The 60,467-nt window shown below is 42.5% G+C and overlaps 1 protein-coding gene across 3 annotated transcripts; it reads left to right on the forward strand.

Annotated features, from left to right (window-relative positions):
• The first annotated feature begins 14,417 nt into the window (after positions 1-14,417).
• On the forward strand, positions 14,418-60,125 carry ST8SIA5 (ST8 alpha-N-acetyl-neuraminide alpha-2,8-sialyltransferase 5). 3 transcript variants are annotated; one of them, XM_065657049.1, is made up of 8 exons: positions 14,418-14,548; positions 31,840-31,947; positions 46,696-46,788; positions 49,213-49,299; positions 52,362-52,506; positions 55,544-55,656; positions 58,920-59,012; positions 59,657-60,125. In XM_065657049.1, the coding sequence occupies exons 1-8, from the start codon at positions 14,418-14,420 to the stop codon at positions 60,123-60,125; spliced, it is 1,239 nt and encodes a 412-aa protein (XP_065513121.1). The 3 variants fall into 3 exon arrangements, with proteins under 3 accessions (XP_065513121.1, XP_065513122.1, XP_065513123.1); XM_065657050.1 differs by lacking the exon at positions 31,840-31,947; XM_065657051.1 differs by lacking the exons at positions 31,840-31,947; positions 46,696-46,788.
• Positions 60,126-60,467: the final 342 nt, after the last annotated feature.

A 60,467-nucleotide genomic window follows, 5' to 3' on the forward strand; every position in this document is an offset into this window, starting at 1 on the left:
ACTAAAAAAATTCCTATTGGAAAGCCATCAATACCTTTTCAAGACATCAGTCCCACAAAGGTGTTTGTTCTTTTAAAAGTAATTTTTGTGTGTATCCCCCCCTGTGGCAAAAAAGTGGGTGGGAGTTAGGCTGGTTTTGATTCTCTGGAGCTGATTGAAGTTTTCCTGCTGGTGTGCATTAGATAGTTTCAAACCAGGGGGTGTTTATGTGCAATACACCTGTTTCCAATAGCTCCCCCAGCTCCATAAAGCCAACTGCAGCAGAAAGTCCTGTTCACTCTGGGGAAAACACATTTTATAATAGCTTGCCATCCTCCAGCCAGATGGGATCGAGCTGAGGCAGCTGCAGTCCAGGTCCCATGAGAAATACCACAAAATGTGCAATTAAAATAATTAGTTAATGCCTTTCTTTTTCAATCCAGCATGGTAACAAATAGGGAAAAAAGCTTGAAATAGCTATTCTGCGTATCAGTCCAATATGAGGTTGGATGCTTTCCATGATTGCTTTAAGCTTTCCTCAGGGATTTAAAGAGTTTGTGGGTGCTTGGCCAATTGCTGGATTAAGGATCTCTATTACTTATGGTAACAGGGGTAGGTTAAAGTCATTTGTAGAGTAGATTTTGCTGTGAGAACAGCAATAAAAAAAAAAAAAAGTGGGTCTGAATTGATATCAAAGTGATTTAGGTTCTGCTTCCTCCCTTGGAAATCAAGATTTCCTCCCATTGATTTAAGCATGTACTGGCTTAGGTTCTGATTAAGCAGTAGTGCGAAATTTGCCCAATGATTCAACTTTATGGGGGATGTACAAATGAAAAATACATGGCCAAATACGTCCCTGGCACAACTCCTTGAAATCTGGCATTTACCCAGTCGTTAGCTGCTTGTTGTTCGAGGGCGTCTCTGCTAACCTTCAAATGCTGCAGTGAGTGCAGCATTTAAATTCCTTTTCCTGAAGCGTTTGTAGCAAATAAAGCAGTGTGTGTACGGGGAACTGTAGCCCCAGTAAACTCCGTTTGTTATTGCCATAAGAGTTGGTATTTAGTCTGTAGCCAAGTGAGGTGACCAAAATGTGAAACATAACTTAAAAACCAGGGCAAATTCCCTTAACAATCCTTAACTTCCCTGGTTGCACTCTCAGATTTCATACAGCAGCCAAATTATTCAAACACAAGTATTTTTTCATTTTATATTATTCCCTGCCATCCCTGTAGGGAAACCTGGAGGTCAAGCATCTTAGTGAAGGGCATGAAAATGAGGGAATGTTGAATAATAAATGCCTCAGGTCATGCAAGCTGTTCCTATCTCTCACCTTCCTAACAGATGATTACAGAATAGCCTAGATAAGGAAGTTTTGAGCAGCTCACTCCGTGATTCTGGGGTGTTAGTACACAATCCGTGAAGCTGTCAATGCTCTTAGCCTTTGCATGGCTCGTCAAAGGAGTTTTTGAATCTCAGTAAGCACTTTGCCTCAAAGGAGTTTTTGAATCTCAGTAAGCACTTTGCCATGTGGCAGGGACTTCCAAAAGCCATGTTCTATATAACTGGGTTTATTTCTTTTAATAGTTTCAAATTATTTTATTTTTGTTGCTTTTAAAATTCTTCCAGTTCTAGGAAAAATGCTATTTCAAAGCATCTGATTTTCTCGTGTTGTTTGGAAATGCAACTCGCCTCCTCTCCTCACCCCAGACCATTTTTGAATGTTTCTGGGAAAAAGAAATACCACGACTCCCAGGTTTGCCTCATCTTCTTTTTCACGGTGAGAGGAGGGTTAATAGTGGAAGTGGGAAAGAAGGGTTAGCGAAGGGGAGTGCTAGTCATGTGGACAGAACGCCAGCAGCAAAGCTGGCACATGTTGTTTCATTCGCATGAAAGTATGTTTTATTCATTTGCTGATGATTTTCTACAGAAGCTATAAGACAGAAGAGTGCCAGAGTAATAGTGGAAATGTAGACAGAATTCTGTAGCTTTTTTTCCCCTTCAATGGCAGGTCACTGCAGGAAATGTGAGTTTGTGACAATTTCACTGGAATTAATGTAGGCACTTTCAGTGGATTAAATATTAAAGGGGAAACATTCATAGCTCACTTCCTTCTGTTGTTTAGTTGCTGTAAACTTCCACTTGTTTTCATGCTGTTGTCTCACCAGTGTTTAGGCATCCACCGTGCAGATACGTGCAAATGAACTGGTCATCCCAAGATTGCGTTGGACACAGGAGGAAAGTTTTTCATGGTGAGAACAATCAGTCATTGGAATAATCTCCCCAGGGAAGAGGTGTATCCCCCAACATTGGACACTTTTAAGGTTCAGCTGGACACATTGCTGGGCCATCTTGTCTAGACCAGACTGGTGCCAAGAAAGGTTGGACCAGATGATTCTTGTGTTCCCTTCCAACTTGGTGTTCTATGATTCTGTGATTATGGACAGGAAAGACGAAGGCATTTCTAGGATGTGATTCATTTGACATAGCTGAGAAATTTGCTTTAGGATGAAAAGAACTGCTAGTCTCCGTGGAGTGCATTGACTAAATCTCAGCTAACCGCATGGAGGGTTTCAGTAGGCAAATACATTTATGGGGAGAGTCAGGTACATCTATACTTAGCACCATTAATACCTAGATTTCCTGGTTCCCATGAGCTGTGTGTGATACTTGTCCATCTTAATGCGATGACCCTGGGGCATGTCAAACAGTTCAGAACAGCAGAGCTTAGGGAACTGAATCCTGTGCCCAGTCAGGCGGATCCTGCTCTTGCAGTCCTCAGACTGACACAGTCATATGTTAAAAGGCAGAAGAGTTTTTTTATGCCATAAGCGGAAAGTTTCATCCAGTTGTCCTTGTTACTCTTGCAATACACCTACAAGGCCAAGAAACGCAATGATCGCGAGTTCCAAAATGAGGAAAAAGATGCTGAAGAGGGTAAGGATATACATCTGCATGGCATATGGAATGTAAAGCGAGGTGATGAAGTGGTAGATGACTCCACCACACCGTGCAGAAATCCCATTTCAAGTGCTGGAAGCAGCTGTGCTTTGGCAGAAGTGCCGTTTTGCCTTCCCAAGCCAGCTTGGAGATCTCAGCGCTGCTGCGTAGCTCTGCCTGAAGTCGTGAAGGAAGCCTGGTGAAACATCTCCTAATTAGAAAATTATGTTATAGTTTGGGCTTTTGTCTCCCCTTGGGTGAGGATAAGGATGAACTTGGCTTTTGGCCTGTTGAGAGGAAGTTTAAGATTTAACGTTAAAAAAGGACTGGGTAGTTCTGCAAAAATAGCAAACTAAGGAATAGTTAATGATTTTTTATTTGAATCTCTTGCTTTTAGTATTAATATCCTATTAAAACCAATGGGGTATGAAACACTTGGAGCTGATCACAGATTCCCAGACTGGTTGGGGTTGAAGGGACCTCTGGAGATCATCCAGTCCAACCCACCTGCTCAAGCAGGGTCACCAGAGCAGATCACACAGGGTCGTGTCCAGGTGGGTTGGAATGTCTCCAGAGAAGGAGACTCCACAACCTCTCTTGGCAGCCTGGTCCAGGCTCTGGCACCTCACAGGAAAGAAGTTTCTCCTCATATTCAGATGGAACCTCCTGTGCTTCAGCCTGTGCCTGTTGCTCCTCATCCTATCGTTGGGCACCACTGAACAGAGTCTGGTCCATCCTCTTGACACCCATCCTGGAGATACTTATCACATTGATAAGATCCCTTTCAGCTTTTCTTCTCCAGGCTGAACAGCCCCAGCTCTCTCAGTCTTTCCTCATCAGAAAGATATTCAAGATTCTCAATGATGTTTGGAGTCAGCTTGGATGTTGTTGAACTGTAACTTTTTTCAAGCTCTGCAACTTTTCACTAGCTGCTGGGAAAATAATACTTGGAACAGGAACATATCAGTTCTGGAGCACATACGTGCCACAATGGGAGGGTGGGGGTAGCAAGGAAGGGCAACAGACATGAAATGCAGAGTTAATGTTTTTCCTGCATATTTTAGGGAAGGGTGATGTGCTGGTTAGAGGCAGCAGCTGGTGAATTCAAGTATGTATTTAACATTCCAAATCAAGCTGTGCTGTGTGTAGGGCCAGTCAGAGCTTGCAGGGATTTATCATGTGTGTGGCCCAGAGCAAAATGTGAGAATCATAGAACAGAATCATAGAACAGTTTGGGTTGGAAGGGACCTTCCCAGCTCCCCCAGTGCCCCCCCTGCCATGAGCAGGGACATCTGCACCAGCTCAGGTTGCTCAGAGCCCCGTCCAGCCTGGCCTGGGATGTCTCCAGGGCTGGTTCATCCACCACCTCTCTGGGCAGCCTGGGACAGTATTTTACCACCATCATTGTAAGAAATTTCTTCCTTATGTCTACTCTGAATGTCCCCTCTTCTAGTTTAAAACCATCACCCCTTATCCCGTGAAGCTGGTGACCATCTAAAGTGAGATCGTGTGCCACAGCACAACGTTTATCATGACAGCACTGATTTTTGCAGTGCCAGCCAGCCCCTCTGCTTCATCAGCTGGAAGGAGCAATGCTGACGGAAAAGGCCTGTCCTTTCTTTGCCCGAAGCAGATGGATTCTATACATATACATCTAAACTACAGCTTCCTTGGATTTCCAAGCCAAACCTGTAGTGTTATCCCAGGCGAGGGGATAACACCTTGAACATGAGCTGTCAGAGGGAAGTTAACGACCATACCATAGTTCCCTGCTGTGCTAAAATGCTTTAAGTACCCTGCTACTTTGTATATGCCATGGTTCATTTTTCCCATTGGGAAAAGTGAATGGAGTAAGTCTACCCAGGACAGTGTAAGGGATGGCTCTAGGCTTGAAGGAGGAAAAGCAAGAGAAAGTGGAAAAGCTGTAAATTAAAAAGGGGTAAGGCACAGTCTTCATATACCCTTTCCACCTTTCATTTCATCTCATTGTCTGCTAAACTTTAGAGCAAAAGTGTAATAATCACTTTATACGAACAGTATGCAATGGTATGTATATCTTCCATAATCTCTTTGCCACAGTAAAAAAAAAAAAGGAGAATTTATTGTGATTATTGCCCCTTTTATTAAGCAAATATTTTGTCCATGATTCCAAAGGAGGTGAACTCACAGCATTGTTGTTGTTTGCCAGATACTTTTATACACTGCAAGGACTGACAAACTGTGCTAGTTACGACTTTTTTTATCACAACAGGGAGGAGCTTTGCTTATCAATTAGTCAACCTTTGGACCTGTGAAACTTTCAGTGTGAATCCGACATTGTGGTTCATTTTCTTAAGTGCCGCATGTCTTGCGAAAGAGGAATACTGATTTGGCTGTTCCTGTGTCATCCAAGTCTGTGAAACGATAATGGCACAAAATGAGGATCCGAAATGCAGATATAATATTTGATTTTAAACTAATTGTGAAAAAAGCAATTATTTGATATAGAATACTCTCAATGGCTTACTGTGTTTGTGCCCCAGGTTTATCTCCCTCCTTCACCCAAGTCCGAAGCCTTACTCTGTCACTGCTAGTAGCTATTTTGTTGCTGCTGTTCGCTCATGTGGATCTTATTTATTGCCATTTGACAGAAGCTAAAAATGCAGTTCAGAAAATGCTTTACCAAGAGTAATTTGTTCCCAGCAAGACCTTTTTAGCTACACAGTAACATGAAAGCATCAAAACGCCAGGAGAACTTTTTAAAAATAAGCTGCCCTGATGCTAAAATAAGCTTTAATTGATTGAGAATTGCACTGAGCCTGACAATCTGAACCATTTATTATTATTTTTCTTTTAAAGCTTCAGCTTCATGTGATTTAAAGTGACTGAATTACAGTTCCCACATACCTTCCTACCCACAATGCATGAAAAAAACCCCACGCACAAACTTCTTAGTTCCAAAGGAGCTGCTGGATGCACCTGGAAGAAAATAAAAAAGCTGATTGAAAGTGAAGGTTAAATAAAGGTGATGATGATGGGAATGTTCTGCAAAAAAATCCCTGTTCTGGGTAAATGCCATGCTGTGCTTCCTTCTCCTTAGAGGCGAGCTCTCCTGGGGATATCTCTCCATGTCAAAACCATTTCTTTCATGCCTACTTGTAGAGCACTGAATCCCGTAGGCCAGATGCTGTTGCAGCTCCCTGCGTTGGAGATTAGTAATAGACTGCGGATAAACTACCGTTCTGTCTTCTCCATTTTAGGTTTTTAAAGAAAAAAACCCCACAACTGATGGCTGTGCTTGGCTGTTTAAATAAATAAAATGTTGCAGGCTCTCCAGCAAAAGGTCAACACCACCACCGAAAACTGCTGATAAATGTGCAAAAGCTTCTGGCTCATGGAAAGGAAGATGTAGTGCTGATCCAATGTTAGAGAGAATTAAACACTGGAAGTAGTTGGAATATAGCAAATATCAGTGTGGTCAGTTGTGGGGTTTCTTCGTGGTAGTGTGTTGTGGAGGGTGGAAATCTGGTTCAGACATTCATTAGTGAGAATTAGTGATACTTTATAAAATATGTCAGCAGTGCTCATGGCATGTTGGTGTGTGAGCAGGGAAAGCATGAATCACTTCCTTCAGCTGGGGGAGGTTTTTTAGACTCAGACCAGTGTAACAGGGCTCATGGTTATGGGTATCTGCAATTCCCAAAGGTCTAAACAACTCCCAGCCCAGCCCAAAGCTGAGTTTAACATCTTACTCTAAGTCCTTAATCTGAATTGTAGCCCCGGACGATGCACTGCAGCCAAGCGCCAAACGAGGATTTTCATTAACTCCCCAAATTTCAAGTGGAGGAAGATGCTTAAATATCCTTTTGGCTGAGACACTCAGTCTCCCTGCCCATGTCACCACTGCCTGTGACAGTGCAGTGACATTTACGTTCACAGAGCCAGCAAAGCTCGAACTACTGGTAAAAATTAGGGGTGATCCAGGCCCTGTCTACAGATAAGTTTCTAGGTCTGGATGTCCCCTCAGGACTTCCAAACTTGTTTGTCAGCAAAATGGAGCATTGTCATCTGGGGTTTGCATCCTAGTCCATGTTTGCAAGCTGAGCAAGTTGCACACTCTCAAACATCCCCTCTAAATCACAATTCCTGCTTGCTTTCTCTAACAAATCCCCTTCTGACCTTTCTTTTTTGCCTCCTGAAATTATAAATTTTCATGGCAAGAACTGGCTCTGCTGATGCCTGGCTGCAGTGTCTGACACGCTCCAGTTCCAGGAGTGGTCTCTGTTTGCTACCTTAATACAGATAAGCTTGACCCAAAAATTCATGGCAGATCACAGATCCAAAGGAAGGAATTTGAAAGGGTCTGTGATTTTATTAATAGTCATCTCTGTAACTGCACGCAGGTCAGATCAGTCACTGCGCAGAACTTAAAAGCTGAATCCATGCTGCCACAGGAGGGGCAGAAATATGTGCCTAGTCACAGGACTGTAGGGATAGAGATTTCTTTCTTTAGGGCTGGTTGTCCGGATTTCCAGGGAGAACTTCTGCAGTACCAGAAGGCCAAAATAAAATGTATTTCAGGAAGAATGGGGATTTTTGAAGACCACAGAATCACAGACTGGTTGGAGTTGGAAGGGACCTCTGGAGATCATCCAGTCCAACCCACCTGCTCAAGCAGGGTCACCAGAGCAGATCACACAGGGTCGTGTCCAGGCGGGTTTGAATGTCTGCAGAGAAGGAGACTCCACAACCTCTCTGGGCAGCCTGGTCCAGGCTCTGGCACCTCACAGGAAAGAAGTTTCTCCTCATATTCAGATGGAACCTCCTGTGCTTCAGCCTGTGCCCGTTGCTCCTCATCCTATCGTTGGGCACCACTGAACAGAGTCTGGTCCATCCTCTTGACACCCACCCTGGAGATATTTATCACATTGATGAGATCCCCTCTCAGCTTCTCTTCTCCAGACTGAACAGCTCCAGCTCTCTCAGTGTCTCCTCATCACAAATGTGCTCCAAACTCCTCAGCATCTTTGTGTCCCTCCGCTGGACTCTCTCCAGTAATTCCTTGTCCTTCTTAAACTGGGGAGCCCAGAACTGGACACAGAACTCCAGATGTGGCCTCACCAGGGCAGAGCAGAGTAGGAGGAACAACCTCCCTCCACCTGCTGGTCACGCTTTTCCTAATGCACCCCAGAACCCATGCCTCCAAGGGAGAGTTTTTGTCCTGGACTGATCTAAGCATGAACTAGCATAGACTATTTAAAAAATCATGATGTGTCTGAAAACATCTTGGCTTTGCCTAGAAGAGTAACTCAGGTAGACAGGTAGACAACCCAAGATACTGCTTGTTGCCTACAGTGTGTAGTTAGTAATGTAATCAGTGTTGTAGGAGGACATAATGAAGAATGGTTGGAAAGCTGAATGTCTGGACTGCTTGAAAGTTTGTGTGAATCAAAGCTGACAGTTAAATCAAGAGGAATACACTGCAAAATCAATGCAAAACTGTGGTAAAAAGGCAAAGGTAACTTCTCAATAGCCTAAATAATTTTCTGTAATTGGTCTCTTCTACATCTTGATTATAAACACATGGTATAAAATTTTTGAAGTACTTAATTAGCTTTCTATTCAGAGGAATATTTTCTTTTTTCATATTTACCCCAGTTTTGACTGGTGCTACTAACTGACACAGCAAACTCTATTCCAGGATCAGATTCATTGTTTCTGTGAATTTAATCTAACTTTATATGCCATATTATGGGTTTCTTAAATATCTCAGATTAAAATTTTTATTTTTTGCTGTAAAAATATGTCGTTAAAACAGTGAAATAATTATTAATTGGGTTTTTCAGCATCAGTTCCTTATTCTGACCATAGGAAATATTTGTTCATTGTAGTGTTAATGCTAGAATATTTTCAGGGAAAACAAATGTCAAAACTTTCAACTGCCTTTAAACTTATAAAGGGAGTGACACTGACTCCAGCACTTCCCAGGCTTTCACTAGAAGGTTTTAAGTTCAGTTTTGATGAACTAGGTGGGAATTAAGACTTGCTTGGGATAGAGACAAGATCATGTTCCTACCCTGAGGTCAAGTGTTAGCCATGGAAATCCCTCAACCCTTCCATGGTTCTGCCAAAATCTCAGACCTGTTGATTTGGTGCTAAATCCAGGGCTCTCTCGTGATAGTTGAAAATCAAACTAAAGTTTTTAACAGATGATTTCTGTAAAGGCAATATGGTCTTGTTTCTTTTTTCCTGCAGAGAAATGGACTTTCCATTATTCTCAATTATTTGCAGGGTGGTTGTGAGCATGGACAGGATCATAACAAGAGCACTAAACTTCCTATGTTTTCTAGGAATTTGGAAGTGCCACTGGGAGAGCAAGGCTGACCCTAACGTTGAGCTCAGCTTAATTTTTGCACTTTGCTATATGTTTTAGCAAGCCCTTCTGTAAGGAACTGTTAATAGTAAATGTACAGCATTATAGCCATGGCAGCCTCTGCATCAGAGCTTCCTACCAGCAAGAGGGAGATCTTGTTTGGAGGAAACTAGTCATGATTCAACAGATGATGTAACGTATACCTTGTGTACAGACCATATGTTCTCTTCAGGACATGTCACCCAAGCCAGGCAGCTCCACAGGTAGGAGACCTGGTGCCAGCATGGCCTCATGTCTTCGCCCAGCTCAGGAGAAAATAAATTAGCTACATCCTTTCAGCTTCCTTCAATATCCCAGTTTAAGACATATGGAATTCTGGCAGTGATGGGGAACTAGACATTGTGTTAAGCACTAGATTATGCTAATAAATTCCTGTTTTATATCTGCAAAAGAATTAATATTGATAAGCATATGTTTATGAGTTTCATATTCAGCAGAACCTTCCAGGCATATACCTACGTGCCAGTGCTTCGCAAAATCAGGGATCTAGCAGGTGACACCAGCATTGTAGAAACTGTAAATAGACTTTATTTAATTTTTATTTAGGGGGAAAAAAAAAGAATACTAGAATGAGATGTAAAAAATGTTCTATCAAAACCTTCTACAGTATTTTGCTGTGCTGTGTGTGAAGTTCTTTAATCTGCATAACAGTCATGAAGAGGAGGGGAGAGTGTCTGAGCAGGCAGGGAGAGAAAAAAATCCCAAAGGGGAACGTGAAGCATGTTTTCCTTTACTCTGAACCTGTGCAACACTGTAAGTTTAACATGTTCAGTGACGTATACATTAAACAACTAACAGACAGATGCTGCTTTCTGAGACACTAAATACCCTTGCTTTCAGCGACACTAAATATCCTTGCTTTCAGCTGAAATTAGAATGCAAAGTCAGGCAAACACACATTCAAATGACAGGTTCAGTGGAAGCTACTTAAGGAAATTCTCAATCAGACCTGCCCATTAGGAGTAAATTCTTCTGTTTCATTTTCATTAAAAAAATAAAATGCACCTAAGAAATCAGGGCTGCATATTGTCCTTTGAGATGTACTTGTTCCCCACACAAAAGAAGCAGAGTCTGACTCCTACCGGGTTTTGTTCTGCTAATTCAGCTTTCCTTATGTGGAGCTTCAGAAACATGGTCTTGGTGGACAGCCAAAATTTGTCTTTGAGATTCAATGTTAACTTCTATTTTTCTTTTTCTTTTTTAATTCAGCTCTGCTTCGTTTGGACTTACAAGCAAGTGATGAGCTCCCATTGGAGGGTATCACTGTTTGGAGCATGTTCACGTCTGTGTTAGAGGGCTCAGGGTCTCACTGCTCAGGCTGGGGGAGTTTTTTCTAATTATCTCTTATGATATTTAGCAAGCAGCTCACATACAACAAAATACAGGCCAGCAAGGTGTAAAACCAGCTGCTTCTGGTAGCTTCATATTATGGTAGGCCATGAACACTTCCACTTTCCACTTCTGCTTTAGGCTCTGAACTCTATATTCCAAGAAATGATATAGAATCGTAGAATCATTTTGGTTGGAAAAGACCCTCAAATCATAGAGTCCAACCATTAACCCAACATTATCACCAAACCATGTCCCTAAGAACCTCATTTCCACTGCCCTGGGCAGCCTGTTCCAATGCCCGACAGCCCTTTCCAGGAAGAAATTGTTCCCAAGATCCAGCCTCAACCTCCCCTGGATCAACTTGAGGCCATTTTCTCTTGTCCTAATGATGATGATGGGAGAGACCTTATTGACTGGGTTCCTGTTCTCTGACTGTAGCATAGTGACCTGGACTCCCTGTAGGTTACCAGTGCCAATGCAGCTCCATTGCAGGGTCCTTGCCTCCCTGACTGGCAGTCAATGCTGTACACATCACCCAAACCCCAGTCATGCCCAGAAAATCCATGTTTGCAGCACAACTTACCATAACATCCTTTTCCCCAAGCCCTTTTCACAATCTGGAGGGACTCTTTTGTTGCCCATTGCTTGCTTAAGTCTAGGGTGTAAAATCATTAAAAAAAAATTAAATTATTCTCTGCAGAAGTCTGGTGCTTTCAAGGAGGCTTGTAGTTGACCAGTCAAACTCTCAAAAGACCTCTGGGAAGGAGAACAGCACCCTCAGACACATGGTGTAAATTTTGGGGTTGTCCTGTGCAGGGACAGGAGTTGAACTCAATGATCCTTGTGGGTCCCTTCCAACTCAGAACATTCTATGATTCTGTGAGTGCTGGCATTGCTCATTCAGCCTTTCTGCATACGCTATATGACTATTTTCACTCACAACAAATACTGCAGACAGCCTTGAGCATCCTTTGAAAATTCACCAATAAATATCTTATTCCTTTATACTTGCACTGAGCTGCTCTGCTTCCAGTTCTGCAGCATTATTGTAGTACTGGGCTGAAGGCAGCAAACAGATTTCTTACATATGTGACACCAGGAATGATGCCTGTGCAAGATCCTGGCACAGAACACCCTCTCCGCTTATATATCTTTGTACTTTGCTTTTTGCTTTAGGCGTGCAGCTCTCCCGCACGTAGGCTTCTCGGGTGTTGTATCTTCTGGCCAGCTCTGATAAAGCAGAGAAGGATGAGAGGATGCAGAAAATCAAAGATTGACTGAGAGTATATGGTGCTTCCAGGCTGTTTACTGCATCTCAGGCTGACCATCGGTCCAGAAGAAGGAATAGCTGCTAGGCTCAGGAGTTTGATGCACTACAGCACAGATATCTCAACAACAAAAAAATCACTTTGAATGGCAGGGAATAGAGGAAAAAAGGCAGAAAGTGTTTTCACCAAAAAGTGGGTGATGTTAAAATCTGCAAAACTGGCATCATACCCATAGAAGGTCATAAGTAGCAGAATTCTGTTCTCTAATACTTTGTAAAATAACTCCTGGAGAAACTGAGACAAATTTCTCACAGAGGATTTTCAAAGCTATCAGTAAAAATCCAACAAATCAAAGAATTAAATACATTTTCCTTTACATCTGCCCTTACTGGCCTTACCTCTCCGCTTCTCCATACAAATCTGCCTGTGTAGTATCTTGGGTCCCAACCTGGGATTTCTGATGGCTAAACTGCTTCTCCTGTGACTGAGAAGGGTGTGTGGTTAGATCCATCCAAATGGTACAGTTCATATATGGAAACATTCTCATATTATATAGGCTTACATGTACCAATCATTGAAAGATCATATTTGGCCCCAGAGCTGATTACTTTGACAAAAGGGAATCAAACTGCCTTTGCTATTTAATTTGCAGTCCCCTGTTGTGTATATTATTCCCACTACAGTACAAACAAGTGCATCCAACTCAGTTATTTTTCTAACTCAAATACTGGTTTTGGCCCTGCAGTTCAGGAAGACCATGAACCACAAAATTGTAGGAAAGTGTTTCCAAGGAAGTATCTGTGTGTCCTTGTCCTCTTTTTCTGCTTTTCCCTGTGTTTCCATCACTGGCCAGTGTCAGGGACAAGGCACTGGGCTGGATAATCTTTGATCTCATGTGGGATGACCACTCTTTTTATATGATAATTGAAGCCTCTAGCAGGATTCACAAATGTGTGGGAGCCTTGGGAGGGACTGAAGGACGTGTCAGGGACTGGATCCCTACACCTGCTCTGTAAAGTCAAGGTCCTGCAGGAGTTCAGGGTGACCAGGTTCCTACCTTTAACACTTCTGAGACTTTTGTTGCTTAAAATTGGTGTAGGTGATGCTGAGGACTAGCCCTGGCTTCAGGAGCTGGGTTGAAAGGGTTCCACAAAGTTACCTTTGGTTCTTCTTCCCATGCAGCGCCAATTACAGCTGAGACCAAGTCCAGAAACTGTCCTGACACACTAGAACATTTCGCATACGCTGCTAGAAAATTTATTAACACAAAAGTCTTCCCTTTCTCTTAGACGAAGGGGTTTTTTGCCCCCACATTTTGTCATCAAAATCTTTTTCCCATCTGTTATTGGGACAAAACAACCTCCTAGCCAGGACGTTTCATTCATGGATAAAGTTTTCACTGGAACTTGTTTTAAGAAGCTGAGGGTTAGGGGCAGATTTTGCTCTCAGCAAAATCAGCAACAAAACTCCCATTGATTTCCCCGTGAGCTGAATCGAGCCTCTCCTGACAGCGGGGAGATTTTTAGAGGAGTTACAATGGCCGTGGACAAGGTCTTGTTGCTTTGCCCTTTCAAAAGTGAACTGTTTCTGGTGAAGGAACAATTGGAATATTTGTCTCTTTAAATGAGTGGTTCTTAGAGGCAGTCTCCCTCTCTGCGGCTGTGAGGCTACTCAGAGCCTCCAATAAATCAGCATGCAGGAGCTGTGAGCTCTGTCCTTGAAGAGATGCACAGTGACCTTGCTTACGCTCACTACAGAGGAATAACCAGGGGAGCCCAAATCGTGAGAGCTCTGCGACTAGAGGCACTGCATTCTGCACGCAAACACTACCGTACCGAAGACACTGCTACACAAAATGCAGCTTTCCTGCTAGCCTGACCAGATTGCTGCTGTCGTTTTTCTTTTCTTTTTTTTTTTTTTCAGAGAACTGAATGAAATCCTCATGATCGTTACATGCTTGTTCAATAATAGCACACCCCAGTCACGTCTCCTCGCAAGCACATTTTGTTGGAATCGCTGAGCAGAAGCAAAGAAGAGCTGACGACTATGTGTTTCCAACGCGGGCTGCCGGAGCCCTGTGCTTGCCATTGGCTGCAGTTTTCTGGTTTATTTGCAGCTTCCCCCATCTGGAATATGAAAATGGGATTGAAGTAGATAATTGCTAGCAGCGGGTTTTCAAGAGAGGCTTAGAGGGAACAGAATGCCTCTTGCACAGCACAGGCTGGCTGTGCTGAAAGAGCTCGCAGAGATGATTTTAGATGTTACCCACATCTGAATCTCCTGGAAACTTTACTGCGGAAGCAAGCCATTGTGTACAGCCCTGGAGCTAACATCTAAAAGGGGCAAGGTAGGGGCAGCAGGGCCAAAAAATGGGATACTCTGTCCTTGGATTGCTCAGAGAAAAACCAGCAAGTGTTTCCCTCTGCTTCCCAGTGAAAAGGGCATGAGAGTGACAATGAACTGAATTTTACTCCCAGCGAAGCTTCAGGATGGGGTACACTGACCCTTCGTCAAGCAGGGATTTGCTGGGAAACAGAACTTTGTTCTTCATCTTTATCTGCGCCTTTGCCGTGGTCACCTTGCTGCAGCAGATCCTCTATGGGAGAAACTATCTCAAAAGGTAAGGGGGGATTTGAGGGAATAGGAAAAGTTGATCAAACTGAATGGAGACACAGATCCAGCCATACCATTATAACGGTTCAAACCGCTTCTTGGTGCTGTGCCGGCAATATTAAATATCTTGTCAGTCCGGGAAGGTGCATCCAGCATCTGTAATGTCAGCTAGGTTATTCATAAAGGAGACTGTTAGGTAGAATATAATGATTTGTGTGTTTCTCAGATTGTGTTTTAGTGCTCAGCTGTTGTAAACATCTAGGTTTTACTTAATTTAAGCTAGACTGACTTGTACCATCAGAGTATTTGCTCCTGATCAGACCCTGCCATATAGACTTTTCACCCTATGTAAGTTCAAGCTGAAATGGCTTGAGAGGTTAAATGAAGGTAGCGTGCTCATTGCCTAAACTTTAATGTCTTGCGGATGAAATTCCTAAAATGAAAGTGGCAATATTAGTGTTCCAAATAACAGAGAGAGCACTTTATTTTTTCACTGCTGAATTCTCAAGGTTTTACTGCTGAGACTGCTTTTCTGTAGAGCATATCAGTCTTCGATCTGAAAATGGTATGGCTCTTTTTACAGCAAACACGAGTGGCGATCTTCCAGTGTTTAACCTTGACCCATGCAGAGTTTATTTTACTTAAAACTAGTTTGAGGTGTTATGGCTTGTATAATTCTATAAACAGAACATTTCTCTTATGTGCTTTGAGGTAAGTGGGTTTCAGTAGTGCAAGCAGCTGCTGTGGATTTTTTTTTTTTTTAATTTAGCTGCATTTTGGCAGAAGAGATCAATGGTTCAGGTTCTTGCCTGGTTTGCAAATCATGCGGTTGTTTGCCTAGTGCCAAGAGCAAGAAGAATGCTGACAGATCAGCAAATGTTTCTTGCTGGAGGTGGGGGAACCACAAGCATGATGTTGATATGTATAGACAGGAGTGTTGTGGTTTATACATAGAGCAATTTATGTACCTTTCTTAGCAGTAAGGCCTTGGCTCAGGGACTCCGTCTGCTTTTGTGCACCCTGCTTTCCAAAAGATGTGACTCAGTTGGAAGGAGCCGAAGGAAAGCAGCAAGAATGAGCAGAGTTGTAGAAAATGTGCTTTTTCATCTCAGAGAAAATTGAGGGGAGATATGAGAACTGTCTTAAAAAACCCAAAGTATTTCTGCTAAGAGGAAGGTAATAAGCACATCCCTGTGAAGGCTCCCGAGATGGCAAGAAGTCATGGGCTTAAGCTGCGTAAGGCTTTACCCATGAAGGAAAAGTTTTAAACAATAAGGCTGCCTGAGGAGGTATAAAATCTCCAGCTTTGGGGGCTTCAGGAACCTGTTAGGTAGAGAAGGTTGTACTGAGCTGCCTTGGTGTTGAGAGGATGACTTTATGACCAGTTCAAGTCTCATCTTGCCTTATTTTCTGCTTTTCTCATTTGCCCTAGAGGCCTTGCAGCCCTACTGGTACTTGCTTCTCTTAGTTGACAGGACTGCAACAAAATCACAGCAATCAAAAAGAAATCCAAAGTCTAAATAGAAATGAAAAATAGCAAAGTGGAGATAAAGTGGTGAAAAGTTGCAACTAAAACTCTTCCACTGAGCGACCTCTGTGACCAATCTCTGTCCTGTCTCGTGCCCTGGGGGTCTCTCCTGTCACCAGCAAGACTGCAGGGAATGCAAAAAAGGGTGATGTTCGATTCCCAGGCTTGTAAGGAGAAAGTCTGTGAGTGAGCACTCTGCCAAAAAAGGGTAAAGCAGGGAGATTTGCATACATTTTTTGACTTTGACTGGAGAGCACTGTTTATTTAATTTTTTTTATTCCAGCTTCACACAGAATCACAGAATCACTGAATGTTAGGGATTGGAAGGGACCTCGAAAGATTATTATTATTTATTTTTTTTTAATCACATGAAAGCGTCTCCAAAAGGGTTTCCTCCCACTCAATGCAGGGAAAAAGCACTTTGGCTCCTTTCTGCTGGGAAGTGGTGGTTCCCACCTTTCATGGAAATAAAAATGCAGGATGTGGCAGTCTCAGGCTGTCAGTTATTAATGACAGAAAGGTGTTTTACATAGCAGCCTACATCGTTACCATAATATTATCATGAAGATACTTTTTCACTTTTTCTCTCTCACTCTAATGCCCTGCAGTCCATAATGGAGACCATTCCCAGGCAGTTTGCTCACCATTTGTCTTTGTGCAGCAGTAGCTATAATTACTCTTTAATTACTCTTTTCCTTCACAAACCCCCTGTGTTCAGCCCCCTGTTAGAAGCTGACACAGGCTGTGACGTTCCTTGGGCACATTATATCTTGCACCTCCAGGGCCCATGGTGGAGCTGGTGGTTTTGGAGAACATTTGTGCAGAGGGGAAAGTGAGGTATTTATAGCTTTGATGCCGCTTGCCAAACTGGAGCTTGGGGACGCTGCCTAAACGTGAAGCCATTTACTCGCTAGGATTCAAACATGCTGCTTGTTTTGTGATCGACTCTGCTCTCATCCTGACATCTGTGACATAAACCGGCCTCTGGGCCTCTTCCCAAGGTAGTGGGAAGAAATTCCCTACTGTATTTACCTAAAGATTTCTCTGAAGTACTATTCCAGTAAATATATAATGCTTTTAAGCCTAAATATAGTACGTGTTTCTTCACAAGAAGATGATGGAAATGGGTCAAGTTCAGCAATCAAGGGGAATCTGGTTGAAAACAAGCAGCTTGGGCACAATGCAGGGGACATGATAGACTAGGGACTTGTCTCAATAAGCAGTGTGGACAAAGGCGCCCTTTTCTTGGAGAAAGATGGAAAAAGTTAGAGGTATGGCTGTGAGCTGTTCTGTGCAACTTGCCCTTACAAGCAGGGAATGGGATGGTTTTATTGCCATAAAAAGCCACCTGAAGGTCTCCATGGAGGCTCGTGGTCCCGTGTTTGCCCATGGCCATGCTCCCAAAGCTCGGCTGTGGCATGCTCCAGAAAAGAAACTCTTCTCAGCGAAATTTGATAAGTGGCTCAGCCCCTGGTCAAGTCCACTCTTTCCTCTTAATGATGTATCAGTGAGCTCCTGGCATTGCTGGAAGAAGAGGAGAACCTAGAGATTGAATTTCTAAGTATTCACACATTTTTCAGCCACCCCATAATGTTCTCTGCTGCTTCCGCTGCTGTTTTGTACCATGTCATCAGAAAGCAGAATTCTGCCCACCATTTTTTTCCCTCTTTGGTTTTCCTCTGAGTGGGATGGATGTGGATGCTCTCAGCAAGGCCAATACCTTGTCCCCATAGTAACAGCTAAAGTCCTAATGAAAGAGTTAGGCCAAGAAGTCCAGTGGTCCCTGGGGTGCATTAGGAAGAGTGTGACCAGCAGGTGGAGGGACGTTGTCCCTCCCGCTCTGCTCTGCCCTGGTGAGGCCACATCTGGAGTTCTGTGTCCAGTTCTGGGCTCCCCAGTTTAAGAAGGACAAGGAATTACTGGAGAGAGTCCAGCAGAACGACACAAAGATGCTGAGGGGTCTGGAGAATCTTTCTGATGAGGAGAGACTGAGAGAGCTGGGGCTGTTCAGCTGGAGAAGAGAAGCTGAGAGGGGATCTCATCAATGTGATAAATATGTCCAGGGTGGTTGTCAAGAGGACAGACCAGACTCTTTTCAGTGGTGCTCAACGACAGGATGAGGGGCAACAGGCACAGACTGAAGCACAGGAGGTTCCATCTGAATATGAGGAGAAACTTCTTTCCTGTGAGGTGCCAGAGCCTGGACCAGGCTGCCCAGAGAGGTTGTGGAGTCTCCTTGTCTGGAGACATTCAAACCCGCCTGGACACGACCCTGTGTGATCTGCTCTGGTGACCCTGCTTGAGCAGGTGGGTTGGACTGAATGATCTCCAGAGGTCCCTTCCAACTCCAACCAGTCTGTGATTCTGTGAGTTAAACTGCGAGATGGAGAATGACATCAGGAATCTCTGGTCTCTGTAGCTCCTAATCCTGAGTAAAAAGGATGGTGAAATGAGATATAATTAAGGGACTTTAATACAGATCTCTGGGGTAATTATTTTTATTTTAGGATTAATGCGATGATTAAAAATCCGCTGCATTTATCTGCTAAAGTAGGTTAAATGCTGTGGTCTTCTGCTTAAATCCAGAGCTGCCGCTTGATTTTGTATTGACTCATCTTTCCAGTGCTCGGCTTTCATCTGAATTTTTTTTCGAATTGGCTGTTCATCTGAGGGCTGACCTTTCTTTGTGAGGTTTTTTTTGGCCAGCAGGGAATAATCCTGGATTACATCAGGAAACTGCCACTACACCACTACAGTCAAAAAAAAAATTGAAATGGACCCTGTCTTCGTCTCCCAATCTGTAGCATGGGAGAGATCAATAGGACAGTCCTTGCTTGCTGTGGTAAGGGAAAAATATCTGAGGAGTACTTCGCTATATTACTATATTCTATTAGCAGAGAATTCACTAAATAGTATTTTTTTGGACAGCCTGGCTTCTGAACAGGGTGAGAGTCAGCTGAAGAAGTGAATCTGCCTCTTTAAAATGTTTTCTTTTTTTTCAGAATACATTTTCAAAGCTATTAAAGACTTGAAACAAAGATAACGTAGGGGTCTGTCAAAATAGGCACGTACAATAACTCAAAGAATCACACAGCAAGAAACAGCAAAACTTCCCATGCAGGCAGCCTGCATTATTAGAAAGCTTAATATCTTTTAAATGAGAAAAAAACCCCACTCCTATGTGTTTGTACCCTATAATTAATATTAGACTCCCATAGCCTGAGGCTATATCACTATTTTGGGGATTCTGAAGCAGTCTTTATTCAACAGTTGCAAATCAATCCCCGAACATCTTTACCCCTTTCCTTACCCTCATAAGAAAGCTTGCAATAAATATATTTTTTTTTGCACAGCATGGGCAAATAAGGAATAAACCCACAGAAATTAAATCTGGACTACACCTTGAGGGATCATTAAGTCTATACCATGCTACAAGACAAGACCAGATCTTACTTATACCAGTGACGGCACTGGTTGTGATGTGAATATGGAAGCTGCATGTGGCCTGAGTTGTATTTTGTTCCAAGCTGGGCTTATGAGGAGCTGCAGCCAGCTCATGTCAGTTGAGAGCTCCTGCCCCATACCTGGCATCTTCTCCTCTGCCTTGTTCATAACGCCCTGTGAGGATGTTAACCGTAACCTAAGACCACCTACTCCAGTGTTTAAAGTCTCTTTCCATTGAAATATTTTTCCCAAGAGATGTAAGCTGAAGGTCGCTTAATTATTCATCTCTAACACACAGCTCTGTGCCCCTTCTGTTTCTAACCCAGGTCGAATATTCATAGAATCATAGAATGTCCTGGGTTGGAAGGGACCCACGAGGATCATCGAGTCCAACTCCTGTCCCTGCAGTGACAACCCCACAGTTCACACCGTGTGTCTGAGGACGTTGTCCAGTCTCTTCTTGAACACTGTTGGTCCTGGGGCCGTGACACCTCCCCAGGGATCCTGTTCCAGTGTCCAGCACCCTCTGGGTGAAGAACCTTTTCCTCATGTCCAACCTGACTGTCCCCTAGCACATCTTCCTGCCAATCCCTGGGGTACTGTCATTGGTCATTAAATAGAAGAGTTCGGTGCCTGCTCCTCCTCCTCACCTTGTGAGGAAGCTGTAGCTGCGATGATGTCTCCTCTTAGTTTCCTCTTCTCCAGGCTGAACAAACCCAGTGACTTCAGCTGCTCCTCATATGGCTTCCTCTCCAAACCCTTCACCAACTTCGTAGCCCTTTTCTGGACACTCTCCAGTAGCTTAATATCCAGTAGTTTAATATTATCCCAGCAAAGTGACATGCAACCCGTAAAATCACCTCACTGAATTCCTGGTGGGGTTGCAGAGCAGGGTTCAGGTTTGGTCCATTTTCTTCAGAGGAGAAGAGCACTGGAAACTTCAGGAGCCAGCAAAGTCTTGACCAATGTGGAGTTGTCATACACAGAGACAGGAGTTGTGGGTCCTTGTGGGTCCCTTGCAACTCAGGACATTCTATGATTCTAATATGTGTATGTATAGGATATTGCCATCACCTTAAATTGACAGGACCTAGTCTAGCGTAGCAGGAGAAGCTGAAGCTCCAGCCATGCTCTTCGTGCTACATGGTATTTCCAAGCGCATTTCAAGAGGATGAGGACTAAGGTGGTGACATCCTCAATGTACCTAGTAATCTTACAAAGACAAGGAGCTGAACCAGAGATCAGAGGAGCACTGGAGCTTGTGCAGGGGGACAGATGGCAACGGGACAGAGGGGCAGGACAAACATGGAGCTGATGGATAAACTCAGCTGCCTGCAAACTCATCCCCCACTGGTCATCCCATTCCCTTTCTCATTGCTGCTTTACATAATGCTCCTGTCTCCTCACAGCAAATATAAGGGGAGAGCTCACAAGTATGTGGCATGTGAATTAAAGCTCAGCAAAACTTTGCAGACAACCACAGCTCTATCACAGGCTGCAACAGAGGCTTTTATTGTGAAGTGTCCCAAAGCCAAAATCTTGCTACTTGGAGTTTTTTTTCTGACACATAACTTTCTTTTGTTTTTAAATCAAGTGGCTGAAGATTTAATACCAGAGCATAAGGGTGTGTCAAATCCTCTCTTGTGCTACCTGGCAGTGCTCTCTAAGGCTCTGATGCAGGAAACAGGCAGGGTTTGAATCCCTCCTCCCTCTAGACTTCCTTTATTTCTAGCATCATTGTGTTGCATCTCTGGTGCTCTCTTTTCCCAAGTAGCAAGTGATAGGACAAGAAGAAATGGCCTCAAGTTGCGCCAGGGGAGGTTGAGGTTGGATCTGGGGAACAATTTCTTCCCCAAAGGGCTGTCGGGCATTGGAACAGGCTGCCCAGGGCAGTGCTGGAGTCACCATCCCTGGAGGGGTTGAACAGACGGAGATGAGGTTCTCAGGGACATGGGGTAGTGCTATATTTAGATTATGGTTGGACTCAATGATCCTGAGGGTCTCTCCCAACCAAAATGATTCCATGATTCTATGCTATTGAGATGGCAGACACTTGCAGATCTAGCCTGTGAATTGCCAGGCCTTTTCCTTTCCCCAGGTGACAGCAAATTAAGATAATGAAAGTCAGTTATATCACTATTTTACATGTGCAAATTGCATTATCCTCAGTGTGACATTCCTGGTGTGTTACACGATGATCCTTCCTGAACTCAGACCACAGGGTATGTGTTACTATGAAGTGACCTACAGATACTTGCTCCTTTCCTGTTGCTGTGGCCACCTGGCTGTTCCTTAATAATTTCTCCCAAGCCCACCCTGCACAGGAGTGGTTGGTTTGGAGGGTTTGAATCATGTTGGGCTGTAGGAACTCTACAGAAACTTTTTGCCCTGGAGTGGTGAATTGTAGGTGTCCAATTAACCAGCCAACAAGGTGGCCTCACTCATTAGTACAGAGACAATTAAATCCTAATTCACATAATACCCAGTAGCAGCTTGCTTCAGTTGTTATGTAGGGATCTAGGCCTACTTCTGTCCATGCAAAGAGCTATTTTTGAATATTTGGCTGAGTATCTAGGCTAACTCTGCTTTCTGCACTTTACCCAGACCTGTTGCCTCTGTGCCCAAGTAATAGTTGAGTTATGCCAATGCCCAGCATTCACCAGCTGTGGATCAAAGCCCTATCATTCAAAAGCGGTTTAAAATTCATGACATTTCTTTCAAAAACATCTCTGTTATAGCCTGCCATCAACTCATTTTATGTCATTTCAAAAAAAAAAATTAGCTGCTGGCTCTCTATGCGGATGGGCAGGTACGAAGTTCAATCTTATCTGCATTTGTAGAAAGTCAAACCCAGAACCCGATCTTCTTGTTCTGAGTTGTGCCACACCAGTGTCCTACCAAAGCCCCAGCTGTCAGTGAGCAAACCCGTGACCACTGACCTCCATGGCTCATGTTTCAGACCTCCTGGTAATTCCGTCTTTTATTTTTGACCTTGTTGGACTTTTTTGATCATCCTCATACTTGCTGAATTTGGTTCAGACATAATCACTGTGCAACGCTTTGGATTTTCTTACTTTCACTGTGCCTCATTCTTACCCTTGATTGCTTTTCCATTTCATTTCTCATTTTTTAATTCAAGTGTATTCATTGCTCAGCAGTCCATACCACCTTCAGGCAAATTATGGACTTAATTTCTTTGAGGCATCCTTGCTCTCCATTGATGCATCCCTTTTGCTTTTTCATCATCCCTGCAGATAGTCACTGTCCTTCCATATCTTCTTTGGTTTGTTAGTTCTGTGCTTTAGTTCTCATGATGAAAACCTCAAAAACAATCTCTATCACTGGCAGTTTCATGGCACTTTCCATAAGAACAAATACTGAGGGAACATCGCCTACTCCTGTGGACAGTACTGGGTACGGACACATTGACCCTAAATGGCATTTTGCTCATTGTCTTCAGCACGAGCCCTCAGTGCAACTGGGATTCTGTGAGTGATTTTAAAATGAAGAATATAGTGCAGTGTAGGGACACTTGACTTGGTGCTAAATATATTAACTTTGGAAACATGAGATGCAAAGCAATTAGCTCAGTCAGATCTCTAATGCTGTGGTGAGATTGCTCATTGTACCCATGCTGTGTCAGGTATCTTTGCACTGAGCTACCATCTCAAATGTCAGAATTTCCCGATATCTTAAAATAATTGGGATTTCCTGTGAGCCTCTGTGATTTGGGCTTGATTGGCCTTTTTATCTTGAAAACTTCACCACCTGCTTTACTGTCAACTCATTCTGTTGTGGGTTTTGTGTTGCCACTAATTACTACAAATAATAATTTAATTATGAATGATTACAAATATAATTGATCCAGATTATCTGTTACTCTGTAGATATTTCTCTTCCAGCCACAGATCAGAAAAGGAAAGATTGCATTGTTTTGAAAGGTATCCTTTGCTGTTCTTTATGTCCTAATCCACACTTTGTCCTGTTTAAGCAGACTAGTTGAATATTGGTGTCGAGTCTATTTTATCTTTCTTGGGAAATTATTTTAGATCTGGTTTTTCAGACGTTGCATTGTGAATCTCTCATACAAGGTTTATCCCAATTGTGAAATGTACTGCGCGAAACAAAACCTCTTTTTAATGTTAAATACTGGTTATATCCAGATGCTTCCCACCTGTGTTTCCAATTTTGCTCTTGATACTAGTCAAAATATACTCCTCCACCACTTTATTGCTACCATTTCCCTATAACCTGTAGACCCGAACTTGTCCCTGGTATAATACTGCATGGCCAAAAGTGTGATGTAACCGGACTTGTTCATATCCCACATCCTCCATATTTTGCTTTGCATGGGACACATATTATTTAGAATCATAGAAACATGTCAGTTGGAAGAGACCCTCAGGATCATTGAGTCCAACCATAACCTAACTCTACTACTAACCGATGTTCCTCAGAACCTTGTCTAAAAGCCTTTTAAACCCCTCCAGGGATGGTGACTCCACCACTGCCCTGGGCAGCCTGTTCCAATGCCTGACAGCCCTTTCCAAGAAGAATTTTTTCCCAATATCCAATCTAAACCTGCCCTGGTGCAACTTGAGGCCATTTCCTCTTGTCCTATCACTTGCTACTTGGGAGAAGAGACCAACACCTTCCATGCTACAACCTTCTTCCAGGCAGTTGCAGAGAGTGATAAGGTCTCCCCTCAGCTCCTGTTCTCCAGGCTGAACAGCCCCAGTTCCCTCAGCTGCTCCTCATCACACTTGTGCTCCAGTCCCTCACCAGTTTCGTTGCCTCCTCTGAGCTCTCTCTAGTACCTCAATGTCCTTCTTATGATGAGGGGCCCAAAACCGAAGACAGAATTCAAGGTGGGGCCTCACCAGTGCCGAGTACAATCACTTCTCTAGTCCTGCTGGCCACACTGTTCCTGATACAAGCCAGGATGCTGTTGGTCTCTTGACAACCTGGGCATATGCTTGTTCATGTTCAGCCGCTGTCACCAACACCTCCAGGTCCCTCTCTGCCAAGCACTTTCCAGCCACTCTTCCCGAGCCTGTAGCATTCATGGGGTTGTTGTGACGCAAGTGCAGGAGCCGGCACTTGGCCTTGTTGAACCTCAGACAATTGGCCTCAGCCCATCGATCCAGCTGGTCCAGATCCCTCTGTAGAACCTTCCCACCCTCCAGCAGATCAACAGTCCCACCCAACTTGGTGTCATCTGCAAACTTACTAAGGGTGCACTCAATCCCTTCATGCAGATCATTGATAAAGAGATTAAACAGAACTGGCCCTAATACCGATCTCTGGGAACACCACTTGTGACTGGCCGCCAACTGGATTTGGCTCCGTTCACCACAACTCTTTGGGCCCAGTCCTCCAGCCAGTTCTTTGTCCATCGCAGATACACCATCCAGGCCATGAGCTGCAGCTTCTCCAGGAGATGCTGTGGGATACGGTGTCAAAGACCTTACTGAAGTCTAAGAACAAAACATCAACAGCCTTTCCCTCGTCTACTGGGTGGGCCACCTTTCTTCCTTTTGCTGTGAATATACCATTCCTGCTCCTCCACGTATTTTTGTACATTTTCAAAACCTTTTCTAATGGTCTTCTCCCAGTGCATAAGAAGGTCTTCTCTCTTCACATAAGAAGGAGAGCATCCTGCTCAAGTACATGAGATGACCCCAGAAATGTTTTATTTCTTCATGCTGTATCAGGTAGGGTTGTGACCATAGATTTTACACATAAAGAGGCCAACATACACACAGTATTTTTCTGGCATTATACCACAGGTGAACTGGACCTGGACTGCTACAGGCAGATTTGTGTTTCTTTCTTTCTTTCATCTGTGCTGTGTCTTTCTAGATTGCTGTGCCTTGAATATTTGTTTCCAGATGGACTGGAGTGTTTGAAGTGATATTAAACTATTCAAGTAAGCATTTGTTTTCCTTCTGTCGTCTAACTTCATTGTCTGGCTCTTTTCTCAAGTAAAGAAGAGGTTTTGGACACAGAGGCTGGTCTGCCTTGACTCTGCTGTGTGAGGCTTGATCTCAGCATCTCTTTGTTACCTATTGGATGATTTACCCCTTTCGAGCCCCTCTGATGTCTTTTCAAGGGCAATGCAAATAAACTTGCTGTTTCTGGCCTACACAGAACTCCAAAACTCCTCTTATTGTTATTTTTGTTGGCTCCTATGCTTGTCTTCACTTCTGCAGTCTCACATTGGAGACTCCTGATATTCCCCGTTCCTACCCAACCTCCACTTACTCTCTGGTCCGTTTTAGTGGGTGTTTTCAGTCACTCTCATCTGCAGATCATTCATGCGTACCACTGCTTTAGTTTTATTTTCCATACACCCTGTGGACACAGTGAGTCATAGTTTCCTTATTTTGCAGAAAAAGAAAAAGGAACTGGATCTTCAGCGAGATCAACCATCTGAATTTCCTATACCTCTGTGACATCCCTGTTAGCAGGCTTGGGGCATCGCTTTCCATTTTCAAAGAGAGTAGCACGATCATTTAACACTGAAGTCTTCAGTTCCTCCTCTCAAGGGCAGAAGAGTTATGAAATGGGGAAACTGGGGCACAGTGAAAGTGAGTGATTTTCCACTGGCTTTAGGAAGCCTGGACCGTCTGTCGGGGCAAGGATTGTATATGGCTTCTGTGTTTGAGTAGCATATAACAGTGTTGTGCAACACCACGACCAGGACTGTAGAAATATGATAATAAAGTTATTAATGATATATACAGAATTAATATATATACCATTAGGTTATAATTTAAAGAGGAGCTGGAGTTGCAGAAGCTGTGTTTGCTGTCACCTCCTAATGGCCTCTTTGCTAGAGAGATTGCATCTAGAGAAGGAATGTGGGAACTGCTAGGAAAAAAGAGCAGAAAAAGTGAAGACAAATAAGAGAGAGAGCTCAGAAAGAAAATTAAGTCTTTTGCCTTGCTCCTGGAGACATTTATATCTTCCTTTCACCCCTTCAAATGAGTCTATAGACTCCTCTGCTTCCTCCTGCTTGACCATCTGTGGCTGGCCAGAAAGCTGAGTCAGATTTTGGCTTAGCTTCGCCAACATAAAATGACATTGGTTTCTGTTTGGTTTTGCTCGCTTTTGGGTTTAGTCCGCCTCTGGTAGATGCAGGATGGGGGTAGTGGTACCTGCCACCTTGAAAAATGAGTGGAAATAGCCTGCCAGCTGGGATTAAATCAAATGAGCTTGTGGGTTTTGAGCAATGGGTTGGCAGTGGAGTGGTAGGTGCTCTTCCATGCCCCCTCTTCCATGCCAGGGGAGGGTCAGTTGGACATGAGGAAAAGGTTCTTCACTCAGAGGGTGCTGGACACTGGAACAGGCTCCCCAGGGAGGTGTCACAACCCCAAGACCAACAGTGTTCAAGAAGAGACTGGACAACGTCCTTAGACACACGGTATGAACCGTGGGGTGTCCTGTGCAGGGACAGGAGTTGGACTTGAAGATCCTCGTGGGTCCCTTCCAACTCAGGACATTCTATGATTCTATGATTCTCTCCTTGCACCACCTGCATGATGTCCCCATTGCCATTCAGCCCTCGTCACCCATCAGTGCTGGACACTGTGTCACTTAACCACTCACGCCAAACTGTTTTTATGCCTTGAAAGCATGTGGGTCTCTCCTGACTAAATCCTGCTGCACACATGGCCATGGCCTGCTCTCCGATTAGAGCCAAGACAGGACCAACAGCTGTGCTTAACATCTTTCAGGTCCCCTCCATTTATTTGCTGTGGAATAACTCCCTTTTAAAAGCCTCACCTTTTTCTCTGAGCTGAATTTTCACCTTGTCTTCGTGCTTTAGAAAAGCAACGAGACACCCCTGAGGTGGGAGATCAGTGTGATGGCAGCACGGACAGAAAATTCTTGCTGCAATCGATCCGCTTGCCCGTTCTTGCCTTATAGTTCAAAATCCTCATTATGGTTTGACATCCTCTGCTATTAAAACCTCTGCTTGTGCGGGAGTTGTTTTTCATTTGGATTGTGGCAACAGGCTGTTTTGCTTTCTTCCCACTGCTTCTTGACAGCTGGTCTTGACAAGCTCTTCAGAATTACTGCTGCTTTGTTAATTTTCTGTTTTGTTTTGTTTCGTTTTGGTTTTTTTCACCCCCTCCTGCTATTCTTACATTACACCAATGTTTATTTGACCACATGCTGATTCAACATTTACAGTTACCAACTAGGATCGAAATATTCATTTGACATTTACCTGAAAATCAAGGTCTTTATTGCTAAGACATCCAACATAACTCGGTTTCTCTAGCGCAAGGCACGACATTGCTCATGCTCTTATTTGATAGGGGTAAGTCCTCCGATTAACTATGTCCATAAACCCGGATGAGAAATTTGTTTACAGTGAATGGGCAAAACAGAGCATCTCTGCACTAGAAGTGTTTCTGGCTATTAAATCTTTTATAAAGTCTTCCGTTATCATCAGCATCATGCGTTGGAGAAATGTACTAATTTTAGAAAGAAAAAACATTAGCGCAAATTAAGCAAATGGTGAAGTTCCACTATTGGTAATCATTGGTGATGATCCCAGGCTTAAAATCATCTTCTTGTTTTTCAACTTTGTGACATGAACTGTCTAAATTACATAGGAGACCTCCATGTTTAAGTCATTTCCTCAGCTTTCCCTTCCTTCTTTTAATCTTTCCTTACCCTCTTCTTTGTTCTGCTTCTTTTTCTCTGCCTTTTTTTTGTGTGTGTGTGTGTTTCCATCCTGCATGTGCTTTTCTCTTGCAATTCTGATTCACAGAAGCCTAATTTCCCTCTTCTTTGTTTACCTGTTTAAATGCAATTAGTGCAGAGAGTGAACATGTTAGAATTTAACTACCATAATATGCTGGAGAAATATACTGAAGGAGCAGTTCATGTGCCTGTTCTGTTTTCTCAGGCTGTTTGCAAATCTGCCCAGGGAGCTTTTATGAACCCTTAGGACTCACAACTAAGATGATTAAAAAATTTTATTTTTTAAAAATTGGAATCTCCCAACTCAGGGCTGATTGAAACCAATAGTAAAACTCTCAGCAGTCTTGACAGAAACACAATTAGTTTGGGTCAGTGTTTTCAAATGTCTCATCCTTGATTTCTACCCAGTCCTATTACTACAAACTGTTATTCATAGGAGTTGTTTTTACGAGGAAGAGGTTTATTGGACCATCACTCCAGAAAATTTATAAAATTTATTAATATCTCCAGGGTGAGTGTCAAGAGGACAGACCAGACTCTTTTCAGTGGTGCCCAATGACAAGATGAGGGGCAACGGGCAGAGACTAAAGCACAGGAGGTTCCATCTGAATATGAGGAGAAACTTCTTTCCTTTGAGGTGCCGGAGCCTGGACCAGGCTGCCCAGAGAGGTTGTGGAGTCTCCTTCTCTGGAGACATTCAGACCCACCTGGACACGATCCTGTGTGATCTGCTCTGATGAACCTGCTTGAGCAGGTGGGTTGGACTGGATGATCTCCAGAGGTCCCTTCCAACCCCAGCCAGTCTGGGATTCTGTGGTTCTGGGATTCTGTGAAAATGCAATGCAGCAGCTTGCTCTCAGTCTTGCAGACTCACAGTGAGACACACACTCCTATGAGCTATGTAATGTTTCTTCAGTGATAAATTTTGTGTATATATGTGTTATTAACACCTTGAGTACCTGTTTTGTGGAAGAAGAACACTCTGTGATCCCCTTTTCCAGCCTGGCTCAGGATTGGACACTTAGCTCACTCCTGACACTAAGCTCAGCTCATGACTTTGTACTTTGTCCTTACCATGTAGAAGTGTCATACCCAGACCCTTGCTTCCTGTCGTTAGGTATTTTTGTACCTCGATTACATCCCCCATCCTGCCATTTCAAAGCTGAGTATTTTAAGCTGTTCATCAGGAGACATTTCTACCATTCCTCAGTGTTAGCCTTCCTGATCTCCTCTTGGATCTTACCCAAAATGTGCACGTCCTCCTTTAAACTTCATGCCTCAGCTGCAGTATACACTGTTCCCAAAAAAGGCTTGATGAAAGAAGGGCATTAAAGAGTGGTTTTATCATTTATTTTGCTTTATGGACAGATTCAACCCCCTCTGCCTTTGATCATTTACTCAGCCTTCCTTTCGTCTGTTACATGTGGAGTGAAGACACACTAAGGGAAAGGACTTTACTGAATATTTTAATTCTTCATTTCATCTGCTTGAACATTGGCTGTGCTTCAGGACGGTCACATCTGAAGGACACACTGACACCAGCTATTTATCTAGATTAGTGCTCTCTATTTCAGTCTGCAAGTAAATATCTCAGCCCAAAATATCTAATTTAAAACCAATTAAAAAGTACAATTTCAGCTTGGTTTTCCCACACTTCTCCTCTCTCTCCCCATGTATCATTCAGTGCTGCCCTTACCAATTAAAACATATTTTTAAGGTCATGTATGTAGATGCCTTTTACAAAAGTATACACATTCAAAAGAAGTATGTTTCCATACCAGTTATACTGTGGCAAAAAATTGTGTTAGACTGTGCTACATGTGAGAGAATCACAAGTGTTTATTTCAACAAACCTAAAAGTGAAGGTTTCTTAGTAAAAGTGAGAATTTTCTCATATTTTCTTCACACCAATATTCTGCTCGGAAGTCGTACCTTGGGCAGCCTCAGCTGATTAGAAACTATCTGAGCAATGTAGAAGGTATGTGACTCCCTGAAAAGCCACACCACTGTATTACCCTGTAGCCATTATAGCATAACCTATACGCCAACCTAATATATGCTTTGGAGCTGCTTAGAATTACTCCTCTTTTCTGCTGCAGGAAGCAAAGAGGCCTTATTTTAACGTCCCATGTTGTTCCTTCTTAATTTCCTATGCTGATAACTGCTGCCAATGAGACTGGAGGATAGATGTGTTCTGAGAGATGTTTCAGTCCTTGTATAACAATGAGCCTGTTGACCCAGAAAGGAATTTCAAGGCTAGAACAGCTCTGCTGGGAGGACAGGCTGAGAGAGTTGGGGGGTTCAGCTGGAGAAGTGAAGCTCTGGGGAGACCTTATTGCACCTTTCCGGACTTAACAGGGACCTGTAAGAAAGATGAGACAGACTTTTGAGCAGGGCCTGTTGTGATAGGACAAGGAGTGATGGTTTTAAACAAGAAGAGGGGACATTCAGGCTGGACGTGAGGAAGAAATTGTTGGCCCTGAGGGTGGTGAGAGCCTGTCCCAGGTTGGCCAGAGAGGTGGTGGATGAACCACCCCTGGAGACATCCCAGGCCAGGCTGGACGGGGCTCTGAGCAACCTGAGCTGGTGCAGATGTCCTTGCTCATGGCAGGGGGGGCACTGGGGGAGCTTTGAAGGTCCCTTACAGCCTAAATTACTCCATGATTCTAAAACTAGCAGGGTCCTGGATGCCCTTTCTTTCAGGCAAAGTGCACTGGCAGATTTCTTTCTGGCTGTCCCTGCACAGCTCAGCCGGAAGGTTAATTTTCATTATTGGCAGCACCAAATGTTCACAACTCGGCTCCCAGGCTTCTGAAATGATGAAATTGGGGTAAAATGGAAAAGGTTAAAAATAACAATCTGAAAGATTCTTTTTCATTGACTTCTGAGTTAAAGGAAGGATTTGACTTAGGTTGTCAAATGTTTCTTCAGACTCAGCTTTTTTAAATACATGTGAGATTTCTACTCAACTATAGGTAGAGTTTCCAGAAGGCTGCAGACATCATGGGTCTTGGAATGAATTTGTGTAACATTGGAAAACAGGGAGTTGTGATGTTTGTTTATGCATTGACTTAAAAAATGTCGTCTTCCCAAATAGGGAAAAGAAGCAGCATAGTGTGACTTAGAGAAGTCATCAAATGATAAATCCTTTACTAGAGCAGCTGACAAATCAGAAGGACCCAGTGCCACTACATTTAACAACTACTGCAGAAGTAAAATTGAAGTTTGGAGAGTTTACCTCTTTGGCCCTACATTTTTCCACATAAGTCTCCAGGTTTTCGCACTTGTGTCTCTGGAATGGAATTTCCACCTTTCTCCATTCCACACGTATGCATGTTATTTATGAGCACAGATGATTACTGGCCTTCTGATTTCTTCAGTGAGTCTGGTGTTGTTTCCAGCCAAGGACTTGTAGAGTCTATGGGAATTGAAAATTAATTGTTTCCACTAGTAAGATGATATCTTGTGGTTCTCAGTATCTTTTTATTGGTTTTGATAAATGTGTCATAGTCACATTTCTGTGTTAAGAAAAAGGACATGAGGACTCATGCTGATAGACTTAAGCTAATGAATTATATCAAATATCAACTACCTCGTTTTCTTGCTAGAGGGCTGCAGTTTAGCTGGCAGAATGGAGAGGAATTGGCAAATTGGACCGGCACCTTTAATTTCACGGATGACGGAGCAGTGAAGAGTGGCAGTGACACAGGCATCAGGTACTGACACCCAAGGGAATGACTGCAGAGCTCGCTCTCTCTTTGTATGAACCACAAATATGAGCACAGGCTGTGTGAAAAATGAGATTTGTGGTTTGCTTTGGCTGCTCATTACTGCTCCCCATGGCACAGAAGATGCCAGAGATGCCCAAGCGTTGTGCTGTTTTCCCTCTTCAAGGCCTTGGGGGCATTTTGGAATATTCCATAAACATCCAAGCAGCACGCAGAAGGTTGACTGCTTATCCTGGCCTCTCCTGTTTCTATTCCCACACCGGAGCTGTGTGTCAATATGTGGGAATGTGGGAGAGTGGGACTTGGGTGGGAAATGCCTCAACATGACAGTGTTGATGCACGCAGAGTACACTGGAGAACTTGGCCCAAATATTTATTTAGAATAGAATATGTACTCTAAGAAAACACAGTTTTTCCATGGCCTAGTAGGAGAAAAGTATTCTATCAAGACAGTAGTATTTCCTTTATTTACACTATTTTGAAAATATGAGAAGCACTGATGTGCCATTGCACATTTTAATTTGTAGTAGGATCCTTTTGACTGACACATATCTGAAGGGTCATGAAGAGCAAAGTCAGGGAACTGGCTGTAGTTGTGCCTAAAGAGCTCCATAGTTATTGCTGGCCATCTGCATTAATCTGGGTACAGGCATAGTGTGAGTATTTGGGATATCTTACTGGAAACTCAGCTGTAGAAGTTAAAAATCCTGAGTCATGTGCAGTATCAAGTTCAATAAGGAACAGGAAAATCTTAGAAAGACTGTAAGTTAAAGAAAAAATAAAACTAATTAATAGAAGCTTAGATTTAATTCCTATGTATAAGTAAAACTATCTCTGGATAAATGACGTATTTTATTTAAAATATCGTCATTTTGGTAACCATCCACCACTACAACTGTGGAGCTGGTAGCATTTCAGTGGTGAGCGGAAGCACAGAGTTTAACCTGCCAAAAATCATCCAGTCTCAGTGAATCACAGAAATGCTGCAGTTCCTGTTGAGGCTCTTTGGTGTAACGTGATCCTGTACGAGTGCTACCCACCTCTTGGCTGGTTTAACGGATTACGGTTCTTTATAAAAAGAACCAGCTTAAGAGGAAGTTTTTCACTCAGAGCAAGGGAAAAATGCTTCAGTCTATATATGTATGTATGTGTGTATCTACCTCTTTACGTATCTCTACTTTTGTTGCCTTTTTTTGTGTATGCATCTACAGTCTGTATATGCAAAGTCTTCAGTTTAGGCACTTGACATCTAAAAGAACTGAATGTGGCACAAAGACAGATTTCTTCTTGAAGACATGGAAGCATTAATAAATATAGATTTCCCCCTCTAGGCACCCTTGACAACTGAACCATCATTGACTGCAGGACGAGGAACCAAAACCCTTGACTGCAAAATACATACTAGGTATACATTTCAAAGGTTTTAATATCAATCAAAGACGCAAATTTCAAATCTGTGTCTTGTTAATGACTGTGGAGCTGAGTGATGAGGATTTTGAGTTAGAGATAAGTCTATCTGCAACATCTATTGCACATAAGTATGTTATAGATATTATTTATCCATTTGTCTACTGTCTGAAAGCTGAGAATACAGCAAAATAAAAAGAACTGTATAAATGCGGAGGTGAGACTAGAGGTGAGACTGTGTGGTGAATAACAGCAGAATCATATAATAAATTGTTCACTGTTTACCTTTGATCACCTTTCTCACTGTGTTATCACTAGATGTCTCCTGAGAGTCTTAATCGACACCCAGCTTCAGGCAGTTGATATGAACTGAAAACAAGCCTTCCCCTAATGAATAATTCTTTCCACCAAATAGAAAACTTGCAGGCTACATTTTGCTGACCTGATTTTACTTGTATATATTTACAGGGCTCCAGAGATATGTCTAAAGTGCACAAAATGAATTATATGTCAACATAAGCACAGCAAATACCTTTCACTGCATGGCTTTGCAGTTTATTGTGTGTTATCAGCTTCTAGTAAAAGGTTTGGTGTTTAAAGATATTAATTGAAATGGATATTAATATGCTTTTCATTAGCTTATAGCAGTCATATATTTATATGTATATAGATACATTTTTATTCATACATTGGTGGTATAAACCCATGTATATTCTATAACTACTCTTCATCTTTTAGTTATGTAAGTTAATACACGGTGTAGAGGCACTGACAACGCATTCTGTAGGAGTGATTTATTAGCTGAAAATGAAGGACTTTCAAAGAAAACACACATTGAGAGAATAAGTGCATTAGAACTGCGAGACAGCCAGACTTCATAAGAGAAGTAGCCATATCAGAACCAATGAAGACTGAAGATTAAACATTGCATAAAAAGGATCGAGCAGGACAGAAATGAAGAATGTCATGTTATCTGATTTCAGCAGAAGCTGATTCAGACTTTAACTAATGAACAATGTTAAAGTGTGGCTTGCAATTGGAATGTTTTTTCACTGTCCAGGGGAGTTCATTACACAGTTTCAGAAAATGAGTCCTATTCTTGTTGTCCCAAAAAAAGGGTTCTTTACCTGTTGTGCATACAAATGAACCAAATTTAGCACACAGAGGCGAGATATTATTTATTACAGAGTTGTGCAAGTCAGAATGCTGGAATAAAGCCAGCATATCAGAAAGAATAATAAAAGGCATTATATACAAAATCTTATCACTATGCTCACACCTTAAAGAGCCAATTGGTTAGACATTTGCATATTACATGACATAATCCTTTTAACCTATAATGAGCAACATTCAGCTAAAGGACACTTTATCCAACAGTCTTGTTAAAGCAAGACTCAACTAATCGTGCAGGCTTCAAAATGTCTAAAGCTGCAAGGTCAGTAGTGTCTGTAGTTCATGATTAGGTGTTTTGGAAGCCACTCGTTGTTATATGAGCAGACTGACCTAAAACTGAAAGGATTTATATATCTTTAGGTTAGCAATTGCAGACAGAATTCATTCTTTTAAGTGCTGACAACATTCTGGTTCCAAACAGCTCCACTGTGCCGGAGTCACCAAGCTAACTGAGGCTTTTCATCCCAGCACACAAGAGACTTCTTCAGATTGTCTAGAACCAGTCCATGGAGATAAAAGCTAATAACATGAGCTTGGCTCAGTATGTGGTGCAACTGAGAGTGTGGATCATATTTGTGGCATCTGATATTGCTGTGGGTAGATACTCGACAGAGATCTCTATTTGCTGGGGCTTTTGGGGCAACAAAAGCTTCATTCCAATGCATATTGCATTGCTGCAGGTCTTCTAGGTAGCAAAGAAGTTGTGAGTACTTGCAAGGAGTAAAAGTTAAACATTCCACAACACCCCAAAGCCATAGGGATGTCTACTTTCAACTAAAGGAGGACTAGATGGGCTGCAGGCTCTTTGAAACCCCCACTCAGATGTGATGTGAACCATTTGTCAAATACTGGCTTTGTTTTTGTTCTTATGTATCAATCCTTGTTCAGATTTCTACCTTTTGATTTTTGCCTCGTGCTTACAACATCCTTGTGGGGAATCAGGTAAAGGATTCTATCTGATGCTGGTTATGGGAAACTACTTACTAGAGCCCTGAATCCTCTGTTCTCCTGTTTTGCAACTCACTGGGATTGTGAATCTTCATGCTTAAAGCATTTTTCATTGTCAAGAAGCTGCCTTAATGATGTGATGATCTATCTACCATATTGGTTGGGTTATAGTGTTCTCTGTCACCTTCAGTGTATCTGAGCTAAAGACAGGGTTAAATGTTGGACTTAGGTGGTGAGACCACAGAAGCTTTTGATAGATGAGTGGAGATGTGAGCTTTGTACTTTTGGGCCTGTCAGTTTGTACACTGAATTCTCCAGTATGACCAATCTGCAGCTTTGTCCCCAGTGCCTACAAAATAGAAAGTGTAGTCAATCGGATTCATCAAATACACATTTCACAAGAATGAGTATAAGGGCTTGAGATACCAGACTTCATTGGCCAGGACAGTAGTTGAGGATGTTCGTGAAGTCATAGTGCTGAACTCTTCATACAAAGATAATAAAATCTTGAGAGCCACCGGAAATAATAAAAAGCCATTGCTTGCAATGATAAACTAAAATGTGTTTTTTGAGATGTTTTTGATGCATAAGTGTTGTCATATATTTTTTGTTAAGCCTCCTAGGTGGTCATATGGATAACAACATCCACAGCTTATTTCAGTCAGAGTAATGGGAATGGGCTTGAATAAAATAGCCCAACAGCAGTTTATTAAAAATTGCAAGACTCCTGAAATAACATTGGTTAAATAAGACTCCCTGCAGCATAACCCACTGCTGCTTCTCAGGAGCCGATATTTTTTTATTACAGTGACTGTGAAAAAAAAGAAACACTGGAGTCTCCTGCAAACTACAGGGTGTTTCAAAAAGATGGACCCAATTTGAAATCACTGTATCTTGCAACCACACAGAGTCCATGAATAAAACTCCTACAGCCTGTACAGAGAGTAGAAGGAACATAGAGCATTTATAAAAATGTTACTAAAACTTGATAACTCATTAAACTGTTTGCATTAATAAATTTTTGTGTAGTTGTAACATGTCGGGTCCATCCTTACAAAACACCCTATACAATTGAATGTACTCTCCAGTAAATCGTTCTGAGGGTGACACATTGTCGGGCTGTTTCTGCTTTAGCTCCTGCTGCTGTACCCACAGCTCTTGCAGTAGAGCTGTGTTGGGTAGTATATTATACCAAAATTTCAGAGAGACTTAGGTCCCGAAGGGGTGAAGACATGAGAAGGGAACAACATGGCATTGGCTGGAGTGGATTTTTGGTCAATTCACGCTGCTGACGTGGGCAGCAGAGCCAAGTAATCCCAAATGATCTGTGTGCCAAGACATGAAGATGAGATCAAAATCAGAATGGTATTGAGCAGCCAGCACCAGTTTGCCAGGAACTTTCATAGTCATGATGAAAAACATATCCTGAGAGTATCACAGCTATCATCTTAAATGTACAGATATATAAACTGTCTGGGACATCATGGCACTGGATCAAGTAAGGAATCCGGAAAAGGGGCATCTCTGAGATATGATGGATGTAGGCACTTTTCTGAGGTTACTTGGGAGGGATGTAGAGCTACCAATGAACTGCTTTTAAAGGGCAGAAATTAAAAAGCCAGTCCTCTTCTGTGGAAGATCAAACGTATGGATTTAGGGATAGTTCATGGAAGCACTTCTCGTAGGTTATTTTGTTTGCTTGTTTTTGTTTGTTTGTTTGTTTTTTAAGGAAAAATCTTTAATTTGAAAGACAGGCGTGGAATCTGGGGAAACTGCACTTGTCTTGGTGGATGGACATTTCTGATGTGATCTGTTATCAAAACCGAGAAAAACTTGTGACACTGTAAGGAGACAAATCTAGCCAAACATTTCAAGATATCCTAGGTAGATGATCAGCAGGTTCACGATGGTCTCAAACCTGCTCTTCTTCTACAGTGGGTGGTTCTTCATTCTTCTAGTCCCTGCCTTTGTCTTCTGCAACTTGGGTAGTGAGGCCGGAGCACTCACTGGTGAAGACTGAGGCAAAAAAGTCATGAAATACCTCAACCTTTTCCATACCCTGGGCAACCAGGTCTTTTGTTTGCTTCCAGAGAGAGTCTGATTTTTCCCTAGTCTTCCTTTCATCACCAACCTACTTATAGAAGCTTGTCTTGTTGCCCTTGATGTCCCTGTCCAGATTTAACTCTATCAGTGCTTTAGCTTTCCTAACCTGATCCCTGGATTCTCAGTTTCTCTGTATTCCTCCCAGGCTCCTTGTCCTTGCTTCTACCCTCTGTAGGCTTCCTTTTTGAGTTTGAATTTGCCCAGGACCATCTTGTTTGTCTATGCAGTCCTCCTGGTGTTTCCACCTGACATCCTCTAAGTTGGGATGCATCACTTCCGAGCTTGGAGGAGATGATCTTCGAATATTAACCAGCTTTCTTGGGCCCCTCTTCCCTCCAGGGCTTTGTCCCATGGTGCTCTGCCAACCAGATCACTGAAGAGGCCAAAGTCTGCTCTCCTCAAGTCCAGGGTAGTGAGCTTGCTGTGCATCCTCCTCACTGCCTTACGGATCTTGAACTCCACCATTTCATGGTCCCTACAGCCAAGGCTGACCTCGAGCTTCTCATTCCCCACCAGCCCCTCCTTGTTGTTGAGAACAAGGTCCAACATTGGCTCCTCTATCACTTGAAGAAGGAAATTATTGCCAATACATTCCATGAACCTCCTGGATTGCCTCTGCCCTGCTGTGTTGTCCCTCCAACAGATACTGGCATGCCTGAAGTACCCCATGAGGTCCCAGGCTTGTGAACGTGAGGTTGCTCCTATCTGTTTATGGAAGGCCTCATCCATTTGGTCTTCCTGGTTGGGTGGCCTGTAGCAGACCCCCCCTACAATGTCACCTGTCCCAACTCTCCCTTTAGTCCTGACCCTTAAGCTGTTGGTTGGCTCTTCATCCATCCTGAGGTGCAGCTCAATTCACTCCGGCTGGTCATTGACATCGGGGGTGACATCACCCCTCTTCTCCCCTGCCTGCGCTTCCTAAAGGTTCTGTATCCTTCCGTTCCAAAACTTCAGTCACAAGAGACATCCCACCACGTATCTGTGATACCACTAAGACCACAGTCCTGCTGGTGTGCGAGTGTCTCTATCTCCTCTGGTTTATTAGAATTATAGAAGCATTCTGGTTGGAAGAGACCCTCAAAATCATAGAGTCCAACACATGCTATGTGTGTTTGCACAGAGGCATTTAAGTTGGAACCCTGACGAAGATGATGTACAGGCTGGAGTGGCTGGAATTCCTTTGTACTCCTCTTCAGGTGCACTCCTGCTGACCTGGGATCCTTCTCCAGGCCCTGGGCAGCTACTGCTGGCACTGGCATCAGACTGGTAGGAGTGGAATGGATTGAGTTTCCTCTCCACTGGCAACTTTAATTTCTAAAAAGAAAACCAGCCTTGAACTAAAGATGTCATTTTTTACTTCCAGGCATTGGATAGTGTTTTTCCTTGCCACACTGTACTGAAAAGCTTCCTGGTGCAACATCTCCCTACTCAGTCACCATAGGGTTAGATTAAGCTTAATACACCTCTCATACTTTTTGGAACCAGATGATTTCTGCAGGTCCTTTCTTAACTCTTGCTAGTGTCTCAAACCCTCAGACCAGAAATATCAAAACTGGATACAGTAATTCAGAAGAGCTGTTACCACATAATGTATATGAAGATGTATGACCATCTTATCTTGCTTATATTTTATTTTTTTTACATGACACAGGCTCCCCAGGGAGGTGTCGTGGCCCCAAGCCTAACAGTGTTCAAGAAACAATTAGACAACACCCTCAGACACTTGGTGTGAATTTTGGGGTTGTCATATGCAGGGACAAGAGTTGGACTCAATGATCCTTGTGGGTCCCTTCCAACTCAGGACATTCTATGATTTTAATGACACATTTTTTTCCTAGCTACAGCCACATACTGAAAGTTCATAATCAGTTAGCCATCTACAACATCTAGTCATGTTAGAGATTAAGATTCTAAAGGATTTGAACCAGTTAATGCCAGTGACATCGGCATCAGCAGGTGGTAGACAGGAGGAATGTGAACCATCTTTTTAAATATTTGTCGTCCCAAGAAGGAAATAGTGAAGTAGTTTCATTAACCCGTGTAAGAGAAGACTATTGCTTCTTCAGCGTCCTCCTTTGTGCCCACAGCATCTTCTCTCTCTGTTCAGTCTTTCAAGCTTCATCCTGGTGTGGACAAGTCAACACAGGCTCCCAAACAGCAGAAACAACACATGCAGCAATGTGATTTTTTTTGTGCCACAGCCCTAGTGAAGTGTGAATTAATCTAAGAGCATCAAACATTTCTGCTTCACTTGCCAAGTCTCAGAGCAGAGGGATCTCATTTAAATGAAATGGCCTCAAATTGCACCAGGGGATATTTAAATTGGATATTGGGAACAATTTCTTCCCAGAAAGGGCTGTTGGGCATTGGAACAGGCTGCCCAGGGCAGTGGTAGAGTCACCATCCCTGGAGGGGTTGAACAGACATGTAGATGAGGTTCTTAGGGACATGGTTTAGTGGTGACAGTGTTGGGTTAATGGTTGGACTTGATCTTAAAAGTCTCTTCCAACCAAAATGATTCTATGATTCTAACATCAGTATGTCCATAGGTGTTTCGCGAGGTGTAGTATGGAAGGCCATTATGATTTCCGTCAACTTCAGAGGCTGTTCTTGTTCATAGTGGCAATTGTGTAGTCTGGGCAGTGTCTATGAGAGCAGAGCCCAAGGTCCCCATCCTTGCCTGCCATGGACTTTCCTGTCAATCAGCCTCTACATCTGGATGAGTTTTCCAGAGGTCCTATAGCCATGATATGCTCCACCTCAGCAGTATTTTTGCTACAAGGGTCTGGAGATCCTATGCTGGCCCTGCCAGATGATCTTGAGTCCCCGTGTGCTTTGGGGAGTGTGCTCTGGAACCCTTGCAAGGTTCAGAGTGGTGAAGTTGAATTTAGACCTAAGCCTGGCCATGGGTCTGCCCATTCTGACGAGTGCAGGCACCGCTAATTGAACAGTTCTTTTAATAAGAGTTTAGTAGGAGCCTGCGGGGCTTGGTTCATTTATTCTCATTTCTTAGTCACTGGATGATGTATATTTTTTGAAAAATCTTTGTTTTTCCTGCAGGGTAGGTGGAATCCTTCCCACAATACCCTGCTTTCTTGCAGCATAAGTGCTGCAGCCTCACTGCAAACAGTGCAGAACCGGCAATGCAGGAGTGAGCAAACGAGAAGGCGTTTTTTGCAGGAGAAAATGGCCTTGTTTAAAACATGCCTGACAATTACACTCAATTATATTTTAAAACTTTCGTTCAGCACATCAGACAAATCAGTGCCTCAATTCAAGTGTCACTTGAAGGCAGGATTGAAGTCTCAGGCTTTTTAATTCACGTAGCATGATCAAGAAATACTGACTTTCGATCAAAGCAGGAGCAGCCCAACTGCAGATGATCAAAGACCTAAGAGTTAGCTGGGGTACTGGGAAACCAAATCTGTCTCTCACTAGCAAGCTCAGCAAGCTGCTCAGCTGGAAGTGAGGTTGCGCCGGGAGACATGAAGGTTAGAAAAGAAGAAAGTCTCAGTTAATAAAAAATGGAAAATTATAGAGTGAATAGCATCTCATTTCTGGGCATTCAGTACTGAGAGGCATAAAAAAACCCAAGAGTCCTCTCTGAGCACTTGCAGTTTGTGTGGTGTTCAGGTACAGGATGTGATCTGGGAAAAATGTTGTAGATTAGAAAGCTACAATTGACCTGAAAGGACAAAGAGCAGTGGGGCGTGTTTAGTGCCTGGTACCTGGAAAAATGAGACCCTATGTGCAACTGTGTGGTTTGTTGTGATTTGGTTGTCGTTGTGTTCCCTGTGGTGAAGAATAATGACTTCCTCTGTTGGTTTTCCTGTAAACTGGTGACCTTTGAGGGATAAAAGTTATTTAGATTTCAGAAGGGGAAGCGAAGGCAGAGCACAGAGAGAACATTCTGGTGGTGATATATATCAACTCTCTTTAATAGATATAAAACATAGAATCATTGAATCATTTTGGTTGGAAGAGACCCCCAAGATCATCGAGTCCAACCATAACCTAACGCAGTCACTAAACTGTGTCCCTAAGAACTTTATCTCCACATCTGTTAAACCCCTCCAGGGATGGTGAAACTGTCATTCTTCTAAAGCTGAAACACAGCACTTTTTCTGTAGCAAAAGGAAGAGCATATTCAACTGTGTCATTTGTCACTAATCAAAGGCATAAATCAAAATAAACTGCCCTACACCCTTTCTTCTTAGCTGGATATCAGACTGAGGAAGATGATGGGGAGGACAGTTTCTATTTGTGCTAATTTAGCTTTCTGACAGGCAAATATATCTTTGTTCACAGGGAACTACATGGCTCAGAGTGGGAGTTAATAGGCAGAATCAGCAGTTGGAGCCCAGGGAGTGGGTGAGACTGATGCTTCCTCTGGGAGAGCGTGGGGGGCTGGTCTCCAAGCACTCCCAGCAGAACCATTGCTGGAGAGAGTCCAGCAGAACGACACAAAGATGCTGAGGGGTCTGGAGCATCTTTCTGATGAGGAGAGACTGAGAGAGCTGGGGCTGTTCAGCTGGAGAAGAGAAGCTGAGAGGGATCTTATCAATGTGATAAATGTCTCCAGGATGGGTGTCAAGAGGATGGACAAGATTCTGTTCAGTGGTGCCCAACGACAGGATGAGAGGCAGCGGGCACGGACTGAAACACAGGAGGTTCCATCTGAACATGAGGAGAAACTTCTTTCCTTTGAGGTGCCAGAGCCTGGACCAGGCTGCCCAGAGAGGTTGTGGAGTCTCCTTCTCTGCAGACATTCGAACCCGCCTGGACACGACCCTGTGTGATCTGCTCTGGTGACCCTGCTTGAGCAGGTGGGTTGGACTGGATGATCTCCAAAGGTCCCTTCCAACCAGAACCATTGTGTGATACTGTGACCAGGCCCTTCCGGGTGGAGGAACTGCGTTTAAAACACATCCGTGGGGCAAGAGAGAACCCACGTTCCTTGTGCTTGAGGCCAGTGTTGTACAAAAGCTGTATTCTGGGAAAGTACACTGTGCATTTCTGTGGGAAGAGGTTGGCTGATGCTCCGAGCAGCTGTCTTTGCTAAATTGCCTCAGTGTCTGTAGCAGGAGGGGAACCACTGTGAAGCAAATAAATAGCATGAACACACAGGTTAGACATGAGGAAGAAATTTTTTACACTGAGGGTGGTGAAGCAGCAGCCCAGGTTGCCCAGAGAGGTGGTGGATGCCCCATCCCAGGCCAGGCTGGACGGGAGTCTGAGCAACCTGAGCTGGTGAAGATGTCCCTGCTCATGGCAGGGGTTGGACTAGATGAGCTTGGAAGGTCCCTTTCCAACCCGAACTATTCTGTGATCCTGTGATTGTCCCAGCAGAAAGAGAGAAAACATTTGGGTTTTGGTTTTTGTTGTTGTTATTGTTGTTTTTTAGTCTATTGACCAGATGCTGTCTTGCAAAGTCCTTAATACTGTTTCTTGTAGTATCATTAATAATTGCAACCTAAGTGCATCAGTGGCATTTACACTAATGAGCCTTTAGTGTCTGGCTACCTGCTTCAGATGTGGTTCAGGGCTTATGAATGACAGCCCACATGATGATTATTCAGCAGCTCAGGCAGAATGAGTTCGTTTCTATCGAGCTCACCCCATGGCCAGTAGCATCTTCTCCCCACTTGGTGCAGAAGTGACACCACTGTCGGTGTCCCCTGTCTTTGCTGCAGGGGGCACGTAGGTGTCCCACCAGCAGATTGTCAACCGACCTGTGTCACAGGTCCTCCAAGGTGCCCGACGGTGAATTCGCCACTCCCAGTGACTCTGCTGGAAAAACTGGAGCTTAAGGGAGTGGAGCATCTCCCGTGTGAGGAAAGGCTGAGGGAGCTGGGTCTCTTTAGCTTAGAGAAGAGGAGACTGAGGGGGGACCTCATTAACATTTATAAATAGGTAACGGGTGAGTGTCACGACGATGGAGCCAGGCTCTTCTTGGTGACAACCAGTGATAGGACAAGGGGCAATGGGCACAAACTGGAACACAGGAAGTTCCACTTAAATATGAGAAGAAACTTGTTCCCGGTGAGGGTGCCAGAGCCTGGCCCAGGCTGCCCAGGGGGGTTGTGGAGTCTCCTTCTCTGCAGACATTCCAACCCGCCTGGACACCTTCCTGAGTAACCTCATCTGGGTGTTCCTGCTCCGGCGGGGGGGTTGCACTGGATGAGCTTTCGAGGTCCCTTCCAATCCCTGACATCCTGTGACTCTGTGATTCTGTGATTGTGGGAGTCAGTGACTTGCAGGACAGCCCTGTGCTTTTCCAAGCTGTAGGCTGACAGAATAACTCTGCTACAAACGCAATGCTGCCTCATGGATTTCCTTTCTGATCCAGAAAGTGGTTTATTTTTTTTTTTTTTAATTTATTTAATCCTTTCCTCCTTGCCCCTCTGCCTCTTTGGTAAAGCATCCTTTGTCATTTCCATTTTTCATTTGTGGATTGGGTAAATGGGTAATGATTAAGGGGAATGGCTGGGTCTTCGGAATTTTCACCTCTGTTTTATAAAATGATGTGTTTGTCTCCAGTGCTAGGGGCTGAATCCAGCTCTCTCCTGCCGTGATGTTCCCACATGATAACACGTGCTGTTTGACATTCAGTTCTCTGACTTGGCAGCAGAGCCAGAACTGCACAGGAAAGATAAAAATACCTGTAAATTTAGATTTTTGACATTCTTAAGGCACAAGTAAGGTACTGAAATCCGGTGTTAGGTGACAGGCAAGGATGAGGCTGATGGCCATTGCTATCTCCCTTCTTCCAGAGAGGTAGGAGTGGTATTTAATGTGCTGAGTGTTGTGTGGGGATGTATACGTGCCTCTGGCTACTGTGTGGAACATATACTTTCATAGTCCCAGTCTCATCTGACCCAAAGAAGCAAAGTAAAGAATGGATACTGCAAAATACAGAAAGAAAAAGGACTGCTGCAGAAGGATGTAAAAATTGCACTGGTGCCCAGATGTGCCTCCTTCACCCCTGTAAAATTCTGTGACCAGTAATAAACCCTGTGTTGTCGTCTCCACAGAGAGAGATTTCAGTTAAATTTGGGAGATTTACACCCACACAGGGCTTTGGCCTGGTGCAACCAGGTGAGTTCGTGATCCAGTTGCAGCTGGAACCGCTTTCGAAATACACCAGCCGCTCAGCTCCAGCTCAACAAGCCAAGGATGTGGGAGATGTGCCTGTGTAATTGATTTCAGCTGCTCTTTAAAAAGGCTGAATGTCCAGGTGAAAGGTTGAGTTGGAAGGAGAGCCCAAGCCTTTGGGTGAGAGACCAGATGAAGGTTTATGTTACATTAACTTTATCTCCCTTCTGGTGGCTAAGGAAGTATTTTCATGGGTTTGTCACTGATTATGAAGCGCTTTAAATACCTAATTTCCTCTACAAAACCCGTGAAAATATATATGTTGTATTGAAGACTGTGCAAACACATTTCCAAATAGTCACAATATTTTTTTAAAGACCGCTGAGCTATTGATTTTTTTCTGACAGTAATCAGTTTACTTCTTTATTAGGAATTTATGATGTTATTCTAGGCATGGCTTTCTTTTCAGTCTCAAGGTTTGTGCCTCTCACTGGATTACAGAGATGTTTGGTTTGGGATTTGGCAAAGCTGAGGTGGTAAAAACCTCAGGGAGAGGTGAAGGAAACACTTCTTAAAGCAGCATTTGACAGCATAGAACCGTTCCCAGTTGGTAGCAGATTGCTCTGGGAGGCTCTTGGGCTTTTTCCAGTCACATACTATAGTCCCTTTCTCCCTTCTATGGGTTTCTCTCTTCCCCACAGATTGATCTCTGTATGTGCTTAAATGGCAAAATTTATAAGCTTTTGGCTTTTAGATGCTTCTGGCCTTTGGAGGCACTTTTGAAGACACCTGAAGATGTTTTCTGGACACTCACTCCATACCATTTCCCTGGGAGGTCTGAGCGCTTAGTACTTCTCCAGAACAGATCAAACTTTGGATGCCCCCAAATTTTGATATTAACTATAAACATGACCTACTAAGAAAACTAACAAGGCTTTCCTACTTAAGGATTATATATGCAGAACTGAACAGACATTTGGGTCAAACATGAATGCTGATGTTATTTTAAAATACACAAAACCAAAGCATTACATTTCCAGTGATGGTTTGAATAAAGTTCTTCCAGGAATCTTGTATATTTTTTTCATATTTAAAATTCAAAAGATAGCTTGAAGTTACAGCCTCATGAATTCTGCAGTTTTAAAGGATCCATCAAAATAACTTGCTCTAGCCTTAGTCGTAATACTTATTCCTCCAGGTCATCTGCTAGTATTTCTTCATTATGCTCAGGACTACTGTATGGCTATGAGCAGTTTTTAAGTGTTAGGTTTTAATACAGACTTCTAATGATAAATACAAAGCTCGGTTTAAACCGCAAAATCTTTTTTGTCATTTCAATAGATTCTCATTGAATTCCCTGGACAACCTGGGCTTTCTCTGGCCCCTAAACATGAGCAGCTGCTATTGTGGTTTTTTTCCCTTTCACTGCAGTCTGATGGTTAAGGCAAAGGAAATTAACAAAAGTATATATTTACGTCTATATTTTAATTAAGAATAGCACTGTCGCTTGTGATGTATCTGAGCATTCAAATCCATTTTTTGTCAAAAACATCTCATTTTTTTTGAGAGAGTAAAATTTGGATATACCAGATGCAACCTCCAGCATTTTGCTTTCCACCTCAGAGCAAAATTTAAGGAACTGGTTTTTAAACTAGCAGCACATTCAGGCACCCAGAGCATGGCAACAGTGTTCCTCAAGTTATCAGAGCTTTTCCTTTGACTTTCGGCCATGTGCTGACTGCTGGTAAAGGGAGCTGGTCCTTGTTGGTGCCTACAAGGCAGATGAACTCTTGTAGGAATGGAAACACTGGACACAGGTGGCAGTTCTACAATCAACAACCACATCTGTGTTTTCCTGTGAAATTATAACCTGCCTATGGGCCAGACTAAGTGTAGCCTTAAGTTAGGCAGAAACCATAAATAACACTTTAAAGCAAATTTCTGTTAATGTGTAAGACAAGTATTTTAGTCTAAAGCTTATTTATCATATTTTTTCTCGTTCTTCTTCAGGTATTTTGAGTTTTATGAAGGGCCTTTGGAATACAACTCTACCAAATGCCTGGAACTGCGGCAGGACATCATTGCAGTGAAGGTTTTATCTATGTAAGTATGAATTAATGTTTGATAAAAGATTACTTTTCAGGCAGGATGAAAATTATAACCCACAATAAGCTTGCCAAAGATGCAAGGCTCAAGAGATCCCATCAGCAGGGATCTCATCAGGGGTTCATGAGGTTCTTTTTTATGCTCATGTAGCAACATTTGAATTTCATCTGAGGTCCATTTGAAAAAACTGGAGGTTTTTCATATAGATGGAGGCATTTTGGTCAGTGTTTGGAATTAAATACAGTGTAATATTGCTTGTAATATTATTTGTAGTATTATATTCCAAGTCCTCTCCTCAGTGTAACTGAAGAGTAATAACAACCAGACTGACTCATTGCAAGTGTTTATCTATCTTAAGGCTCTGTCATTGACAGCGGCCAGTAGTGAAAGGTAAGAAATGAAGGAAAAAGCTTATTCCCTCCTGATAACAAATACTGGTGTAGGCACTTGATGGGTGGTGGATGGTCACTAGACTACAGTAACCAGAGTGGACAATAGACCCCTCTGTTAACTTGTTTAGATCTTTTCTGAGCCCATTGGTACTTTTGACCTCCTCAATTAGATGCGAGTTTCACAAGTTAATAACACTCAGTGAAAGGGAGGAAAACGTGATTCTGAGAAACAATAGATTTTCTTTTGTGGTCCTGTATGTACATCAGTAAAATAATGAGTCAAATGAGATGTATCCATGAGATGGAATCAGGCAAAAAGGTGAGGTGAACTCAAAGGACAGAGCAAAGCAGGATTTTTTGTGTTACCCTTTTGTGTTTTCAGCATTGCACTGAATTTAGGTGCTTAGATTGTGCCTAATCCCTTACCATATCTAAAACCTGTGGTTTAGTAATCTTACTGACAATCTACAAGGCTTATTAAGGTCTGTAAAGTGCACTGAGAATCTCAAACAAAAGTGCAGCTGTACAAGTGCACACCGTTAAGCAACCAAGCCTAGAACAAATACAATTTTTTGCTGTAGGCCTGCATTAATTTTGAGCATGTTTCCACTGCTTGCTTTGTACACAGAAAAATGTGGGTTATGTCCTCGTCTCCTGTATTTGGTACTGCGTGAAGGATGCACGAGTAACAATTTCACTCTGCGTGCTGACTCGCAGTGCTTAAAAATAAATAGGAGTGAGAACGCGACACTTCTGCCAATGTTCTGCTGAAGATGGGGACTTTCAAATTGCTTTTCTGCATACTTGTCAGATGGTACAGAGAATTACTAATTTCTTTTCATCTTATCTGATGATACATAGAAGGTAGTGGACTCCTGCTTAGCTGGATAAAGTTAGCCTTACTTTACAATAGATGCTGTTTGTCATTAAGCTCTTTTATTATTTTCTGATGTGCTTGCTCCTAACATGCTACATTTCCTAATTCAGCCCTTATAGTAATGGAAGATTTCCAAGCTAATGTGCTCTGGTGGGCTACATAAAGTACAATGTGACCCAGTTCCTTCCTGTAACTTCCACAGCCTGGGAAATCCTAAGTTCTACTCACTTTAAATATGTAATTATCTTAAAAATCTTTTTTATATTCAAACATTCAAAGCCCCCAAGCCTGAAAAGAACTCACTAAGACCCATCAATCTTGAAAAAAATCTCAGACTTCAACATTTCCTAAGCAGATTATGACATCAGTCCCTAGCTCTAGGTTGTTGCAAGGACTTAATGATCTCTGTTGTCCAAATACAGAAGAATATTTATGAACTCTAAGGTAGAAGTGTTTGGAATTGATATCACCAAAAATGTGTCATCTTGTATCAGCCTAGTGGAAGTAAGATTGTCATTTTTTTATGTAACTAGAAGTAGATTTATTAACAGAGAGGGCAGGAGAAATCCTTACGTAAAGAGCATTTCGTGTCCTTTTACCATGACAGATGCTTATCCATACACATACGCTATTGCAGTTTATAAACTGGATTTATGAACAATGCTGTTCTGTAGCATCTCACAGATTAAAATAACCTCCCCAAAATATAATGGTAGTTGGTCAAATTAACTGAAATATCCTCTTTTCCAATAACCCCTCTGCTGGGTCCTTCTGCTAGATGCAAATTTTTTCCCCAAAGCCGCTGTAGTTGCCAGACGCTCATTAGTTTCCCAGCAGATTGTGAATAGACTTTGGTACAGTAGATTGTTCTTGTTTGATATTGCATTTTTTATCCTGAAGAAATGGACAATGTCTATCAGGGAATAGAAATTAGTTTCAAACAGCTGAAGATCTCCATTGGTACCTGGTTATATGTGGCTTAAAAGTTATTATGTCTCAAGAGAAAAATAAGTAAAAATAATAAATTTTGCACTGGATAGACTGGTTTGCCCTGTGAAAAGCCTGCTGCATGGTACCCTGCCTGCAGCTGCTTTAGGAGACTAAGTCTTTTTAATAAAGTTAATTTTTATTTTCTTTCTTTTTATCTTTCAGGGTGAAACAAACAGAGTTGTTTGAGAGATGGAAGAACCTACAGATGTGCAAATGGGAGATGAATGTCACAGAAGCTAATTTATTCAAGTAAGTACGGTCCACATTGATGAGACTGAGTGAGATTTACTTTAGCTTGAGTTTAGCTTCCTGTAGAGAGATCAAACCTTCAAATGGATAGCAAGAGTAAGCATTATAACACTGTTACTGTTGGAATACCATCCTTTTGAAGAAATACAGACTTTATTTCTGCTTTACAAAAGTCAACATCAAGAGGGAAAGAGAGCTTTTCTGGCACGTGGGGCAGTCTTCCAGGAAGGGCAGGGAATTTGGTATGGGAAAGACTTTTCCAGGTATGATTCAGTGAGATGCATAAATAAACCCAAGACTTAATGGTTACACCTAATACATCAACCTAAGTCTCTGGTGGTACAAAATGTTAATACCATGGATGACACCGCAAATTTGGCCTGCAAAATACTGAAACTGCATTTTTCCTGTGGTGTTATTAGCTACTGTCTTATTTATCAACTCCTCTTTTTTTAATGGCTTCTCAGCTATCACTCCCTCCCTATCTATATATTTTCTCTGGTCTTTCGAGACGTCTGCAGTTTGTGTCTGTAGTAGTCTGTCTTTCTTTGTGTGACTTCCTCTTCTCTGAAGGTTGTCCATGGCCCTTTCAAGATATAACTTTTGAAACTCATCTTGCAAAGGCAATAGCAGAATGAAGCCAAAATAATATTTGAATGTTGTATGTTGGTATATTCGAGGGCCATATTTGTGTAGCTCTGTGGAAAACACAATATTTCAGAGTAAGTGGAATATAGACTGGTTAAGTCCATAAGTCACTGACATGGTTTGGAGCTGTTTTTTAGAATAAGATCCCACATCTTCTCCCAAATTCCCTTACATGGTTCCAGCAAATGGCCGTCACGAGTTAATGAGAAAATGTGAGAATGCATGTGCTGAGTTAGTCATTAACATCTTTAAAAATAACTAATTGTTAGTCCAAGGCTCATAGCAGTTTTTTCCAATGTGAGCTCCACACATAAGTTTTTCAGGGTTTTTTTGTTCTATTTTTTTTTCTGGAAATTACTTGATGAGCAATTATCAGAGCCTGTTTTGAAGACAAGAGCCATTCAAGATTAGAGCCTGCTATCTTAAAGACTACTTGGAGCAAGAGAACTAATCATAGAATCATTTTGGTTGGAAGAGACCATCAAGATCATCAAGTCCCACCATAACCTAAATCTAGCACTAAACCATGTCGCTGTCTGTACCCACCTGACTGAAATATCACTGATTAAAAAGCTCCCACTGGCACCCAGATGTAATCTAACCTTTGTTAGCTGGTTCCAGGAACAATTATCATGCTAGTAACGAAAAAAAGCAAAAAAAAAAAAAGTTCCAAGTCTGTTTCATTTTTCATCTTATAGGACACAGATTTCAGTGTGTGAGTGTGTGGGGAGGCTGTGGTCCCATAAAAGCAAAGCAAAGTCTCTGAGTTTGGACATGGACTAGCGGGAGGTTAAAATGAGGTGCTTTAACAACAGTGAGTTGTGGGATTTTAAGCTTTGCCAGTTCTGGGCCATCAGGTGAGATGGGGAGAATCCAGCAAAAGTTAAATGGCAGCTGTGTAAATAGCAGGGAGGGAGGAAGCACAAAAATCATTCTAGCTGTTGTATCTGGAGACTGAGGAAAACAATTTCCTTGTCCATCTTCCTCCATCAGATACCAGATGTTTATATTAAGGAACCTGCCTCTGGAAAAACAGTTGGACATTAGATGAAAAACAAGTCTTCGCATTCCTTAATGCAGAACTAATGAAGAGGTTTTTTTCATATCTCAATCAAATCCCACTACCTACTTGTAATTATTTAATGATTTTTTTTATTAGAAATCATTCATTGACTTATTCAGGCTCAATTGCTGCCTTGGTCTGATCATGATCCTGTGTCATTCTGCATGGGTCAAGTATATAACAGTAACTGGACATCACTGAAATATTTGCATAATTCTGTATTTGCTTTCTGGTGCTTGTGAAGAAGGGCATAAAGAAGACTGGCTTATTCTTCCAACTCATAATGAGGCCACATACCCCAGAGGCAAGGTATTTAATCTAGGTTATTTAAGAGCCATTTGGCTTTGTCTTCACATTTGTGCATTTGCCATGACATGTATTTTTCATTAAAAGTATAAGATACCTTAGCTGAGAAACAAACCAGCTCTGGAGTAAGAGCAAGCTGAATTAAAAGAGCAAAAGCGTTCAGGGAAGGATAGGAACTAATAAATGGACTACTGTTTTCCTATTTAAATTTCATATCAGAGCCGAATGGGTTTTCTCTCATGCCAATAATCCCACTTTTGAGATTTCAAAAGATTTCTTGTTTACATGGAATACCTGCCATTTTGTCCCAGCCACAAAGAAATTTTTGGCATTTGTCTTGGGATTTTGGAGTTGTAGCTGTGACCAGTCCGCCTGGCACCCATCTGTCGGGACCACATCATTTTCCTGATGCATATGTGCAAGGTCAAAGGCAAAACTAAAGACCTTTAAAAGGTGGTGTTTTTTGGTTGTCTTTTTTTGTAATCAAACTATACTGTGCTCCACAATAGTCTGGGAAGTGGGGTAGCATCTTCCACATCCCCAGGTGAATACTTTAACCCCTTCATTTCCTGCCCAGTGATGAGTAAATAATTTACAAAAAGTGGAAGACATCGAAAGCAGAGAGGGATTCATTCGTCAGGTCGGTTTCCCCAGGATATTGAGGGCAGAAGCTCAGCTTTGGGATCTGGAGCAGGGCAGAATTTGCACATGCATTTGCTGCAGCCTGGAAGACACAGGTACAGGGATCTCATTTTATTTTATTTTATATTATTTTATTTTATTTTATTTTATTTTATTTTATTTTATTTTATTTTATTTTATTTTATTTTATTGTTTTATTCTTACCATAAGTTCCTCAATCAAGGAAAATTCCACTGAACCTGAAATTTTCTAAAGAAAAATCCAGCAAACCACCATTTTACCCCTCCTAAAGCTGAAAAGTTTCTTTCTGCTGAAAAATGCCTTGTTAGGAGTAATAGTGTTTGCAAATCCTAAAGCATACTGCCAGCTCCTTGATCGTATTTCTCTCTTTTTCATTTTACAGGTCTACTTTGTCAAGGTGTTGCAATGCCCCTGCCTTTCTGTTCACCACCCAGAAAAACACGCCCTTGGGAACTAAACTGAAGTATGAAGTGGATACCAGTGGAATCTTCCATATCAACCAAGAAATCTTCAAGATGTTTCCAAAGGTGCCTCTGCCCTTTTGCAGAATCAACCTCACTCTACTTTCTGCATTAGATACTATCGTACAACCAAGCATTTAGCAGTTGGCTGTTTGACATTTCTACAAACTTCATTGCTTGTACTTTGAAAATGTTGATTTTTTGATAAGATATTTTAGCTGATTATCCTATTTTCTAGTGGCCATCTGCTCTAGTATGCAATATATATATTTCTTCCTGCAGGATATTACTGACCTAGCAACAAAGTGGCCAAAGAAATAACTTTAGAATTTTGAATAAAAGAGGTACTTACTGATCAGAACTTTTAAAAAGTTCACCACTGATACACAATAAATTCAACATTTGTGGCAGGTCTCCTTTTTTAGGGGCATGGTAATTTTATAATTCATATTCACAATGACTATTTTTACACTTGTTTCTGTTTGCAGCTTATCCATGAACAGGCTGCACAATTTTAAAATATATTAATTATAACGATTATTCAAAGCCCTTTCAGCAGATAATCCTTGACCCAAGGGTCATTCGAAGTTACAACCAGTGGGTGATTCCCTTTGCACATACTGACTAATGTGCAGAAGTGGGCTTTTGTGAGTACTGATTTATCATGAGGCACAGCCCGTGAATTTTAAAGGGCATATTTGGACAGGATAACTAAAATTTATCCCTTTCAGAAAGTTGGAAACTTACTCAAGTGAAGTACTTAGATTTGTGTCATTAATGTAATCCTTCAGGGTCTAACTACTTTTAATCCGTTTGCTTTCGGAATACTGCCAAGAGGTAGGGTAGTGATGTTATTGAAATGTGCACAGGAGGAACGGGGGCAGAGCAGGGAAAAGGCTGAGACCTGGGAAATCACTTTGGCATTTGGAGATGTGCAAAGAATGGGTACATCTAAATCCAGGAGTATTATCCTGAAAAACCTTCCTGATTGCAGAGATAAATGCATGGAAGACTAGACACCTGTGCTTTTCACAGAATCCCAGACTGGTTGAAGTTGGAAGGGACCTCTGGAGATCACCCAGTCCAACCCACCTGCTCAAGCAGGGTCACCAGAGCAGATCACACAGGGTCATGTCCAGGTGGGTTGGAATGTCTCCAGACAAGGAGACTCCACAACCTCTCTGGGCAGCCTGGTCCAGGCTCTGGCACCTCAAAATAAAGAAGTTTCTCCTCATATTCAGATGGAACCTCCTGTGTTTCAGTCTGTGCCTGTTGCCCCTCATCCTGTCGTTGGGCACCACTGGACAGAGTCTGGTCGATCCTCTTGACACCCACCCTGGAGATATTTATCAGCATTGATAAGATCTCTCTCAGCTTCTCTTCTCCAGCTGAACAGCCCCAGCTCTCTCAGTCTCTCCTCATCACAAAGATGCTCCAGACCCCTCCTCACCTTTGTGTCCCTCCACTGGACTCTCTCCAGTAATTCCTTGTCCTTCTTAAACTGGGGAGCCCAGAACTGGACACAGAACTCCAGATGTGGCCTCACCAGGGCAGAGCAGAGCGGGAGGAACAACCTCCCTCCACCTGCTGGTCACGCTTTTCCTAATGCACCCCAGGGACCATTGGCCTCTGGGCCACAAGGGCACATTGCTGGCTCACGGTCACCCTGCTGTCCACCAGGACTCCCAGGTCCTTCTCTGCAGAGCTGCTTTCCAGCAGCTCAACCCCAGCCTGTACTGGTGCCTGGGGTTGTTCCTGCCCGGGTGCAGGACCCTACACTGGCCCTTGTTGAATTTCATCGACAAATTGAATTTTGCTAGCAGTGTCCTATTGCTGCTATTCCATTTAACCAGGTGTGCTCTGAGGATATTTTTCAGGCTCTATCCCCCTCCGAAGTGCCTTTGGGATTCACTGGGCAGCTCCCACGCGGCCAATGCCACCATCTGCCCAGGAGCAGGGCTGCGCCACGGCAAACGTAGGAGATAACAGGCTGAGAGCACGGGAGCAAGACTGTAAGGGCAAGAGTCTTGCACTGAGCACAGAGACCTGGCTTCTGATCTCCCTGAAAGGGACTGCCGAGGTGTTTTGTGTTAAGAAATTGCTGGATAAACCACAGACAACTCTGTCTTCCTTCTCTCTTAGCTCCTGCTTTTCTCAAACGTGTAATTGGCCCCCCTTTTGCCTCATGGCTTATGAATGCCATGGAAAGATCCTGGGAATAATCACCTGGAGATGTCAGGCCACTAATAGCATCTCTCTGTAGTTTGCTGTATGAAATTCTTGATAAAATATGTATGTACCGAAACGAGCGCTCTCATGCTTATATAAGCACATCTCTACATATTCATAAGGTGTAGCGCAGCTCAGTTCTGCGTCACAACCCTCTCACCCTCACAGCCCAGTTCTGTTCTCAGAGATGTGATTTTCGCTCTCTGGCTTTGGCAGCAGCTGCTTGTCTGCATATGAAGACAGAATTTTGGGCAAAGATTACAGAAAGATGCGCCCTACACAAGTACAGAAAGATGCCTGACCCGACACTCTAGTAGTATGCGTGCTAATTAATAACCACAAATACTATGAGGACAATTAGTAGTAGCAAGCACCAACATTTGGGCTAGGTTCTGATAAATAGATGTAACATGTTTTATGATTCAGAGAGAGTTCCTGGGCTTTAGTAGCTGCTCTGGAACTGTGTTCAGACATCTCAAAAGCAGGACATTGGAGCCTGAGGAGCAAGCAGCTCAGAAGACACCACCTGGAATATGCTTATTTTACGGTTCATGCCCTCATGTGGCAATCAGAAAGGAAAGCAAGTTTCTAAAATGACTTCTTCCATTATTAAGTCTGGAGAAAAAGAGGGTAATGCTTTTTTCTCTTGGAGTTAGTTGTCCATAACATCTCTAATTGCACAGAAAACAATCCTATGCGTTTATGTATGCCATGGGAATATTGAGGGCCAGAACATGTGTCAAGTTCCTATGATTAGTGCATCTGCAGCAAGATGCAGCTGCACAAAATAAAAAAAAAAAGGAAAAAGTAAAAAAGAGACTTGTTGCCTCCATGTTTCGGGATAATTAACTGTTTTCTTGCCGTGATGTTCCAGGATATGCCGTACCACCGCTCCCAGTTTAAGAAATGTGCGGTGGTTGGGAACGGAGGAATTCTGAAGAACAGCAGATGTGGTCGGGAGATTGACAGTGCAGACTTCGTGTTTCGGTAATCACCACAGCACCATTTCTCCTTTTGCCTGTTTTAATGACAACTGAAGGATTGTTAAACTATTCTCTCTCACATGGAAACATGGGACTTGCCACACTGGTCATATCAAGCCTGATTTTTGCACAAAAAGCAATATTTCAAAGAACGTGAATGTGGTCGTGATTTTCCAGGGCAGTTCTGAACCAGAGGTCAAACCTCTATTACATGACAAGCAGCTTGACCAAATATTAATATTAACAGTTCTCCGCTGTGCAGCTCACGTGCCTTGGAAGGGTGTTTCTGAAGTCGTGCAAAGATCAGTCTCTGGATAATGTGAGTTACAGTCGTCAGCACTGTAGACTCCAGGGTGTGCAGAGATACTCAAATGACTTCAAAGGTTGGGTGTCTTCATATTTTGCTCCCCACCATATGTGGAGTTACCCAGGTTTTACATAGACTGGGATGTTTCACTACTTGCATCTCTGAATAACTGAATTTAGCAGGACTTTTACCATCTCTAATATATATGGGAAAGATTTTTTTATTATTCAGATGCATGACTAATCCCTTTCTAAATCCCGTTAAGCTCTTTTCCTGGATCATGGCATATGACAGCTAGCTCAGAGGTTCATGACCTGTTCTGTAGAAAAGAAAAATCTTTTTACTTCTGCTGGCCTATTTTCTGATCTTGGTTATGTTGCTGTCAATTTACAACAAGTCTGCATAAATCAATGGACTTCTCTGATTTCATAACAGCAAAAATTAGATCAGATTTTGGCTCACTGAATTCTTAATTAATTTGGCATCAAATGATAAATAACATTTTATTGGTCCTTCCTTCATTATCCATTATTTTCAGATCCCTTGTGTCCGCCTCTTGTGCCCACTTTATAGAAAAATATTACCTTGTTTTAACCTGTGAAACAGTCCAGGCTTCACATAATTTGCTTCTTAAAAGCCAAGTGTACCCTCTATATATTAAATAGTTACTGTAGATCCCCTTCTATTGTTCTGGACCACAGCTAAGAGTGTGGTTGAAACAAAAGGTACATTTTATGCATGGAAGTCAGTGGAAATATGGGCAGCAAATGTCATCATTTATGTATGAGAACTTTCAGTGCAGGTCCCTTTTTACCACTTACTCTTCTTTGAATGGTGCCACAACCCTATTAAAAGGGTGGATCAGATCAGTACGTGACTTAAAAACTGAGTTGATTTTGGTACCAGTAATTAATTAAAGAGTCTTAAATATAACTGAAATATGAGTAAGTACATTAGTATTTGTGCAAAAAAAAAACCCACCCTGGTTCACCATCTCCAAAACATGTGGGACCAGTATTACGCACAAAGACCTGCTGGTGTTAAAGAGCTTAAGGTCTGCTGACATCAAGTTTAAAGTAAATCTTGCGTTTCAGGTCAGGTCTGAACACATCCACTTTACAGTCTGACACCAGTTCACCAAACTGTCAGAAATCACCCTCTTGGTCCTGAACACAGAAATTATTCAAAATACTTCAAAAACTTCATATGGAGCACTGGTAACATCCAGTGATACCTTCACCTGGGAAAATCTTATATTGTCAGGAAGCTTGTGGCCAGCTGCATGAAACCAAGCTTTTTCTATGAAATAAATTCTGATAACAATTAGTTACAGTACAACAGGACATAGAAAATACCCGCACATAAATTGCATTTACTAGTTGTTATTGTCTATCTCCATCTACTGGCCAGAGTGCAGATCCGTGATGAAACTTGGGGTGCATTTAGAGATGGGACTACTCTCTTTGCAGGCATGAAGTTTTAGAGTCCTGTGACAAAGCACAGTTTATGCAAATTGTGTCTTTTTATAAGGAATGATCACTTCCAACAAATTCAGCCTTTCGTAACCTTGGTGGGAGTTTACTGTTTAAAAAAATATGGAACCTGGATATTTGAAAACCTTTTTCAAATATAATCTAATGAGTCCAGTGCTCAGTGCTGCGGGGAACCAAGGATGCTAGAGGACTTCAGAAGGATGTTGCATGACCTAGGAGAGAAAAGTGCTGGAAATAACGTTGCCTACGAGAAGGACAAGGTGGTTAAAAAAAGTTCTCTGACCTGATAAAGAAAGACTCTCAGGGAGGTTGATATGAACCTCCTGAGTCTGAGAAAGAACTTTGAAGGATTTTCAGTGTTCCTGTGCTCCCCACTCGCCCTCTCCCTGTCACTGAGAAATTGTGATGGCAGCTGAACTCTGTGTAGCATTGTGAAAACACTGAGCATCTCTTACCCTAAATAAATTTATGGTTTTCTCCTGTTTAACTCTGATCTTCAAATGTTTGGGAATTGGGCACAGCAGTATTTTTTGATATGTGGAGATCTCAACACCGATGGCTTTTATGGCAGCTTGTAGATCACTTCAAAAAGCTTTTGAAATGCCAGCAGATACCTAACGCTAGTTTAAACTGAGTATAAGACTAATTGCAAGGCCACTTATCTTGCCTGATAACACATGCTGGAGCTTTTTTTAAGCTGCGTTTTCTATTGGAAGCGAAGCTTGTGTGATCGCTTGTGTTTCTGTGTGTGTTTTTCAGTAACTTCAGCATCTCTTGAGGGACACTCTAAATTTTTTGAGATGCTGAATCTAGGTCAAGGCCAAGGTGAATGGAGACTTGGCAAAGTCAAGGTTTGCAAATCTTCACAGGTTTGCTTCCAATAGCTTTGATATCCTCTGGTGAAGCTGTAGAGTCAGAATCGCTGATCTTACACTGCGCTGGGAGATACTTATAAAGGGAAGCAGATAGTTCTGGATTAATTAGGACTGTACTGATTTCTCTATTGTGGAGCACTTATCCTGAATTCTCTTGGGTATAAAACAAAGTATGTTAAAAGTGATGTTATAGATTATCTATTAATTATTGAATACAGCTCAGCTGTTGCTGAGGAAGTCTTTGATTTTATATGTTGAGTGTCCTTGGGGTTTCATCCCACTCCTCATCCTAAACTACCAAAGTAAATATCTGAACTGCTATTAAGGAAGCAAAAGAAGTGAACGTTGGCTACATTTGCAAAAAGGTGTCAACCCTGACAAACTAAAGGAAGAAGAGGGGTCTTCATACAGCCCCTAAGAACTCCTTATTTTAATGAACAGTTTGGGCATCAGCATGTTTCATACAACTCGAAATTCTCAATCTGTTTCTAGATTTGTTTCTTGGAAGAAATGCTTAAATTAATTCTACCTTTTAGTCCTGAAAAGGTGCAAGGAATTGTTTAACTTTCTTACTTATTTATTTCCTTTATAGATGCAATTTGCCTCCTATATCTGAGAAATACTTCACAGACGTTGGGGTAAAGACGGACGTCGTGACTGTCAATCCCAGTATAATTACTGAGAGGTCATTTTTTTTTTTTTTTCTAATTTTCATCTCCTATTGCTTTTCCAAATCTACTTTTCACTAAATTCTGTTACAGAGATTTTTTTTCCCCCAATATTACTTTACACTGACACTATGAATCATACATTTCTTTGGAACCATGGGGCTAATTACTGCTTTCTAGGAGGGCGAATGTGTTTATTTTCTCAAGCAACATAAAATCGTTTGCTTGTATCGTGAATTTCTTTTAAATGTTACAGTTAGACATTTTAGAAATGCTTTTGCTCTGCTTTGGTATTTGCCACTTTTTATACAGTTCTGCACTGCACAGTGCATTATACAGCTCACTAAACCTTGGAAAAATGGCATACTTCTCATAACAAAATGCAAAGTCAGACATGCTCAGAAATGTCTATGAAGTTTGTCCACTGTTAAACGAATGTATTTCCAAAAGAGGGGAGAATATGTATTTTTTTATCTCCTGCACTTTTGCCCTACATTTTATACTGATGCTTTAGCTACAAATCAAGATATATCCACCTTGTTAAATGAAACGTCATTTCAATTATCTGTGTATCAGGAATGATTTAGTAAAAGCTCATTGGAGGTTTCTTGTCTGCTGGGTCCATGCTGATCTGACATCACCCTCGTCCTTTTCCCTTTAGATTCCACAAGCTGGAAAAATGGAGAAAACCTTTTTACGACGTGCTCCAGGTCTACGAGAACGCTTCCGTGCTGCTGCCAGCTTTCTACAACACTCGCAACACGGACGTCTCGATACGAGTCAAATACGTCCTGGACGATTTTGAGTCCCAGCAAGCTGTTTATTACTTTCACCCCCAGTATCTCATCAACGTCTCTCGCTACTGGCTCGGCCAAGGGGTGCGGGCCAAGCGGGTCAGCACCGGGCTGATCCTGGTGACTGCTGCCCTGGAGCTCTGCGAAGAGGTCCATCTTTTTGGCTTCTGGGCCTTCCCCATGAACCCCTCAGGGATTTTTATAACTCACCACTACTACGACAATGTGAAACCTCGCCCCGGTTTCCATGCCATGCCCTCAGAAATCTTCAACTTCCTCCACATGCACAGCAAGGGGATCCTACGGGTTCATACAGGGACCTGTAGCTGCTGTTGACGGGGACAGTTCTTCCTCTGATGCAAAAGTGTGAAAGGAACTCGATGCCTGTGTGTGACATAGAAGGTTATATTACACCCTGAGATTATGCAATAATTATTTGATATAAATTTCCTCAAGGCATTGCATCCTATAGGATCCAGGACACCAGCATCTTTCCTGCTATCAGAGTTGGATCCGTAACAGTGTAGGAGAAGCAAAACTCCTCTGCCCCAGGGTATACTCTGCCCTGGAAAGCAAGTCAGATAAGATGCACATTTCCGATAGTTTTGGGGATAAACAGAGCACATTAATATAGTTATCATTTCACTATGAAGAAAAGCACCAAACTTCTGAGGAGAA

Source organism: Caloenas nicobarica, chromosome Z, assembly GCF_036013445.1.
Source record: "Caloenas nicobarica isolate bCalNic1 chromosome Z, bCalNic1.hap1, whole genome shotgun sequence".
In the NCBI taxonomy this organism is placed as follows: domain Eukaryota; kingdom Metazoa; phylum Chordata; class Aves; order Columbiformes; family Columbidae; genus Caloenas; species Caloenas nicobarica.

Bases quoted from the DNA above. Each gene is read 5' to 3' on its own strand.
- ST8SIA5 (XM_065657049.1), top strand. From the start codon at position 14,418: ATGGGGTACACTGACCCTTCGTCAAGCAGGGATTTGCTGGGAAACAGA. The intron at 14,549-31,839 runs GTAAGGGGGGAT...TTTTCTTGCTAG, and splicing joins GGGAGAAACTATCTCAAAAG to AGGGCTGCAGTTTAGCTGGC. The intron at 52,507-55,543 runs GTGCCTCTGCCC...GTGATGTTCCAG, and splicing joins TCTTCAAGATGTTTCCAAAG to GATATGCCGTACCACCGCTC.